This window comes from Amblyraja radiata, chromosome 11, assembly GCF_010909765.2.
Source record: "Amblyraja radiata isolate CabotCenter1 chromosome 11, sAmbRad1.1.pri, whole genome shotgun sequence".
Lineage (NCBI taxonomy): Eukaryota > Metazoa > Chordata > Chondrichthyes > Rajiformes > Rajidae > Amblyraja > Amblyraja radiata.
Genome location: NC_045966.1, coordinates 18,898,671 through 18,970,759, shown reverse-complemented (window position 1 = coordinate 18,970,759; position 72,089 = coordinate 18,898,671). Strand labels below are relative to the sequence as shown.

At 42.1% G+C, this 72,089-nt stretch overlaps 1 protein-coding gene across 1 annotated transcript; it reads left to right on the top strand.

Moving 5' to 3' along the window:
- The first annotated feature begins 22,718 nt into the window (after positions 1 to 22,718).
- Positions 22,719 to 58,146, top strand: LOC116978784 (nuclear factor NF-kappa-B p105 subunit-like). The gene is made up of 12 exons (XM_033030080.1): positions 22,719 to 22,725; positions 23,010 to 23,050; positions 24,430 to 24,528; positions 30,007 to 30,155; positions 33,975 to 34,129; positions 37,100 to 37,258; positions 38,835 to 38,939; positions 39,451 to 39,542; positions 43,280 to 43,418; positions 44,841 to 44,948; positions 52,399 to 52,470; positions 57,995 to 58,146. Exons 1-12 carry the CDS (start codon positions 22,719 to 22,721, stop codon positions 58,129 to 58,131), a joined length of 1,263 nt encoding a protein of 420 aa, XP_032885971.1. The 3' UTR covers positions 58,132 to 58,146.
- Positions 58,147 to 72,089: the final 13,943 nt, after the last annotated feature.

Genomic DNA, 72,089 nt, shown 5'->3' with positions numbered 1-72,089 from the left:
TCATCCTGCATGTTGGCGTCCACTTTTCAATTGGGCGCGTCGGGGGTCACCAATTTGGCGGGTTGAGACGAGGGTTGGTTTCAAAACGAGCTTTATTAATGATGCGGTGAAAACAACGGTACTTTAATAACAGCCAACAAAACGATCTAACTACAATGGTGGTCAAAGACGAATGAAAGGGTGTCGCCCAGAAAGCGCGCAAACACAAAACCCCTCCCCACAGTCACATAACCGAAGTCGCCAACATGACCAGGGTTTGACTACCCACGGGCACCAGCAGGTGCCGCTACACCTCATACAATTACTCCTGTTAAAAAAATGTGGCAGATAACACAATAACAAGGCCATTTATTTTCCTACCTTTGTAGATATTTGTAGTTTTTTTTTAATTGGTCTTTCTAGTTCTTTACGGTTGAATTCCTATGTGACAACTATTGCCCGGTCAGAGTGCTGCTTTACATTTCTGACGAGAATTTACCAGTGGCCGTTGTTAGCAGAATTTCAGGACAAGGCAGGACCAGGCTGAGAAGAGAAATGAATTGACAGCTTAGAGTCAACAGTCAGAACAATGCGAGCATAACCGATGCCCCAGATCTACCAATGAATAATGGTTTACTCAACAAACCTCTTTCTTCACACTCATTTCACTGTACCTTAATTGGTACATGTGATAATAAACTGACCTTGAAACCTTGAACAAAACAACAGAAGTAGGACATTTCGCCTGTACTCCATTTTCCTGCCTTTGTTTTATGTCTCCTGGTGCTCCTGCACAATGCAAACCCATTGACCTCTCTCTCAAAACTTAACTTGACCAAACACCAACAATTGTTTTGACAGGACGAATTCCTAATTTCCGTGACTCTTTTCCTGAAAACGTACATCCTGATTTCACTGCTGATTTCACTGCTAAATGATTTGTTTTAAGATTGTCCTCTGATGTTTCATATTCCCTGGAACAATTGGCCAATAAATTCATGTCGGTTCCAGGTGGAACATTCCTGTGATTCCCATTCCCAATATATAACCATATAACCATATAACCATATAACAATTAAAGCACGGAAACAGGCCATCTCGACCCTTCTAGTCCGTGCTGAACACATAATCTCCCCTAGTCCCATATACCTGCGCTCAGACCATAACCCTCCATTCCTTTCCCATCCATATAACTATCCAATTTATTTTTAAATGATATAAACGAACCTGCCTCCACCACCTTCACTGGAAGCTCATTCCACACAGCTACCACTCTCTGAGTAAAGAAGTTCCCCCTCATGTTACCCCTAAACTTCAGTCCCTTAATTCTCAAGTCATGTCCCCTTGTTTGAATCTTCCCTACTCTCAGTGGGAAAAGCTTTTCCACGTCAACTCTGTCTATCCCTCTCATCATTTAAAAAACCTCTATCAAGTCCCCCCTTAACCTTCTGCGCTCCAAAGAATAAAGCCCTAACTTGTTCAAACTAAATAGCCATATATATTAATGATTTGGACGAGGGAATTGAATGCAACATCTCCAAGTTTGCGGGGGGGGGGGGGGTGGGGGGGGGGGGGGGGGTGGCAGTGTTCACTGTGAGGAGGATGCTAGGAGGCTGCAAGGTGACTTGGATATGCTGGATGAGTGGGGAAAATGCATGGCAGATGCAGTATAATGTGGATAAATGTGAGGTTATCCACTTTGGTGGCAAAAACAGGAAAGTAGACTATTATCTAAATGGTGGCCGATTAGGAAAAGGGGAGATGCAACGAGACCTGGGTGTCATGGTACACCAGTCATTGAAAGTAGGCATGCAGATGCAGTTGGCAGTGAAGAAAGCGAATGGTATGTTAGCATTCATAGCAAAAGGATTTGAGTATAAGAGCAGGGAGGTTCTACTGCAGTTGTACAGGGTATTGGTGAGACCACACCTGGAGTATTGCGTACAGTTTTGGTCTCCAAATCTGAGGATAGACATTCTTGCCATAGAGTGTGTACAGAGAAGGTTCACCAGACTGATTCCTGGGATGTCAGGACTTTCATATGAAGAAAGCCTGGATAGACTCGGCTTGTACTCACTAGAATTTAGAAGATTGAGGGGGGATCTTATAGAAACTTACAAAATTCTTAAGGGGTTGGACAGGCTAGATGCAGGAAGATTGTTCCCGATGTTGGGGAAGTCCAGGACAAGGGGTCACAGTTTAAGGATAAAGGGGAAATCCTTTAGGACTGAGATGAGAAAAACATTTTTCACACAGAGAGTGGTGAATCTCTGGAACTCTCTGCCACAGAAGGTAGTTGAGACCAGTTCATTGGCTATATTTAAGAGGGAGTTAGATGTGGCCCTTGTGGCTAACGGGATCAGGGGGTATGGAGAGAAGGCAGGTACAGGATACTGAGTTGGATGATTAGCCATGATTAGCCATGATCATATTGAATGGCGGTGCAGGCTCGAAGGGCCGAATGGCCTACTCCTGCACCTATTTTCTATGTTTCTATGTTTCTATGTTTCTATTCCCCACTCTTTTCCAAAAACCTTCCAAATAATCTTCCCTGAAGTGCCTTGCCTATTTTTGCTTGAAAACTCTAATTGATTCTGTTTTCACTGCTCTTTCAGGCAGTGAATTCCAGATCATTTACTTGTCATATAGGGAGTGCAGTGAAGGCACCATATTGATTACTGAGATGGCAGGACTGCCATATAAAGAGAGGTTACATAGAGTCATAGAGTCATACAGTGTGGAAACAGGCCCTTCGGCCCAACCTGCCCACGCCGACCAACATGTCCTAGCTACATGTCCTAGTGAGTTCAGAAGAATAATATGGTATCTAAATGAAAATCCACACAAGACTTGGCCCACTGACTGTGGGGAGGACATTCCTCATGCTGACGCATGCATTCCCCATGAAAGTTAGTTTCACAGTTGTCCTGCTGAGTTTCACTGTTTGTATTACTCGTTATTACCTTTCCCGCAGCCAACAATGGATCACCTTTTCTTGATCATTGTTACTGGCTTTGATCTGTCTTTTTGCATATATTTCATTAATTTGGTCTATGTACTTTTTCATATCTCTTGGATCCCTCTCCCCTGACTCTCAATCTGAAGAAGGGTCTCGACCCAAAACGTCACCTATTCCTTCCATCGGGAGATGCTGCCTGACCTATTGAGTTACTCCAGCTTTTTGTGTCTATCCCATTGCTGACATGTCTGGTACGAAGAATCTCAATCTCAGGTTACAGGTCAACAAAGTTAGGTCTGGGTTAGGAGAATGTCTTCACTCAGACAGTGGTGAACTCATTGAACTTACTACCACAGATGGTTGTAGAGGTCAAGAGACTAAATATTTTTAAGGGGCAGATACATTTGCAGGTCCAAAAGACATAGAGAGATAAGTCTGCATGTGAGCGAGGTATGGAAGTATGGTATGAACATGGAGAAACAGCTGTGATCATATTGAAAGGTGGGGCAGGCTTAATGTACTATTTTCTATGTTTCTATGATTATACTGATTGCACTGACAACTGGGAAGCGGCTGCTGCGGAGAAAGGAGAACGGTGGCGAAAGGCTGCTGCATAGATGGACCTCCAGGTGGGTATGAAGCACCACAACACCATATGGTTCAAGACCCTGGAGGTCAGGCATAAATGCCATGAAATGATCCATGTTAACAGTAACACACTCCCCAATCCAACGGCCAGAGACAACTTCATCTGTGGAATCTGTGGGAGGGTCTGCCTGTCATGGATAGGCCTAGTCAGCAGAGCAGGAAATGCAACTACAGATGAAACATTCCCCTCTCTAAACAGGATGACATTAGTTAATAGATAGACTCAAATTGCTGGAGGAACTCAACAAGACAGGCAGCATCTCTAGAGAGAAGGAATGGGTGATGTTTCAGTCTGAAGAAGGGTATCGACCCAAAACATCACCCATTGCCGACATCAGAAGATCCTTCAGAGGGGTGAACCCTCAGAAAGCGCCTGGACCTGATGGTATACCCAGTCATGTTCTCAAAACCTGTGCAGACCAACTGGCAGGAGTTTTTACAGACATTTTCAACTTCTCACTTCTGAGGTCTGAGGTTCCCACCTGCTTTAAAAGGGCATCACTAATACCGGTGTCCAAGAAGAGCAAGGTGACATACCTCAATGTCTATTGATTAGTGGCACTAATGTCTGTGGTGATGAAATGCTTTGATATGTTGATTATGGTGCATATCAACTCCTACCTTGACAAGAACCTCGACCGTCTACAGTTCGCTTACCGCCACAACAGATGGATGCGGTGGATGCGATCTCACAGGCTTTCCACTCTGCTCTGGACCACTTGGACAACAAAAACTTGTACGTCAGGCTGTTGTTCATAGACTACAGCTCGGCGTTTAATACCATCATCTCCTCCAAGCTGGTTACCAAGCTCACGGATCTGGGTCTCTGCGCATCCCTCTGCAATTGGATCCTCGACTTCCTCATCCACAGACCACAGTCTGACCGTATTGGTGGAAACATGTCATCCTCAATAACAATCAGCATGGGAGCACCTCAAGACTGCGTGCTCAGCTTCCTGCTGTACTCACTCTATACTCGTGACTGTGTAGCCGGATATAGTGCGAACTCCATCATCAAGTTCGCCGATGACACCGCTATTGTGGGACGAATCACTGATGGTGATGAGTCAGAGTATAGAAGTGAGATTGACGATTGACTAAATGGTGCCAGCACAACAACCTGGCTCTCAAAACCAAGGAACTGATTGTGGACTTTGGAAGGGGTAGGATAGGGACCCACAATCTTGTTTATATCAATGGAACGATGGTGGAAAGGGTCAAAAACTTCAAATTCCTGGGCTTGCATATTTCCGAAGACCTTTCCTGGTCCCAGCACACTGATGCAATTATAAAGAAGGCACATCAGTGCCTCTATTTCCTGAGAAGATTACGGAGAGTCGTTATGTCAAGGAGGACTCTCTCAAACTTCTACAGGTGCACAGTAGAGAGCATGCTGACTGGTTGCATCGTGCCTTGGTTTGGCAAAGTTGTGACCACTGCCCAGTCCATCATCGGCTCTGACCTCCCCACCATCGAAGGGATCTATCGCAGTCACTGCCTCAAAAAGCTGCCAACGTCATCAAAGACCCACACCATCCTGGTCACACATTCATCTCTCCATTTCCATCAGGAAGAAGGTACAGAAGCTTGAAATCAGAATCATCCAGGTTCAGGAACAGATTCTTCCCCACAGTCATCAGGCTATTAAATACAACATCAAACAAGTTCTGAACAATAACAGTCTATTATTACTATTGTACTTTATCTGTTTATTTACTGTGTATATATATATGGTCTCTGGTATATTGACACACTGAACTTTTATCTCCTGTTCTGTATTATGTTTACATATTCTGTTGTGCTGCAGCAAGCAAGAATTTCCTTGACTCTTGATTCCTTCTCTCCAGAAATCTTGCCTGTCCCGCTGAGTTACTCCAGCATTTTGTGTCTATCTTCGGTTTAAACCAGCATCTGCAGTTCCTTCCTACACATGACATTAGGTTAGTTTAATTTATTATCACGTGTCCAGTGAAATGGTTTTGTTGCATGATAATCAATCAGTGGACAGACAATACATCAAGACATCCACAGTGAACAGATATATGATAAAGGGAATAACATGAATAATGTTTAGTGCTAGAGTGTCGCTAAGACTGCACCTGTAAGCCGCACCTGTAACCTGAGACTATTCTTCATACTAGGCAAGTCAAAGGCGCACCATTATCTGTCACAGATGGACAAATGCTAAATACACTTATACTTTATGATAGAATTATTTTTCTGCATCTCTCTCTTGCATCTTCTACTCAAAATTGTATTATCTGTGCCACCGTGTACTTAAAAAATTTGCTAATGAGAAAACCTTCATTTCACCTTAACTAAAGCAATCGTGATCTTCCGAACCTCTATCAAATCACCTTCTGAATCGTCCTTGCCTCAAAGACAATCCCTGCATCCCCAGTGTAACCAGGAGTACTGATTCTCCCTGTCATGTTGAGGCACTTTAACTAGCGGCTGTGCAGGAAGAAGGATCATGTAAGTTATGTGCAATCAGAATTTAAATAGAAAAAGTAAACAAACTTAACAAAGTTAACTGTAACGTTGCCATTAATAGTAAGAGCAGCAGCTCAGGAAGAGGTAATGATGTGCAATTGCTGCAGGATGTGGGAGCGCAGGCAGCAGATGTTTCTTCTCCAACTGAATCTATTTGAAGTCATGATCTCAGAAACTGAGATGGAGTTGATGATGTTGAGGCTCCATGCAATGGAATAAGATGTTGGACTAAGGGGCTGAGATGGCCTTGGCAGTGCTGTGATAGTGGTAGTTTAGGAGGAAGGCCTGCCTGCAACTGGAATATATACGGCATCCTGCTCAAGTCTTATGAAACAGTTTTCTGTTGGGAGTATGAGGATTATGCAGGGTGACCAAAATGAAAATAGTTACAATAAAAGGAAATGCCGCAGTTTAGGATGGACCTAAAATAAGCAGAGCAGATATTATATTCAGCAGTTATCTTTTGCAGTCCATTCTAAGAATAATTGATTCTGCTTGCATTCACAAGTGTAAGGTGGTAGATGCTACAAGTTTGAATAGAACATTTCAGAAAGATTGGAAGAGATTCTTGAAAAGGCTGAGAACTGCACTTGCAGTATTACATCCTAGTTGGGAGGAAATATTGTAAGGAAGTCCAAAATATAGGAAAGGGTTAGGAGGACTTCCCTTGGTCAAAGTAAGAAATTACAGCAAAACTTGGTAACTTAAAAGTTGGATAAAAGGCTGTTGCATGAGAAGGGATTCCATTTTATAGGCTTTCATATTGTTGAATTTGTCCACATGTGTAGGCTATTTATTACCAAGGTCGTTGGAACAAAGAGGATGATAAGCACAGATGTTGCTGGTATTGCAATATACAAATACAAAAAAAACTTGAAAAGCAGGGGCTATTTCTCCTAAAACATGGAAGATTTTGATTTGATAAAACTTAAAAAATGAAGTTAAAATATATAGTGTTTATGTCTGTTTATGTGTAGCAGTCTCCTGGTTGATGCATTAATCCCACAGGAAAGACATCAATGAGTCATGAGAATCTCAATCTCCACCCAGCTGAAACATTCAACTTTACCCAAAGCATCTGGCATTTAACACAAATCTATATGGCCTGGGCCTACTTTAACCAATGTACTGATTTAAAACTCTTTAGTGTCAATTATGCAGCATGGTGGCGCAGCGGGTAGAGTGTTGCCTTACAGTGCCAGAGACCCAGGTTTGATCCTGACTACAGGTGCTATCAGTACTGAGTCCGCACGTTCTCCCTGTGACCGCGTGGGTTTTCTCCAGGTGCTCCAGTTTCCTCCCACATTCCAAAGACGTGCAGGTTTGTAGGTTAATTGGCTCTGGTAAAAATTGTAAATTGTCCCTAGTGTGTAGGATAGCGTTAATGTTCGGGGATCGCTGGTCGGTGCGGCCTCAGTGGGCTGAATGGCCTATTTTCGTGCTGTATCTCTAAACTAAAATAAACTAAAATAAGAAAAATAAATAAAAAATTAAAGATGTAAATGAATAAAACCAGAGATACAGTAAACTCTTGTAGTAATGAACCTCTATTTAGAGGAATTCGGGTATTGATTTAGGATGATCAGCCACGATCATTTTGAATGGCCTACTCCTGCACCTATTTTCTATGTTTCTATGCCCCCCCCCCCCCCCCAATGCCCCGTTTCTTTCCTCCCGGCCATGAGTTAAACTTTACCCCCGCTCACCCGGTTTTAGCGAACAATCGGCATTAACAGACACCATTCTGTCTGGATTAAAGGAGGTGCCGGATCATCAGATGGCAGAAAATTAATGGTCGGCCTGTAATATGTTGTATGTAGTGGTGATAAAAATGTTGTTTAAAAATGTTATAACTATTTCATTGTCCTTTCCTATGAGATTGAATTTATTCTCTGCTCATGTTTGTTTCACTGCTCTCATCCTTCTTTATAATGAACACAATGCTGCTTTTATTCTCTATTCATTGTTGGTGTGTATGCAGGAGTAGTTATACAGTAGTGGGCTCCAATTAAGCAGACCATGCGAGTTCAAATTCAAACATTCAAATCAATAAACAATCTAGATTTATTTGATAATCTCCCGTTAGCTGTTAATTGCTTTGGGATATCCTGAAAAGTAGCTTATAGCTGCAAGGTTTTCATTTCTCTATTATTTTTAAATTCTTGTCTGTTACATATTATTTAACACCTACCAGCATTATCAACTTGATTGTGTTTAATGATGTGATGTATGCAGTGTGACATACAACCCTTGCTTTCCATTGCATTTTCCTCAGGGAAAGGCGAGCACTTAGTCCAAAGAAGGGACCCGACCCGAAAAGTAACCCATCCTTTTTCTCCAGAGATGCTGCCTGACGCGCTCCAGCTCTTTGTGTCTATCTTTGGCATAAGCCAGCATCTGCAGTTCTTTGTTTCTACACTTAAGAAATTGTCCACAGTAATATCTCATCTTCGATCTGGTGCTAATAAAACATTTCAGTATATAATCTTCAATCTAGTTTCATGTTACAGGACATATTTTTCATTATCACTAGATGGCAATATCACAAATGCATTAAGGTATTCCTATATAAACAGAGATGCCCATGGGTAATCAAACTGGAGCATGGAGAAAAAGCCTTAATTTAAAAAATGTCAGCATAGGAATAGGACATTTAAATTAACAATGACACTATAAATGCAGCTTTGCACTGTTTACCTAGATTACCTTGCACATAGTTCTCCTAAGTCATAACAGCATTTGTGCAAGTCTATTTCCACTTGTGTGGCTGAGACTGCTAATGCAATGTAAGATATATTTCTTATAGTTTCTGTTCTGTTCACATTCACTTGAAGACTGTTTGTGGGGTTGACGCGTGGAAAATATTGCATTGAAAAAATGATCAGAGTACTTGTTTAAAAATCATGAGATGATTATGATAAACGGGTGCACTTGAAACTTGTCCGCTCAAAAGTTAATGCAACCATCAGGCTTTTGAGAAACATGGGCATTCAATGACTACGCAGACATGATTATAGACATAAGCACGCACTTTGAAACAAAGAGCATAGAAACATAGAAAAATAGGTGCAGGAGTAGACCATTCGGCCCTTCTAGCCAGCACCGCCATTCAATATGATCATGGCTGATCATCTAAAATCAGTGCACCGTTCCTGTTTTTGCCCCATATCCCTTGATTCCTTTAGCCCTAAGAGCTAAATCTAACTCTAGAAAGCATCCAGTGAATTGGCCTCCACTGCCTTCTGTGGCAGAAAATTCCATAGATTTTTCCTCATCCCAGTCCTAAATGACCTACCCGTTATACCCAATTAACCCCTTATACTTAAACTGTGATCCCTGGTTCTGGACTCCCCCAACATCGGGAACATTTTTCTTACTCCTCTTATCCTTCTAAATTCCAGTGAATACAACCCCAGTCGACCCATTCTTTCAGCATATGTCAGTCCCGCCATCCCGGGAATTAACCTGTTGAGCCTACGCTGCACTCCCTCAATAGCAATAATGTCCTTCCTCAAATTAGGAGACTAAAATTGCACACAATACTCCAGGTGTGGTCTCTCCTGGGCCCTGTACAACTGCAGTAGGACCCCCTTGCTCCTAAACTCAAATTCTCTCGCAATGAAGGCCAACATGCCATTAGCTTTCTTCACTGCCTGCTGTACCTGCATGCTTACTTTCAGTAACTGATGCACAAGCACACCCATGTCTCGTTGCACCTCCCATTTTCCTAATTTGACAACATTCACTTCATAATCTGCCTTCCTGTTCTTGCCACCAAAGTGGATAACCTCATATTTATCCACATTATACTGCATCTGCCATGCATCTGCCCACTCACCCAACCTCATAGCATCCGCATCGCAGCTCAAATTGCCATCCGGGTTAGTGTCATCCGCAAACTTGGAGATGTCACATTTAATTCGCTCGTCTAAATCGTTAATATAAATTGCAAATAACTGTGGTCCCAGCACTGAGCCTTGCGGCACCCCATTAGTCACTGCTTGTGATTCTGTAAAGGACCCGTTAATTCCTCCTCTTTGCTTCCTGTCTGCCAACCAGTTCTCTATCCATGTCAATACCTTACCCCCAATGCCATGAGCTCTAATTTTGAAGGTCATCGGCCATAGATCATTTGATTCAATTCAATGATTTAATGAGTCATGGATACTTTATTGTCACATGTACCTAGGTACAGTGAAATGCTTTGTTTTGCATACAACCCAGTAAAATCATGTGGCAGACCTCACCTTGGCAGTATAAAAGATATAAATTTCACCAAACAGTCCTATCTACTACCTGCTGCCGCACATGGCAGCAACCCCGCCCCTCTTCTGGAGTCTCCCTTCGTTCTCCACGCCCAACCCCCCCCCCCTGCCAGCTTCCCCCTTCATTCTAGATGCCCCACCCACTGTATCCCCCTTTGTTCTTGGTGCCCCTCCTCACTCCCCGATGGCCTTCCTCATTCTCAACTATCCCCTCGCTCACCGATGGCCCTCCTCAATCTCCGAGGGGATATCACAGCATTTCTAGGAGGACTTGAAAGCGTCCTTGAATCTTTTCTCTCCAGCCCACCCTATAATCGGTTGCCATGGCGGAGCTCAGATTGGAGTGTTTTGGAAATCTAGTGTCAGGATATGAAGTGGCCTACTGTCATCAACACATTTACACCAAACTTTGAAAAAACTCTGTCCCACTTCACAAACGGAGGGGAAACTGATCCTTCTGGGAAACTTCAATGCCAAGAGAAACAATCCATTGAAATGTTGAGATTAGCAAGTAGGAGAAATGGAAAGATAACGCTTTCCTAAATCGCCTTAACCATATAACCATATAACAATTACAGCACGGAAACAGGACAACTCGACCCTTCTAGTCCGTGCCGAACACGTATTCTCCCCTAGTCCCATATACCTGCGCTCAGACCATAACCCTCCATTCCTTTCCCGTCCATATAACTATCCAATTCATTTTTAAATGATAAAAACGAACCTGCCTGCACCACCTTCACTGGAAGCTCATTCCACACAGCCACCACTCTCTGAGTAAAGAAGTTCCCCCTCATGTTACCCCTAAACTTCAGTCCCTTAATTCTCAAGTCATGTCCCCTTGTTTGAATCTTCCCTACTCTCAGTGGGAAAAGCTTATCCACATCAACTCTGTCTATCCCTCTCATCATTTTAAAGACCTCTATCAAGTCCCCCCTTAACCTTCTGCGCTCCAAAGAATAAAGCCCTAACTTGTTCAACCTTTCTCTGTAACTTAGTTGCTGAAACCCAGGCAACATTCTAGTAAATCTCCTCTGTACTCTCTCTATTTTGTTGACATCCTTCCTATAATTAGGCGACCAAAATTGTACACCATACTCCAGAATTGGCCTCACCAATGCCTTGTACAATTTTAACATTACATCCCAACTTCTATACTCAATGCTCTGATTTATAAAGGCCAGCACACCAAAAGCTTTATTTACCACCCTATCTACATGAGATTCCACTTTCAAGGAACTGTGCACAGTTATTCCCAGATCTCTCTGTTCACCTGCATTCTTCAATTCCCTACCATTTACCATGTACGTCCTATTTTGATTTGTCCTGCCAAGATGTAGCACCTCACACTTATCAGCATTAAACTCCATCTGCCATCTTTCAGCCCACTCTTCCAACTGGCATAAATCTCTCTGTAGACTTTGAAAATCTACTTCATTATCCACAACCCCACCTATCTTAGTATCATCTGCATACTTACTAATCCAATTTACCACACCATCATCCAGATCATTGATGTACATGACAAACAACAGTGGACCCAACACAGATCCCTGTGGCACCCCACTAGTCACTGGCCTCCAACCTGCCAAAAAAACATCCACCATTACTCTCTGGCATCTCCCATTCAGCCACTGTTGAATCCATCTTGCTACTCCACCATTAATACCCAACCATTGAACCTTCTTAACCAACCTTCCATGAGGAACCTTGTCAAAGGCCTTACTGAAGTCCATATATACAACATCCACTGCTTTACCCTCATCAATTTCCCGAGTAACCTCTTCAAAAAATTCAAGAAGATTAGTTAAACATGACTTCTCAGAACTAACAATCTATTCTGGCAAATTGGCAGATTATATCATTGTTGTGAGGAGCTGACTAAGTTACAATGTTTCTCAGTTGGAGTTAAAAGTTCCAGCAAATGCCTTCTCTTAATCTCGTACAGCTGAGTGTTTATCCAGCAGCAGAAAAGCTGCCTTCACCATTGCTATTCCATTCATGATTTGTACTTCAGTTGACGATAGATTTTTATGAACATAATTGAGTGATCTTCAGCACACTAGATGGCACCATTCCAAATATAATAGCTTATGACGTGCCTGTATTCACTAAGCCAAGTGCTGTGGAATTATAACTGAGGAAAAGTGGGATGGAGACGGGGAAGAGGCAGGAAGAGGAGAAGAATGGATCGCCGCTCCTGACCAATTTCACCAGCAAAACACTGAAAACAGTTGGGCTCCTAATTCACCAACAGTAACTTCCCTCAGTTGCAAAGCAAAACAAATCCAAGATGTTAAGCATCTACTCATATGTATCTCTTAGTGTCTATCTTCTGCACCCCTTTGACTATCCCCTTTGCCTATCTACACGGCTGGTAACTGTCAATGAAGGAGACTGCTGATGACCTCAAATAGCTGTAGACAGATAATGAGGGGCAGTGGATAGAGCAGAATGCAAGAATGCTGATGCATTTGCTGTGTTACCAAATTAATTGGCTGCAACCACTCAATGTCATTGAAATTCAGTACCAGCGATCCCTGCACATGAGCACAAACACCAGGGACAATTTACAATCTTTACCAAAGCCAATTAACCTCAAATTTAGAGTCATTAGAGTGTGGGAGTAAACCGGAGCACCCGGGAAAAAGCAACCATGGGAAGAGCGTACAAACGCTGTACAGATGGCACCCGTAGTCAGGATCGAACCTGGGTCTCTCGAGCTGTAAGGCAGAGACTCTACCGCTGTGCCACCGTGCCACCCATACGCCATCATGCCACTTTGTCTGGAGGGCATTGTGACTGGTGCCGGAACAAAACTCCTCTCCCCTCCATTCCCTGTACCAATGCCTCAAAAATCACGCTTTCTCCTGTTGGTATCTGTTGAATTTCTCCCTGATTAATGCCCATTGCTGGACCCCTTCCAGAATCTGCTGCAGCTACAGCATGATTCCTGAATAAGAGTGCAGGCTGATTTAGGCAGCATAAGTGAGCTTCTACTCATAACATGACGCATGCGCCGAACTGAGAGACAGCAAGTCCTTGTAGCTCCGAGTTTTGTTTTAGTGTTTTAGCGTTTTTTGTTTAGTGTTTTATTTAGTTTTGTTTAGTTTTTGTGAAGGACAAGGACAAGGACTTGGATACAAGTCCTTGTAGCTCAGAGTTTTGTTTAGTGCTTTAGTGCTTTAGTGTGTTTTGTGCGTTGGCTGCTGCCGCTGCTGCTGTGCAGTAATTTTTACACAGCATGTGTAGAGTCGCGTATAGGAGGGATGAACTCCTTATGTGGCGACGGACAGCTTACGGAATAAAACACCATATTCCGTCTGAGCTGAAGAAGCCGTTCCGTGGTTGCCGTGCAGGTGCCAGGCTAAGGGCCAGGCTAAGGGCCTGGAGGTGGAGATACAAGCCGTTTCTGCCATCGATCCTTATGGGGAACGTCAACTCATTCCCTAACAAGTGTGAGGAGTTGAAGGCCCTTATGAAGAACCAACGGGTCTACCATGAGTGCAGTCTCATGTGTTTTACCAAGACGTGGCTGATGGACATCATCCCGGATTCCTGTGTGGATCTCCCCGGCTTCACTACGGTACGAGCAGATAGAGACCCGGGCGAGTGGGAAGATCAAAGGTGGGGGACTTGCTCTGCTTGTGAACAATAGATGGTGTAATCCAGGTCACATAACTGTGAAAGATAAGATCTGTTGTCGGGATATTGAGCTCCTGGCGGTTGGACTGAGACCTTATTATGTACCGAGGGAGTTCTCCCACATCGTCGCCATTATTGTTTACATGCCTCCTAGAGCGGAGCCTGTAGTCGCATGTGACGTCATCCAAGAGACTGTCGCGAGATTACAGACCCGACACCCTGACGTACTCATTGCCTTATCAGGGGACTTCAATCATGTGAACATCAGCCCCCACTTGTCAGGCTTCTCACAGTATGTTGACTGTCCCACAAGGCACAATAAGACACTGGACTTGTGCTATGTCAATGTCAAGGAGGCATATAGTGTCTTAGTCTTTCCACCGCTTGGCAAATCAGATCACAACCTGGTTTATCTAAGGCCTTCTTACAAATCCTGTGTACTGAGACAGCCTACAACCACCCGGTCTTCAGAAAGTGGACACCAGAGGCCAGTGAATCACTGAGGGACTGCTTTCAATGCACAGACTGGGACATACTGATGGAGCCACAGGAATTAAACAGCTGTATGGACATCGACAGGATGGCTGGATGCATAACGGACTACATCAACTTCTGTAGGGATGTTGTTGTGCCAGTAAGAACTGTTTGTTGCTTTCCCAATAACAAACCTTGGATTACAAGCAACATCAAGAGCCTCCTAAACGAGAAAAAGGAGGCTTTCAAGGTTGGTGATCGGGAAAAAATCAAGAGGGTACAGCACCACTTGAAAAGGAGTATGAAGCAGGCAAAAGGGGACTATAAAAGGAAGCTGGAGAAGAAACTGCAGTACAACAACATCAAAGAGGTGTGGAGAGGAATGAAGACCATCACTGGCTTCAAGGAGAAGAGAAGCCAGCCGTCAGGAGACGTGGACAAGGCCAATGAGTTTAACCTGTTCTATAACAGGTTTGATCTGGTATCCCCTCCCACCTCTACAGGTGCAGCCTCTCCCCCACCATCACCTCCACGAGGCAGCCCCCCCAACACCACAGCTGCAGCACCTCCTATGCCGGCATCTCCTCAACTGTTCTTCACGGCGGACGAGGTGAGAGCTGAGCTGAGGAGGTTGCGTGTGCCCTGGTAAAGCAGCTGGCCCTGATGGTGTATGTCCCAGGCTACTAAAAGACTGCGCGGCTCAGCTGGCGGAGCCGCTCCAGACCATTTTCAACCTGAGCCTCCAGTCAGGGAGGGTACCAGGTCTGTGGAAAACATCATGTCTCGTGCCGGTTCCCAAAGCAGGGCGGCCGACCGAGATCAACGACTACAGACCGGTGGCCCTTACATCCCATATCATGAAAACAATGGAGCGGCTACTCATTCGTCTCCTGAGACCACAAGTCCAGCACGCACTCGACCCACTACAGTTTGCATACCAGGAGAACATTGGGGTGGATGACGCAGTCCTCTACATGCTGCACCGGATCTACTCCTTTTTGGACAAACCCGGTGGCTATGTGAGGATTATGTTCTTCGACTTCTCAAGTGCGTTCAACACCATCCAACCCCTGATTCTGAATGACAAGCTTAAAAGATGGGGGTGGATTCCACATTTATCTCCTGGATATACGACTACCTGACGGGTCGACCACAGTTTGTCAAGCTGGGGGACAGTGTCTCTGGCACAGTGGTGTGCAATGTTGGAGCCCCACAGGGAACGGTTCTGGCCCCGTTCCTCTTCACCCTGTATACAGCAGACTTTAACTATAAGTCTGACACATGCCACATACAGAAATATTCAGATGATACAGCGAGGAGGAGGAATACAGGAACTTGACCAGTTCCTTTTGTGCCTGGAGTGAAGAGAACTGTCTCATCCTGAACACATCTAAGACTAAAGAGATGGTGGTTAACTTTGGCAGGTCCAAGCTCCCCCTTCAGCCGGTCAACGCTGCAGGGGCTGACATTGAGGTGGTGCAGACATATAAATACCTTGGAGTGCACCTTGATAACAAACTGGACTGGTCTGTCAACTCTGACTCCCTCTACAAAAAAGGCCAGAGCAGACTCTTTTTCCTCAGAAGGCTCAAATCCTTCAATGTGTGTAATGATATGCTGCACATGTTTTACAACACTGTGGTTGCAAGTGTTATTTTCTACGCTGTTGTCTGCTGGGGCAAGAGCATTAGTGCAAAAAACAACAAGAAGCTGGTCAAACTGGTTAAACGAGCTAGCTCAGTGCTGGAGGGGAGAGTAGACTCTGGGATGGATGTGCTTGAGAGGCGTATGAGGCACAAGGTGCAGGTCATCCTGAAAAACCCCGGGCATCCCCTCCATGTAATTCTGGAGAGTCAAAAGAGCACTCGGAACAACAACCGGCTCCTCTCCCTGCCCTGTAGAACGGAGCGGTTCAGGAGATCCTTCACCCCTGCAGCCATTAGATTTTATAATTCGGCTGTAGGGGGATGCATTTTGCAATTTTTAATTGTTAATTATTGGTCTTTTTAAGTATTTATTGCTCTCAGGTAGTGTCCACATTGTATTCTATGTATTTTCTGTCTGCGTTCGTTTTGAATCTGTGGGTTTGTTGGTTGGGGGCTTCTGGACATTTGAATTTCCCTGAGGGGATCAATAAAGTATTTATTATTATTATTATTATTAACATGGAGCTGCTTGTGGAGCTGACAAGCTCAGGGGGAGAAGAAGAATAAGCCAACTAAAAGGACAGTAAATTTTGAACACCGACTCATTACAAGGAAGATGACAGCATGAGTGTTGGTATGCTGTTTGCATGGGGTCAAAAGGGCACAGACTAATCATGTACTGAAATCCCCACGCTAGTTTTCTGATGCTCATTAGTGTATATGTGAAACTTGTACAGTTTATGAACTTGATTTAAAGGCCTGCATATCCCTGCCCTATCTCGTAATTGCTGGACTTACTGCTTTGAATCCTAGCTGCAAAATGTAGGGGCAAACAATCCCACAGAGCTTAGGTCATGCACAGTATTTGTTTGTTCACATGGTTCCTAATGTTGACAACTAATCAGCATTCTTTTTTTATGTTCATTACCAGGGTGCCCCTTTGGTGACAGGAATCTCAGAGCTCACACTAAAATCATGAGGGAATAGATAGAGTCTTTTACCCTGTGCAAGGCAACAACGCTGCTTGAGGAAGATCCTGAAGACTAAAAGGTTCAAAGGTTATTTTATTGGAGAGAGAGAGAGAGAGAGAGAGAGAGAGAGAGAGAGAGAGAGAGAGAGAGAGAGAGAGAGAGAGAGAGAGAGAGAGAGAGAGGGAGAGAGAGAGAGAGGGAGGGAGAGTGGGTGAGAGAGAGGGAGAGAGATAGGGAGAGAGGGAGAGAGAGAGGGAGAGAGGGAGAGAGAGAGGGAGAGAGATAGGGAGAGAGGGAGAGGGAGAGGGAGAGGGAGAGAGAGAGGGAGAGAGAGGGAGAGGGAGAGGGAGAGGGAGAGGGAGAGGGAGAGGGAGAGGGAGGGGGAGAGGGAGAGGGAGAGGAGAGAGAGGAGAAAAAAAAAAAAAAAAAAACCCTCTGGGGTTATGATGAGCAGATGTGACTACTTAACACTACCTTTGTAAAGTATTGCTTCTTTGGCTGCAGCTTTCTTACTCAAAACAAACCTGAATGTGAAACTGGAATTTTAATGGAAGTAGGAAGGCAGTAAAGAGCGTGTCCCACTAACGCGACTTTTCAGCGACTGTCTACGACCTTCAAGCTCAAGAGCACTCGCCTGAAAAACCTCGAGCTGGATCGACCGTCAGCGATGAAACCGCGAGCCGGATCGACCGACCGCACACAGACACACACACATCGCAAAGGCGGGGGCCACAGAAAGCGGGGGAGCGCTGTCTGAAATTCACACCCGCGATGAACAGGAGAGGGGGGGGTGGGGGAAGAAGGGGAGAGAGGGGGAGAGAAATGGAGAGAAGGGGAGAGAAGGGGAGAGAAGAGGAGAGAAGGGCGGAGAAGGGGGGGGGGGGGAAAGAAGGGGTGGAGACATTTTTAAGACACCAGACAACTTTTAATAACGTTTAGCGGGCATTTAACATTACCGGTTGGTTTACTTACCTTTTTTTTCTCAACGAGCTTTACCTTCGACTACCCTCGATTACCTTTAATTGCCTTCGATTACCTACAAATAGCATTACGACCTACTAGGACCTACCTCGACTAAACCTACGAGTAAAAAAAATATATAGATTTTTTCCATGGCGCCCTTTCTTTACTCGCGGGCATTTTTCAGCATGTTGAAAAAAACGCCGCGACCTAGCTGAGGTCTCGAGTACGCGGTAACTACTCTCGAGCATGAAGGAGAGTTATAAAGACCTCCTAGGACCTCGTGTCGAACATGCTGCGAGTATGAGTCGAGGGCAAATTCTTCTAAATTCGCCAATTAGGTCGCCGCAGTGGGACAGGCCCTTTAATGATTAAAAACCAAAGCCTGTCACAAGGAACAAATTATAGACGTGGCAAAAATATATACAAAAGGACACAAAGTGCTGGAGTAACTCAAGCAGCATCTCCGGAGAACATGGATAGGCGATGTTTCGGTTCCAGACCCTTCTTCATCTTGTGCTTGGGAGTTCATAAGATTTATTACAGAGACATGAGAAAGAAGTGGAACGAGGATTGGACAAACGTGGGAATTAGTGTTTTAGCTAAACAGTGAGTGTTGCTGGGAGGGCAGTATGTTATAGGTAAATGAAGAGAGTCAGAACCCCCTGTGGAAATTCAAGGGAAAGTTGCAATATACTGGAAAGGCCTGAATGACGGCAGCAAAGTAATATCATCACATTCTCTTGTGGACAATAATTTGCCAGGAATCGAGCTGTCATGATAGAAAAAAAATCCATCAACAAATAACCACATTATTTTAACAAGGCTGCACAGAGACAAATCAATAAGCATTGTAAATGACATTTGGATATTATTTCTGTTCTTAATTAAGATATGCTAAAGTTTCAAACATGTTTTCTTATTTTCGTTCTCACAACATCCTGCAATAGACTATATTTATATATAGATACATTTCTATCTGAACCTGAAAGCCATTGCAGTTTGGAAGAGAACATCTGCAGAAATATCCTTGATGCTTATTGAAGCATATCAGCCCATGCACTATGCAACCAATCGTTTGGCCAAATAGCTAAATCATTTGCTTAACAGAAAACAAATCAGCTATGTGACCCAAGTGACGAGAATGGATAGTGCTCAAAGCTTTGCTCAACTGATGAATTCTTCAGCCCAAAGAAGTCGAAGTATTCCTATAGATTACGAATGACTACTTAAAGGTATTGTCTAATATTTTAATGTTAAGTTTATGGACATAAAGAGATGATATTTTATTAAACTAGCGGGATGATAACTACTTTAATTCATCAATATTTGTGTGTTCTAGAAAAATATTATGCATGCAAAGGATAGATTTTGGAATTAAATGTATTTTCTAGGTAACCAGGCTTTATCTTGTACTAAACATTATTCTCCTTATCCCGTATCTGTGCCCTGTGGACAGCTTGATTGTAATCACGTAGTCTTTTCACTGACGGGATAGCACGTAATAAAAATGCTTTTCACTGCACCTCGTATGGATGATTATATTCATAAATTAAACTAAGATATGGATATTGGTATTGGTTTTCACGTGGGAAATTTGGCATTAGTGACGAAGGTAGCAAAGTGAGGGCAATGAAACAATGCCAGAGGATTATTTAAAGCTACAAATTCCAAGACTGCTCAGCCATTTTAAAGTGTGGGAAGGAACTGCAGATGCTGATCAAAACCGAAGATAGACACAAAAAGCTGGAATAAGTCAGCGGGACAGGCAGCATCTCTGGAGAGAAGGAATGGGTAACGTTTCGGTTCAAGGCCCTTCTTCAGTCTGAAGAAGAGTTTCGACCCGAAACGTCACCCGTTCCTTCTCTCCAGAGATGCTGCCTGAGTTACTCCAACTTTTTCTGTCCATCTTCACCCATTTTAAAGGCTAGTCAGCCAAAGCAGCTGCCTCATTTAATGAATGAAACAAAATAAGGAGATCCACATCGGAGCCTGTTAGATTTTTCAGTGAAAGAACTGATAATAACTTGTATTGTGATGATCTAGGTACGGAGGCTCAGCAAAAGTAAGTTTGAATTGTTTCTGGAGATGCTACGAGGAATGGATCTGCTCCTCCTCGCTGAGTGTATGATCAATAACAGCACTGTCACAGAACTGCTTCCTCCATGTTGCTAAGTATCCCCGGCACTTGTTACTGACCAGTGAAGTCCCGTTAACCAACCTCAAACTGATGAGTTGTATTCGGCTGTCCATTTGTCTTTCCACGGCTGATGTAAAAGGGACCAGGGTGTCAAAATTAAGGATAGCCCTTTTGCCATCTAATATCCATTCCTCTAGGCAACTGGCCAAGACTCGGAATTGATTGGTTGAGCATTTGATTAAAATTGAACAGCATTAATGTCTCCCATGTCCTTTATTCATAAAAATCAATTATCTGTAAATTGCAAAAGATCCTAGATGCCAGGTGGCATTTTTTATTTTGCTACTCAAGTTGTGAGTCAAGGTTTCACTTCTGCTTTATAACTGCCTTTCAAATGGTAAACAATACTTAAGGATGTAACTGAATTAGTGATCAGAAACAGGCAGCGTTGTAATAAACAGTTTTTTTATTTTATTTTAGATTATATTGTCCATGTGCTGCCTTTTTAAGTATTTATTTGCTCTTTTAAATCAAAATAGTAATTTGTCGGCTCTTTTAAATCAAATCAGTAATTTGTTGTGATATTAATTTCTCATCATATTTTAAAGTTATAAATACTTTAAATAATGCAACGTTGAGAAGAATTAACATGCTGGGATGGGTAGTGGGTTAGTAGATTGGATACAATATAATAAATAATAAGGAAAGAAAAATTAGAGTATATGATAAAAATTAGTAAGAAATATAAAAATAGGTATAAGGTGTGGTTTTTAGATAATTAATAAAGTGAAAAGTTCACAAGGTAATGCTCTGGAGCATAGCGAGTGAGCCTGCAGAATTAATAATTAAAAACAAAGCGATGACAAATGAATGAAATAGGTGCAGTCTTCACTGTAGAGAACACAATGAACATTTCAAGGATATCTGTACTTAGAGAGTTGCGAGGAAGAAAGTAAAGAAGGAAAATTACAATCAGCAGGGAAATGGTGCTGTCAACATTGTTGGCGATGCAGGGTGGCAGATCTCTAGGTCCTGAAGGTTGTTATCCTTCCTTCTTAGTTAATGTGGCTAGTTGAGTTAGTTAATGCGAGTTAGTTGATGCATTGGCTATAATTTTCCAAAGCTCTCTGGAATTAGATAAGTTCCATTAAATTGGAAAACAGTAAATGCCACTCTTGTATTCACATATGAAGGGTGATAGAAAGCAGGAAACTAGAGGCAGTCAGCTCAACATCTGCCAATGGGGAAAAGGTTAGAAATGAATGTCAGAGACCTTATTGCAGGGTAATCAGGCAGAGTCAATGGTGTTTTGATGGAAGGAAAGTCAGATTTGAAGATGACATACAGAGGCTGTGAAGAGAAATAGATGGGTTAAGTGATTGGTCAAAGATCTGAATAATGCCATGTAGGTAAATGTGAAATTGGCACTGATTAAAAAAGTGATAAATAGTAACATATTCTTTAAATGCTAAGAGCTTGCAGAGTCCTGAGATGCAAACATATCTGGGTGTTCTAGTGCTTGATTCACAGAGGGTTGGTGTACATGTACAGGAAGTAATTATGTATTACAGACTTACTTACACAGAAGTAACAGACAGTTGTTCACTGTCAGGGGAACTAAATGTCAAAAATACATCACCGTTTCCTTTTCTCCAGAGATGCTGCCTGTCCCGCTCCGTTACTCCAGCATTTTGTGTCTCTTCGGTTTAAACCAGTTCCTTCCTACATGTAAAAATGTCGGGGTTATGTTTCAGTTATATTAGGTAATAGTGAGGCCAAATCTGGAATTATGTACACAGTATTCATCTCACTATTCAAGAAAAGTTCTTAACATGTTAGAAGAAGTTCAGAAGTTTACGAGACAGATATCTGGAATGGGCTAGTTGTCTTGTGGTAACAAAATTGGAATGGCTAGATCACTTACCACTGCAATTTAGAACAGTATGAAGAGCCTTGTTTGAAACATATTAAATCCTGAAGTGTATATTGGCTAGCATTTTTACATTGATACTAATGAAAATTGATAGAGGAATATTACTTGATGAATGCAAAAGGAATTCACAAATGAGTATAGAACATTCTAAAACCTGTTCCTTAGCATAAGATATCTTCAAAACCATTTCCTTGGAAGAACAGTGAGAATACATTTTATGGTTATCTTTTGTCTAGATGGAGAACATTGATCACTACAATAACATTGACATCAACTACGTTCTCAGCTATCAAGATTTAAACCCTTCAGCTGCTGCTTCACACTTCAGTAAGTGGCTGCAATAATTGTTACTCTCTGACAGGAGATGTTTCCTTTGTGCTGTACATAGCAAAAATAAAATTACATCTTTGGAGATGGGTTTCCCCTCCTATCTAGGTTTAGGATTTCTTGCCAAGCTGTGGGCAGAGATCATTCGAGTGTAGACAGCTGATACTTAACAACTTTCCACGGGAAGCTAGTTGAATAATTATTCATACCCTCCTCTGCAGCTTTGGAGTTGTGGGATCATACCTTCTATAATGCTTTCGGCTGATGTCGATCCGATAATGGCAAGTAAAAGATGTGTTTGTGTGTTCTAACTGCTGGAACAAGAAAAATGAACCCAGAATGCAAAAATAAATATTTTCATCAAGGTTGTCACTTGCTATGGTGATTTTAATCAATTTTCCACTTTGAGGCTGATTCAAAGCGTGAACAGCCACTTGATTCTTGTCAATCACTCCACTTCTCAGTATAAATGGAGTAGTGGGAAGACAAATATCAATGCTTTCTGATAAATATCCAATCCAAATGGTCTCTAAAATGATAACTAAAGTTGGTATTTTTTTCATATTTAGCATGTGATCCTTACATTGAAATCATTGAAGAACCTAAGCAGGTAAGCGAAAACAAATCATCCAATAATCTTTTTCATTTTACTGGTAACAGTAAGGTTCATGCCTCTAGTGTAGGCGCATATTAATCTTGTGGATTGCACAGGTGGTTTTTCATATTATGTTTGGCTCTGATACATTGCAGGAAAATTATGAATCTCTGGAAATAACTAGACAGCTATTCAAATTAAATAAGATGTTTATCTTATTGCTTAATAACGGGCAGTACATCGGCGTAGCGGTAGAGCTACTGGAAGAGCATTGTAAGAAGCAATATTTCAAACAAACCATTGTGAAAATGGCAGGACTCCCAAATGAAACAATTCAACAGAGATTAAGAGATATTTGTTCATAAAAATAGTAATAGGATACAAAAACAAGGTGATTAACATGCGGCTCATTTACAATCCAACTGAATTCCAAAACTTCCTTGGGGAACTGAAAGGCTCATGTCTGAACCTAAACAGGGTTGACACAGTGGCTCAGCTGGTAGTGCTGCTGACCGCAGGTGTTGTCGGTGTGGATTTTACATGTTCTCCCTGTGACCACGTGGGTTTCCTCCAGGTGCTCCGGTTTCCTCCCACATCCCAAATATGTGCTGGTTTGTAGGTTAATAGGCGATTCTGAATTACCTCTAATGTGTCGGGAGTGGATATGAAAGTGTGAGTGAGTGATCGATGGCCAGCGTGGATTCAGTGGGCTGAAGGGTCTGTTTCTATCCTGTATCTCAATTCAATTAAGCTCAATGAAAAAAACAGCATTAGCAAACCCGAGTTTAATATTTGTTTAGTTTAGTTTAGTTTAGTTTAGAGATACAGCATGGAAACAGGCCATTTGATCCACTGAGTCCACGCCGACCAGCGGTCCCCATACACTAACACTATCCTACTACACACTAAATGATCATGACAGAAGCCTCCTCGCGGCGATCCCTGGAAACGACGACACGATGCACTTTGTGACGCATCGGGCGACCAATTCTATCAACATGTGGGACAATGACAGAAGCCAACAGCGAGCTATACGTTCTCTGACACACGAGCGAACGAACTACACACTAGGGACAATTTCCCATTTTACCAAAACCAATTAGCCTACAAACCTGTATGTCTTTGGAATGTGGGAGGAAACCGGAGCACCCAGAAAAAAATCCACACAGGTCATAGAGAGAACGTACAAACCATACAGACAGCACCCATAGCCAGGATCAACCCAGGTCTCTGGCGTTGTAAGGCAGCAACTCTACCCCCACGTCACTGTGCCGCTGTGATGGTGCCACCCAATGGCCACTGTAACATTTCACTGTCATTTCACTGTAACTGTTAAACATTTTACAATCACCTGAGAAACACTGTAGTTAGTTCATTGCATTTCTATTTTGAAGCGTGGCTTTCGGTTTCGTTATGGATGTGAAGGACCATCTCATGGAGGTTTACCTGGGGTTTCAAGTGAAAAGAACAATAAAACATATCCAGCCGTGAAGGTAGGTAATGTAACCAAATCTATGAACTAACTGCGTGATTAAAACTTCTCTTTAAACATTTGGTGTCACAAGATAACTTATAAATATGTATTGTTAATTAAAACCAAGTAGAAATAATACAATGTATGGGAATTTGGGTTTAATTGTAAACCTTAATTGTGAGATGGGAAGCATAATTAAACTTCCACACAAGATGGATATTCATGTCGCTTCAACACCCACAGAAATTCCACACATTGTACTTTGGAGGAAGAAAAGGTGATCTTATTGAAACAGATTCTGCAAATCATGTTCTGGGGTACGTTTCCCTCTGTGGGAATATAAAACCAGGGATAGTTTCAGAATAAGAGGTTGCTGATTTAACACAAAATCAAGGAGGCATTTCATAAGTTCATGTTCATAAACGATAGGAGCAGAATTGGACATTTTCATCCCATCAAGTCTACTCCACTGTTCAATTATGGCTGATCTATCTCTCCCTCATAACCCCATTCTCCTGCCTTCTCCCCATAACCCATAACACTTGTACTAATCAGGAATCTATCAATCTCTGCCTTAAAAATGGCCTCCACAGCCTTCTGTGGCAATGAATTCCAGTTTCACCACCCTTTGACTAAATAAATTCCTCCTCATCTCCTTCCTGAAAGTACATTTCTTTCTTCTCTCTGTGGACTGCGAACCTTTGGAAATTCCTACCACAGAGTTGTGGAGGCTGAATACTCCTTCTGTACTAATCCCATTGCCCAGCACCTGATCCACAGTTACGTAAAAAATCACAACTATTAATTGAAAATCTCCTCTTACTCTGCAGATCAAGTGTTCATCTAAACACTTCTTAAATGCCATCAGCAATCCAGGTTCAACCATTTCTCAGGCAATGCATTCCAAGTACCTACCACTCTCTGTGAGGAAGGATTCCTCATATCGCCTCTCAATCCCTGCTTCCTTTCCCAAACCTGTGAGAACTAATTTTATCTGTCACTGATATGAGGATGCAGTCTAGCCTATATACTGTATACCCCTCATAATTTAATATGCCTCAAACATCTTCACTGATAACCCCCTCCTCATCTGGAGTGGAGAATGTTAACAGATCTAAATTATCCAGTGTCGGCTCATAATTGAACTACTCCATCCCAGGGAACATCCTGATGAATCTGTTGCAAACCATCCCGAGCACAATCGTATGCTTCCTGTATATTGGTGACGAGCAAACAATGCTCCAGCAAAGGTCTGACTAAAATTTATAAAAATAGAGCACAACCTCCCTACTACTGTAAATGTCCTAACTTATGAAGTTCAGTATCTCATATGCCTTCCTAACTAAATTAACTATTTGCATTGCCACCTTTAAGCCATAGTCTTATTCAACAACAGAGCAGGTTTCAGTAGCAACATGGTCTATACTTGCTCTTAATTCTAATGTTCTTATATCTCCAAAAACATTCCAGGCTATTTCAAACCAACCTACAGTACTCTCTTTAAAGACTTTTTGGGTGCTCACCATATGATGAAAATGTTTGTTTCGTTCACACCCAGTCTGTGTCCACTTTAAAAATACATTGGCCTATATGGCGTACCTGTAGTGAATGTTAAAGATAGGGTGCAAAATTGGTCCCACTGACTTCCAGCAAACTTGCACCTTGCACAAGACTGTTATACAAACACTAAAGGAAAGTCTGAGGTAGACACAAAATACTGACGTAACTCAGCAGGTCAGGCAGCATCTCTGGAGAGAAGGAATGGGTGATGTTTCGGGTCGAGACCCTTCTTCAGACTGATGACAGAACAAAAATCTGCCTTGATATAGTCCACATGAAACCGCTACAAAGTCAATTAATAAATGAAAATCTATCAAATTCAAAGGGACGTTAGCTTTACAAACTTCTACAGAAGGAGCTTCTACAACCTACAACAATATAAATGCATTTCAAAATTGACCTTAAGCATTTCCTGAACAAGCTTCTTAAATGAAATCAAACCTTAAATTTCATGAGTACTAAATTGACTAAAGAGGAACTTTGTTTGCCAAGCAAACTATGACTAATACTCACATCTAGATCCAGCTCCTAATTTCAACATGTTTTAATAGTAATTACACTAGTGCATTTGAGAAACAGCGGAGGTTTCAACTATGAAGTTGTCATAATTATTTATTTTAAATTGTGTAATCTTACGACTTTTTGTTGTGGGTTATTTTAATTTCCTAGTTTCCAAGAGAAATATCAGCAGTTTGTTAGGTACACCCTGGAAAAATTGCATGAGTTTAATGTAGAAACAAGGAACTGCAGAAAAGGAACAAAGGACACAAAGTGCTGGAGTAACTCAGCAGGTCAAGCAGCATAGCTGGAGAACATGGAGAATACAAATCCTACAAGTGCTTCCTCTGACTTCACAATTTACAACTCTTCAATCTGTTTGTTTCGCACCCTCTGCTTTAATCCCTGGCCTTTGTTCCAACCGCCAATAAACTACCCCCTTCGCCTGTGTCCACCTATTACCCTGCCACGCTTTGTCCTGCCTCTCCTCACTTCCAACTTTCTCCACCACCCCCCTCCCCACAATCATTCTGAAGAAGGGTCCTGATGCAAAAAGTCACCTATCCATGTTCTCCAGAGATGCTGCTTGACCCACTGAGTCAGTCCAACACATTGGGTCCTTTTGCATGAATTCAATCTTTAGTTATTCAACGCAAACTGGACTATCACTTTGAAGAGAGCAAATTCTAGTGCAGTAGGGGGGATGGAACTAAACAGAAAGATAATTGCAGATAGAAAGATTTTATAATACTGTTGCTCCTCAGAAAGTGACCAATGTTTAAAAAATATATATGATCAGTTTACACACTTGAATCTACAACTTAAGAATTGTGCAAATCTAGACTGGAACTATTCAAATTGTTACTGCCATAATTTAAACTGAAATGGACACTATTTTAGGACATGGGTGTCTTAATATTGAGGATATCCTGTAGGAAATATTAATGGACATTATTGTTGAGCAATGCTGACAAGTGCAAGTGGCCGTGTGGACACAGGAAATCAAGAGGAGCACTCCTACTTTTCAACACAAGCAGAGCTGAATAAAACACTTACACACTGAAGCCAAAAGTTCCGACCTTAAACTATTGTTGAGTTTCCTGCCACTTGATAATTCTCCACACAGTACATTACATTTACAATAGCACGTTGGAAGATGAAGGCCAATATTCCAAAAGCCTTTTTTCCCACCCTAACTACCAACGATACCACTGTCAGGGATCTATTTACTTATACTCCGAGATCCCTCTGCTTAAATTTGCATGTGTGTAATATGTTTTAATTAATTCTCACAAGTTTAATGCATTTATCACAACATTTACATTTTATTATTAATAATTTTTGAAATGCTATTTAAGTTTTAAGATGAAACGTATTTCAACTATTTTGAAATGTCTGAACGTCAGTTAGCTGAATGGGTCTTTCACCGCATGCGCTGCCATCAGAACAGTCCAATGACTGAGGCTCAGCTTCCACCATCTGTGGCCCAGTCATCATACGGGCATTAGACACAAAATTGCTGGAGTAACTCAGTGGGATAGGCAACATCTTGGAGAGAAGGAATGGGTGACGTTTCGGGAATGTCAGCAGAGATATTCTCCAGAGATGCTACCTGTCCCGCTGAGTTACTCCAGCATTTTGTGTCTATCTTCGGTGAAAAGCAGCATCTGCAGTTCCTTACTATACATCATATGGGGACTGTTCCACTTCATTCGATATGCGTGGCGGAAAAATCTCAAGTAGACTACGCCACAAAGTCATAAGGTCATAAGGGATAGGAGTAGAATTACAGAATTGCAGATGACACAAAGCTGGGTGGCAGTGTGTACTATGAAGAGGATGCCATAAGAATGCAGGGTGACTTGGACAGGTTGGGGGAGTGGGCAGATGCATGGCAGATGAAGTTTAATGTGGATAAATGTGAGGTTAACCACTTTGGTAGCAAAAACAGGAAGGCAGATTACTATCTAAATGGTGTCAAGTTGGGAAAAGGGGAAGTACAACGGGATCTGGGGGTCCCTTTCATCAATCTATGAAAGTAAGCATGCAGGTACAGCAGGCAGTGAAAAATGCGAATGGCATGTTGGCCTTTATAACAAGAGGAATCGAATATAGGAGCAAAGAGGTCCTTCTGCAGTTGTACAGGGCCTTAGTGAGACCACACCTGGAGTATTGTGTGTAGTTTTGGCCCCTAATTTGAGGAAGCTCATTCTTGCTATTGAGGGAGTGCAGTGTAGGTTTACAAGGTTAATTCCCAGGATGGCGGGACTGTCATATGCTGAGAGAATGGAGCAGCTGGCCTTGTACATTCTGGAGTTTAGAAGGATGAGAGAGGATCTCATTGAAACATGTAAGATTGTTAAGGGTTTGGACACGCTAGAGGCAGGAAACATATTCCCGATGTTGGGGGAGTCCAGAACCAGGGACCACAGTTTAAGAATAAGGAGTAAGCCATTTTGAATGGAGACGAGGAAACACTTTTTCTCACAGAGAGTGGTGAGTCTGTGGAATTCTCTGCCTCAAAGGGCGGTGGAGGCAGGTTCTCTGGATGCTTTCAAGAGAGAGCTAGATAGGGCTCTTAAAAATAGCGGAGTCAGGGGATATGGGGAGAAGGCAAGAACGGGGTACTGATTGGGGATGATCAGCCATGATCATATTGAATGGCTCGAAGGGCCGAATGGCCTACTCCTGCACCTATTGTCTATTGTCTATTGTCTATTGTCTATAGGCCACTCGGCCCATCAAGTCTACTCTGCCATTCAATCATGGCAGATCTATCTCTCCTAACCCAGCTCTCCTGCCTTATCCCCATAACCTCTGACACCTGTACTAATCAAATATCTATCTCTGCCTTAAAAATATCCACTGACTTGGTCTCTACAGCCTTCTGTGGCAAATAATTCCACAGATTCACCACCCTCTGACAAAACAAATTACTCCTCATCTTACTAAAAGAACATCCTTTAATTCTAAGGCTATGACCTCTAGTCCTAGACTCTCCCATCAGTGGAAACATCCTCTCCACATCCAGTCAATCCAAGCCTTTCACTATTCTGCATGTTTCAATGAGGTCCCCCCTCATTCTTCTAAACTCCAGCGAGTAGAGGCCCAGTGCCGACAAACACTCATCATAGGTTCACCTACTCATTCCTGGGATCATTTATGTAAACCTCCTCTGGACCCTCTCCAGAGCCAGCTCATCCTTCCTCAGTTTTGGTGCCCATATTTTGTTCAGCTGTGGAATTGCAGCAGGGGGCATACTTGCGTTACAGCTATTTCATGTATAATCCAGGCTAACATATCTCTGCTGACAGGCAGATAAATTCATTTTACATTTCTTTACATTAAAAAAAATCTAATTCCTTCCTCTTTGTTTTGATCTCACCTTGTACCATACCACAAAATGACGACAAATCCCAACCTTTCATTTGATTTATAGATCCACAACTACACAGGGCCTGCCAGGGTTATTGTACAGTTGGTTACCAGTGATGAGCCGCCACTTCTGCACGTTCACAGCCTGGTAGGAAGACAATGTAAAAATGGGATCTGTTTTGCTGAGATAGATTCCGAGGACATGACCGCAAGGTAGGAAAAAAGGTTCAAAGCAATGCAGGAATTCAGAAGTTTATTTCAGATCCAGCTTATTTAAGCTTAGAATCTGAACTGTAGGTTAGATAAATATAGCAAATCAGAAATAACAACTGCAAAATGTTTTTGGAAATAAGTTACGTTCAAGCTACAATTTTGGCATATGGCTATAATATTGACATAAAACCAAAAAATGGTACAGGTATTTTGCATGTCAAAGTAGTAAAATGAGGTGAATAATCAAGGAAGTAACTTTAATCTAACCCTTCCCTGGAAAACCAAAAGGTTTTGCCTGGTCCCTTGGTTAAGGACATATTATAGTTGGATTGGAATTAACAATATTTAATAGGTAATGATACAGATACAGACACAGCATGGAAACAGACCCTTCAGCCCACTGGGTCTGCACCGAACAGTGATTACCCCATACAATAACACTATCCTACATACTAGGGGCAATTTACAATTTTTACCAATACTAATTAACCTACAAACCTGAATGTCTTTTGGACTGTGGGAGCAAACCGGAGCACCCGGAGAAACCCCACATGTTCACGGGAAGAAAGTACAAACTCCGTACAGGCAGCGTCCACAGTCAGGATTGAACCCGGATCTCTGGCGCTGTGAGGCAGCAACTCTACCGCTACGCCACCATACCCTAGCCTGTCCCACCAAATTGCCACCTTACAGGTTAGTCAAACATGGGTCTCTTATTCAATTCTGCTAGAGTCAGACAATGTTCTTTATTCCTTTGAATAAAGTTGATGGAAAGGGTTTTGGGGAGGAAATGGGGTGAGAATGATGGTGATTAATAGATTACTGGTCTACTACTGTCCCATTGTGTTTCTCCCCAATCTGAGGTCACTTGCATAATATTACAGATCCACCAATGATTTTCCGGCACACTTGGTTCTAGAGCCTTGCTATATTATCCGTTTTGCCCGGACCAATAGAGGTCATCAGGGGGCCAAGATACAGGCCCGCAAATTTGGCCCTCGGAAGTCGGCTATGGGAACGGATCTGCCGGCTCTGGGCGGGGTAGAGTTCCAGAGCCCCGGCTGAAGGGGGCAAATTTGAGCCAACACTTGGTGAGGAAGTCCTGATGAGGTTGAGATCGGCCGCCTTACCCAGCCTAGGTACCACATTTTCGGGGGGGGGGCTTTCGGGGAGTGAGGAGTTGGGGGGATTTCAAGCGCACTCTCATAATTTTGTCCAGATTAGGGGAGGTGCCAGACCACCAGTTGCTGGAAAATCGGTGGTGGACCTGTACCAACTGTTATGGTGTTGGTCTCAATTTGAACTGAACTCGCAATTTTTATTGATGTACTGTCTTCAGAAAATGTCACAGCTCTGCTCCCAAGAATTAGCTCTTTATGCTTTGTATAAAGCAGTAGAGATCAGACTGAAAGTTTTGAGATGAGAAAATAAAACAATTCCGTGCTGTTGAAAATTGGGTTAAACAAGAATAGATTAATTTTGTATACATTTCTGGGTTTCCAAGCACCTGTTGGGAAATCCATCTTCATTTTTGGCAGTATTTTAATTCTCCCTTGGGCATTTTGTCAAACACAAAGATTCCCCAATGACGTTAACAGAACTGCGAAATGCAAAATTCATCCGCAGTGAGATGTTCCACCTCACTGGTCTGAAAGATAACGGTTGCAACAACCAGCTTTCCAAACCCTGCCTCTTCTGAAACCAAGTTATTTTTAGGGCCAGCAGTTGAACAGCAGTCTTTGTCCACAATGAGATGCCTGACCTTCTATGACCTGAAATACAACCTCATGTGTGCCTTGGACTCTGCCCGTGGAGATCAGGGTCACAGTCATTCTCAGTTTACTAGTTTAGTTTAGTTTGGTTTAGTTTAGAGATACAGCACGGAAACAAGCCCTTCATCCCACCGAGTCCACACCGACCAGCGATCCCTGCACATTAAGACTACCCTGCACTAGGGACAATTTTTACATTTATACCAAGCCAATTAACTTACAAACCTGCACATCTTTGGAGTGTGGGAGGAAACCGAAGTTCTTGGAGGAAACTCATGCAAGTCATGGGGGGAACGTGCAAACTCCATACAGTCAGCACCCGCAGTCAGGATCGAACCCCGGCAGCAACTCTACCGCTGTGCCACTGTGCCGCACTAGATATATCATCATTCCAGGCTGTTGATTCTGAGCTCTGCCACATCTCAATGTTTGCTACTCACTGTTTCATTGGGAGGTCACCTAAGTTCTATACTCAAGGAAAGGTGACTTCACACAGCATCAAGCAGCATAGGAGCAACTGTAAAGGGCATTTGCCCAAATTGTAAATTTCACCAAGGTAACAGGCATTCAGCAACTGTACTCTGTTGTCAACACCCTGTCAAGTTCCTGCCAAGCACTCCTAACTGCAGCCATGGAGGGTCTCTGCAGCCCCCAATGCATGAAGTACATGCCAACTGAGGGCACTGTTCTCCACCACTCTGTCCAAATGGCACTGTGGCGCAGTGGTAGAGTTGCTGCCTTACAGCGCCAGAGATCCGGGTTTGATTCTGACTATGGGTGCTGTCTGCGCGGAGTTTGCATGTTCTCCCTGTGACTGCACGGGTTTTCCCGGGGAGCTCCAGTTTCCTCCCACACACCAAAGAAGTAATTGTTTTGTAAATTGCAGTATGTTCCGTAAAAGCAGCTGCAGAGTTTGACCTGCTGGCAGACATGCTGAGAGCTGTGTGGTCTTGCAGTACATCAACAGGGAACATTGCGCTGAAACCAGCGACGTCAGTTTCATCTTGGCATTATACGGGAACACCTGACACTGAAGCTCTGTGAGACTGGCAAGATGAGGTCCTCTCTCTTCATGTGACTTTCATGATCACCATTAGGATGACCCATAAGTTGTTTCAATGTCAAATAAATGGCATCGGGCAATTTATTAGCCAGGAACTAGTAATTTGGTATAAATGCAAACTTCTCTGAAGCACCAGCATGGGCGCGGCATAGTGGCGCAGCCACTGTTCCCACTTAGGAAACCTGAACGGAAACCTCTGGAGACTTTGCGCCCCACCCAAGGTTTCCGTGCGGTTCCCGGAGATTGCAGGTGGTTGCCGGAGGTTGCAGGTAGTGGAAGCAGGTAGGGAGACTGACAAAAACCTCCGGGAACCTCCGGGAACCTTGGGTGGGGCACAAAGTCTCCAGAGATTTCCGTTCAGGTTTCCTAAGTGGGACAGGAGCATTATAGCGCCAGAGACCCGGGATCGATCCTGACCATGGGTGCTGTCTGTACAGAGTTTGTACGTTCCCTTTGTGACTGCGTGGGTTTTCTCCGGTTTGCTCCGGTTTCCTCCAAATGCGTACAGGTTTGTAGGTTAATTGGCTTCTGTAAACTGTAAATTGTCCCTGGTGTGTAGGATAGTGCTAGTGTGTGGGGTAATTGCTGGTGTGTGGACTCAGTGGGCTGGAGGGCCTATTTCCATGCCGTATCTTAAAAGTCTAAAGCCTAAAGTCATTGTTCCAGTTCATATCCGATGTACATGCAAAATAATCACTCATGATGTTCTTAAATTGGGTTAAGACTACTTGAATTCTTTAAATAGATTTTGCACTGGGTAAGAAAGTTTCAATCCAAACATTCTGAGCATAACTGGAATAATGTCAGATGGAAGTCTTTGTTTGCTGTAATCTGTAACTGGTTGCACATCACCACACCTAAAGTTATAAAAGTTATATTGTTGACTATAAGTAAGATATATTTTATAGCTATATAGTAAAATATTCTGTATTGCTATTTTAAATGCATCTGTGAAGATAGCTGATAAATGTATTATCTGATTAGCTTTCCCAACCTTGGAATCCTTCATGTTCCAAAGAAAGATGTAGCAGCAATTATAGAAGAACAGCTGGTTAAGTCCTGGATGTCAGATCTCAATGATGAAAATCCTTCACTTTCTGATGAAGATGGAGTGGAATTGCAACAGAATCAGTTGCAAAGTGAGTTAACATTATTAGTTTACTTTCTTCATCCAATATTCAAATGCAAAACCAAATCTGCTTTCTTTCTAAAGTCTAATAATTTCCCGGACTATGGATCTTACTGTCAAGACACCATTATTGGACGCTCCTAATTGTTCTTCTGAAGGTATTGCGAAGCCACCTTCATTAACCGTATATATGGCAAAAGTATTCCAACAGATCTATCGGTCAGGGAGTTCCAGAGCTCACACCTGTTATTTGATAGTATCTGATTTTAACAGCAGTGGTGAAGTTTGAGCTTTCAGGGTCATAGAGTCAAAATTCATAGTGTGGAAACAGGCCCTTTGGTCCAACTTGCCCACACTGGCCAACATATCCCAGTCACACTAGTCCCACCTACCCATGTTTGACCCATATCGCTCCAAACCTGCCCGATCCATGTACCTGTCTAACTGTTTCTTAAACGTTGGGATAGTCCCTGCCTCAACTACTTCCTTTGCCAGCTTGTTCCATACACACACCACAATTTGTGTGAAAAAGTTACCCCTCATATTCCAATTAAATCATTTCCCCTTCATTTTCATTGCAGGATCTCAGTTCAGTCCAAGTAAAATTTGAATTTTACAAAGTTTTATTACATCAGCTATAGACCACTAGGGGCGCCGGGGAGATGGCAGCCCTGCCGGCAGTCTGTTTTCAAGTTCCTACCTTGCCGGAGATGTGATTATCTTTCGGATCACAATCTCCGGGCTCTGCGGCCTACCATCGATGGAGCTGGAAGCCTCCTTGGACTGTCGTGAGCCCCACCGTGGGGCGTGGACTTAACATCGGAGCTGATCCCTTGCCTGGGATTGCTCCCACCGCGGAACCAACACCAAGGACTCGCAGTCTTCGGATGAGGCCGAGTCGGGAGCTCCAACGTCGAGGAAGGTTCGCCCAGCCCCGACGCGAGGTTCAATCGCCCCGCGCGGGGGAGCTGACATCCCCCCCCGATGTGGGAGCTTGATCGCCTCGACGTGGAGGGCCCGTACGCCACCGGCTATGGGAGTCAAGATCATCCTGTCAACAGGGGCTCGAGGCCCACGACCGAGGAAGAACTAAGGGAAGGACTTGAACTATATTTCGCCTTCCATCACAGTGAGGAATGTGTAGGGGTCACTGTGGTGGATGTTCATGTTAAAATGTGTTTTTGAGTGTTCTGTTACTTTTAATTGTATGACTGACCTGGCCAATGAAATTCCTCGTATGTTGCAAAACATACTTGGCGAATAAAGTGTGATTCTGATTCTGATTCTGGCATTCAATTTTATTCTTCTTTTTCTTCGGCAGTGCCTCAGGATTGATAATGATTTGCGTGCATAGAAGTTCCGAAGGTTTTGTGATGATTGATGATGCTAAATAGGAAGGAGTTTGTTGATAGGGTGGGTGTGCGCACCGTTTTGGAGAAGGTGTGTTCCTTCCACACTTTATCCTGACCTTTGAGTACTCCCTGCACACAGATTTGAGGTTCACATCGTCATCTAAAATGCTCCTTCCACATTTTAAGTTAGCATGGGTCGGAGATTCCCAGGAGCTGGTGTGCATACTGCATTTCCAAATTCATGAAGGTTTTGTGCACATCCTCAAATCATTTATTTTGTTCATCTGATAATCTGTTCCTATGACAGCGTTCACAATGGAGAGTCCATATCAGGAGTCTGGTACTGGGCATGTGAATGTCCGACCTGCCTAAAGGAGCTGACTGGGAGTTAGTAGGGCCTCAATGCTGAGGTTGCTGGCCTGGGAGAAGATAGTGACATTGATTCGAATTTCACTTAATCGGTACATGTGACAAAAAACTGACCTTGAAACCTTGAATGTGAGTTTTTACTGACTGGCTGGAATTCCCATTCTCTAACTTCAGTTTGGATGGGCTGAACCAGATTTATTTACTGTGAGTAACCACAATTTTCGCTACATTAATTAATTGCCTGACATGGAAAATGCATACAAATCTTTCACACTTAGACATCAGGTTTGGAGTTTCTTATCTGTAACAAAAGCATTTCACTGCCAACTAACAGTCAGAGGAATTGACGGCAGGGATTTGCTATAAATGGTATTGCCACTAGAAAAAATTGCCTCGTATTGCCACCTTTCAAATTAGTTTGCTTCCTGTCACCATTGTAAAAATCAGTGAGCGGACCAGAATCGAAACATTCCCAATGTCATGCAAGCATAAGTAACATGTTAGCATCTGGCCCATAATTTGATGTAATATTCACATTGAATAATTCATAATTTATGTGCAAAAGTTTCAGCATTTTCAGGCAAGGGTAGATGTGAAAACCCTAAGCTTGATATGCCACATTAACATTGCCCCTTCATGAAAGTGGGATTTAGCTGTGTATTTCACCAATTAAAATGCTTGGATTGGCAGGATATTGCCATATAATGAATACAAACAAAGCGACCAGATAAAACCATCTTGCTTATTTCAGCCTAATTACATTTTTAGCAGTATGATACTGTCGGTTGATTACTGACCGACAACTAAAATGACCAAGTGTTGGATCTGGCTCCTTTAAGAGTTCATTAATTACTGGAGAGATTTTGCAATTATTTTTAAAATCTCTTCCAATATGTTTTTTTTCCTCTCTCAATCTTCTCATATTTTTGTACTTCTCTTTTTGATTTGGTATTGAACTCATTCAATTCAACCTAATTTACACCACTTTTTCAGCCCTTGAGCTGTTAATTTCACAATGTTTCAGTTGGATTTGATGAGAAGATAAATTGTAGCTTTCTTTCTGATTGTATTAACAGCAGCTCGTACTTGCAGAAACTAAAGCACAATTTGAAGATAGGTCGATAGGACACCTGAAGCAGATGTGACCCACAAACAGCAAATGATGGTCCCATGTAGAATAGTAACAACATGCGATGTAATGGAACAAGTAATGCAATTAGTGCAATGTTAATGCAATACTGATTTTTTTCCAATGTTAGAAGAAGACAGAGAGAGAATTCATCACGAAGCCCAGAAGCAAACCAAATACATGGATCTCAGTGTTGTTCGCCTGATGTTTACTCCATACCTTCCTGGAAGTGATGGCAAGTTCACTCATAGACTTAGCTCAGTCATATCGGGACCCATTTATGACAGCAGTGAGTATATTTTCCATGGATTATATTATTGCCAGAATGAAGTTATGCTTTTGTGTCTTAAATGATTGCTCATGAATAATTCTGTTTGATAATAAGTCAAGATTCTCTTATGGAGTCAAGACCCCATAAATTGGAGTAGTTAATCCAAATCATAATATATAATCATTTGGCCTGCAAGGAATGTTTGGTTGTGGGCAGCTGTGGAATTTAAATATCAATATTGAATAGATTTTTTTCTCAATCAGTTTGTTGTAATCTTAAGCAATGAAAGATATTATTTTTCTGAATGTGTGGGTATTCATATAAAACAGAAACAACAGACTCTTGTTTTCATTCTGTTTGCCAGCTACAATAATGCCATTCCAATTCATGAAGAATGATCTAAATAACTAATATGGGTATTTTGCACCTGAAGGAGAATAATCGGGGCACCTTGTTCAACTGCCATTGGTACAACTAGACTAGCACCATGGTGCTTTGTCACAGTGACCAAAACTAAGAAATAGCCAAACAGTTTGGGGGATTTTCTTTTTTAGCTTTTAACTCAGATATGCCAGTGCCTTTCTTCAAAGCATATTTAACTATTTTGGATTAGACTCAAGATTTTAGAGATACAGCGTGGAAACAGGCACTTTGGCCCAATGAGGCCATGCCGACCAGCGATCCCTGTACACTAGCACTATCCTACAAATTAGTTTTAGTTATTTATAATTGTTTTTTACCAAAGCCAATTAATCTATAAACCTGTATGTCTTTGGACTGTGAGGAAACCGGAGCACCCAGAGAAAACCCACAGGGTCACAGGGAGAACGTAAAAAGTCTGTATGGACAACACCCGTAGTCAGGATCAAACCCGGGTCTCTGGCACTGTAAGGCAGCAACTCTACCACTGTGCCACTATGCAGCCCCATTGCTTTCCTTTGATAAGAGGCTTTTCGGAATTTAAGTAGGCTCACAGTGAAACTTGCCCCTAACCTCATCAAGCCATACCGTGGCCTGGCAAGAGAACAGTGGATAAAACTCCCAAAGTCTCATCCATCCATTAAGCTTCCTGTTACTGCTTATCCCATGTGAAACCAGGCTAGTCTTAACACAGAACTGAAACATGGCAGGCTCTGGTCCCGCAATTGATTCGTCCTTCCTCCAAACTACTGAAACTAAATGTTGAAGGTAATTTAAACATTATGGGTTTTTTTGTTTGCATTAATTTCTTATAGAGACAGAGTGAGAGTCATACAATTGAAAGCAGGCCCTTCAGCCCAACTTGCCCATGCCAACCAACATGCCATGTACACTATTCCCACTTGCCTGCAATTGGCCCATATCCTTCTAAACCTATCTTATCCATGTACTTGTCCAAATGTATTTTTAAGATTGTGATAGTACCTTCCTCAACTACTTCCTATGGCAGCTCGATACATATAACTACCAGCCTTGGTGTAAAAAATGTTACCCCTCAGGTTCCTATTAAATCTTTCCCCCTCACCTTAAACCTATAATTGAATTTATAATTTAAAAGGATTTAGAGGAAGTGTTTACACCAAATAAGTGTTGAATGTTCTGTTTCCTTTTGTAGAAGCACCCAATGCATCAAGTTTGAGAATAGTACGAATGGCCAAAACTGCCGGCAGTGTGGTGGGAGGGGAAGAAGTCTTTCTGCTGTGTGACAAAGTACAAAAAGGTAAACAATAACCGGGTGTTTATTGACCACACTGTGTCAGTTGTTATGGTAGAATAAAGTGGCCATATGTCGACCATACAGCAAATATATCAATTTATAATGAGTGAAAACAATCTACTTAAAGAGAATTAAAGTTATGAGAAACCACAGCAACTGCTTCCAATAAAAGGAGGCTCTGGAAAAAAATGTAATGTGGTGGATCATGGCATATAAATTATGTGCATGAAATCAACCCCAGTCACTTACACTAGTGTTATCACCAAGCTTGGTTGATGCAGGTCCAGTCATCTCCTTTCTGACATTCTATGTCGCCTTTGATTGAACACATGATATATTTTCTGTTATCCATCTTCTAGTATGATTTATAGATTAGTGGTTCTAATGCTGTATAGATTTGTGAAATACTAAAGTGCGAAGGCTATTTCTTGGCATTTACATTTAAACTGAAATTAATTCCGAGGAGGAAACCTTTGTTTAATCTAATTCTGATTTATTGTTTTCTCCTTCTCAGATGACATTCAGGTCCGATTCTTCCAGGAAGATGAAAGTGGACACATTTGGGATGCATTTGGAAAATTTAGTGCTGCTGATGTTCATCGACAGGTAGAGGCTCCAATAGATTTTACAACACGTATGATGCTGATAACCTTACACTGAAAAAAAGAAAGGGTGGCATGGTGGCGTAGTGGTAGAGTTGCTGCCAGTTTTGATCCTGACTACGGGTGCTGTCATTACGGAGTCCATACGTTTTCTCCATAAGCTCTCCATGGGTTTTCCCCAAGATCTTCTGTTTCCTCCCACACTCTAAAGACAAACAAGGTTTGTAGATTAATTGGCTTGGTAGTACGTGGGGATTGCTGGTCGGTGCGGACTCGGTGGGCCGAATCTCTAAACGAAACTACACTAATCGAAAAACATAATTTATTTTCAGTCCTCGATAAAGATGCAACTAAACAGTTTCAACTTTATAGGATGATCAAGTGGATTTTAATTTGTTTTGCCTAATTGTTATTCAATTTATTCACATTCAATACAAAGAATCACTACCAGAGACAAGCCCAAATTGCCACGGAGCAAAAGTGTGCACTTATATGTGAAGTAGTCTCTGGAGAACATGGCTAGGAAACTGATTGTGCAGTAAATGATTTGACTAGAATTTAGTTCAAGATTATGAAACAATGCCTTATGGAAATCTATAGACAATGTTGAGATGAGAAAAAACATTTTCACCCAGAGAGTTGTGAATTTATGGAATTCCCTGCCACAGAGGACAGTGGAGGCCAAGTCGCTGGATCGATTTAAGAGAGAGTTAGATAGAGCTCCAGGGGCTAGTGAAGTCAAGGGATATGGGGAGAAGGCAGGCACGGGTTATTGATAGGGGACGATCAGCCATGATCACAATGAATGGCGGTGCTGGCTCGAAGGGCCGAATGGCCTCCTCCTGCAACTATTTTCTATGTTTCTATGTTTGTATGTTTGTACCATTACTCAGCTTTTGCTAGTTGAGAATCATCCTTCATAATCAATGTGACACCTTGAAGATCCTTAATTTATGCTTTTCCAGCAATTCACTGTGCATCTAAGTTAGAGCATAATATATTACATTGGCAATGAGGATGTTAGGATTAATGTGGGAATTCGTATTATTAAAATATGTATCTGGATAGATCTGCACCAATATTTAGGGATGCCTTCAGGATGTGGGAGGAAACCAGAGTAAACCCACGCAGTCACAGGGAGGACATGTAAACAGGCAGCACTCGAGGTCAGGATCAAACCTTGATCTCTGGCACTGTGGGACAATAGCATTACCAGCTGTGTCATTGTGCCATCATTTAGATGATGAAAATGGATGTCTCTAGAGTAAGTCAGTTGTAATTGAGAAGAAACTAAAATTGAAAATCAAAATTCAAAAAACTAAAGCAAAGGACTCAGAAAATAAGTGGTTGGCAGAATGAGAAGGAAAAACTGATCAAACTGATCTGATTGAAAAATTAAGTTCCCTAGAGAATCAAATGAAATTGAAAGACGCAAGTGCAGAAGGCATTAGATGATTCACAACGGTTGTTTTCTGAATTATCATCTCAGTTACAAACCAATGTGAACCTAAAGGACAAGAAGTTCTTGTGTTAAACGAAGCAGTGAGTACATTTTTGAAAGATAGCCTGACTTGTCAGTGTTGGCATTAAGCAGTAAATCTGCCGCGGTGAACTTAAATTATGCCTGAGCGGAGAAAGAAAACTAATAAGAATTTGCAGAACAGCATGCAGCGAGTGAAAGGTATGGCTCAAATTAGGCAACGGCCCCGGCGGAAAAAATACGCGGCCAGAGCGTGCCATCTGGGGGGAGGGTGCTCCACATACATGTACCTCCGCAGAGTCCTGAGACGGAGAACATTGTTATATTGCCAAAGTATAAAACATGTCATACATATTTTAGGTGCATAAGTACAAATACAAGTCTACAGTGCATGGATAGATATGTCCCTGTACATAAACTCGCAATAGGCCTATAGCCCTTTATTGATGGCTACACGTTCTTGCAGCTGTAAGCAGTACAACACAATAGCAAGTTTAGCAATTCAATATTAATTGATGAGTGGGAAGGGTAAGATGATGAGAGAGATGAGAGAAGAGAGAGAGAGAGAGAGAGAGGAGAGAGAGAGAGAGAGAGAGAGAGAGAGAGAGAAGCAGAGAGGGAGAGAGAGAGAGAGAGAGAGAGAGAGAGAGAGAGATGAGGAGAGAGAGAGAGAGAGAGAGAGCGAGAGCGAGAGAGAGCTGCGATGCGAGCGCAGCGAGATCGAGCGAAGCGAGTGCGCGCGCAGACTCGCGCTCTCTTTGGCGTCTATCTTCTCTCTCTCTCTTTTTCTCTCTATTTCTCTCTCTTTCTCTCTCTCTCTCTCTCTCTCTCTCTCTCCCCATCTCTTTATCTCTTTCTCTATTTCTCTCTTTCTCCCTCTCTTACCCACAAATTCTCACCCTTTCTCTCCATCACCATAGGTATCCATAAACATATGAGTAACCATGTCTGTCAGTGAGTGTGAAATTGATGTGGATCACCCAGTGGTCAAAGTCACTGGAAAATCCAGAGTGAAGTTGAGACACATGGAAAGGTCTTCGAGAATTATAAACCTGCAATGTGATTTCCAGTTATTGTTGTTTATATGTGTGAACATCACTTCTTGTATTTAACTAGACTTGAAAGTTTATGAATGACATCTGGTAACGAACCAGCATTTCTGTTGCCTGTTTGGATGAGCCCGATTTGTTTATTTATTTTAAAGTGGCAGGTGGTGTGCGGTGAACATCTACCAGGTGTAAAGGAAATTGCTACCTGGTGGCTTCCTACTTCCTCAAAATAGGTCATGTGGTTATTTGTTGTACATTGCTTGCCTTTCAGTTGAAAACTAGCACAATCAACAGACATATTTAAGTAAAAATGCACGGTTTACTCAGCTTTGTTCAGCACCCCATTGTTCAGGCCAGCATGAAGTCAATGCTCTGAACAGCCAAATTATGGACAGTGCCATAGGTGACCATGAAGTGGAAGACACACTCTGGATTTAATTTTACTGTGACTTATATAGGCAGTAAAACAGCAGATAAAGAACCTAATATTTGCCTCCATGATGTTCCTGGGTATCTGGTTGGAGTTCAGTCTTCAGCAAGTGGAAGATCTCAACCACTTATTTGGAAAGCTTAATCTCCAAATAAATTGTTCTACTACCATGTGGCCAGGGGAGCATTGCTCCAAGAAGGTTCTTGGGTGAAAGGCACTCCCTACCAGAGTCATCCACACTTCACTCCTTCAGCCTCAGTTTACCTTGGTCTACTTCTCCAGCTCATAGAGAAGAACAAGCAGGACAACAGCAAAAACTCACTTGTCTCAGCCTTCACAGAAATTCCCAGTTCCCAGCGAATGTGTAAAGTAATAATGATTATTTTTAAATGGTCTGGTGTCCTTCCTGCTGCTCAAGTCTGAATTCTTGACCCTTGCCCATTAGGTGCATGAGCACAGCTTGCTTTGTCAGGCCAGCCATCACATGAGCATGACACAAAAGCAATGTTCTTGCTGCATACTTGATAGTCTTTGAGAAAGCGGGGATTACGTGATTCAATATTAATACCAGTGCAAAGCACATTATATTATTGCAATCTCTAATTCTAATTGTGTACAAAAGGGGGACAAGAGTCCTTTGTTACTCATTTAACTTTCTACCACAGAGACACTTTAGAATTTAATATGCTTCACTTGATAGAAAATCATTTCACAGACAAATATGTGCTCCCTTACATAGTTATAGGGACAGTATAATAACATAAAATTCTGTCTGTTTTCAGTTTGCTATAGTTTTCAAGACACCAAAATATTTTGACATGCACATCACCAAACCCATCTCAGTGTTTGTTCAATTACGAAGACGATCAGATGGTGAAACCAGTGAACCCAAGCCATTTATATATTACCCACACAAACAGGGTAAGTGTTTTGGGGCTATAATTAGGATCATTCCATTGTTTAGATCTGAAGTTTGGTCCTAGAATAACTGAAAGGATTGTTTATGTTAAAGTGACATTTATGTAAGTCTAAGATAGACACAAAAACCTGGAGTAACTCAATAGGTCAGGCAGCATATCTGCAGATCCTTTTCTCTAGAGTTCCTGGAGACCCGCTGAGTTACTCCAGCTTTTTTGTCTATCTTCGGTGTAAACCAGCATCTGCAGTTCCTTCCTACACACTTTATGTAAACCTATTTACTTCTAGATAGTCTCTTATAGACAATTAATAAAATAGATAAGGTTTGAAATGTCTGCAGTTTTTCTTTAAGAATTTTACTAACTGATTTGATAATTCTGCTATGGTTATTTTAAATAATGGATTTCTCTGTGCCTTTCATGGACGTCTCATATCAGTTATCAGAAGCTTCATGCAGTCTCAACATATTTCCCTCTGCTTGATAGAGCATCTCACCACTGTGAGCTGCTGTAACGAATGGTTTAGTTCTGAAATGACAAAGCTGGTTTGAAGCAGTGAAATGGATTTAAGTAATGGACCAAGGATCTTCCCATCTGCCTTCCCCAGGCAAACATTTATATAACCATCAAGGGCAGATAAGCAACTTTGCTTGAAAACAAAGATATGATGTTTCTGTTGGAGCATCAGGCAGCAGTCTCAATAAGCAACATAATATTTGTACCTTTAAAATGATTATTGATGTTTAGTTTAGAGATACAGCACGGACACAGGTCCTTCGGCTCACCGACCAGCGATCCCCGCATATTAACACTATCCAACACACACCTGGGACAATACCTACAATCCTATAGGTCTTTGGGGTGTGGGAGGAAACCAAAAATCTCGGAGAAAACCCACGCGGACATGGGGAGAACTTAAAACTCCGTACAGACAGCACCCGTAGTCAGGATCAAACCCGTATCTCTGGCACTGAAAGCGCTGTAAGGCAGAAACTCCACCGCTATGCCATCGTGGCAATGTAACGAGACTGGAATTAAAAGGTGGAAAAGGACTGAAAGACGGATAATAATAATCATAAATGCAGTTATGAAAAGGTGGATTAATTGATTAAATTGTTTAAACTACATTACATACAGTACAGTTTTATTTATTGTTACATTTTAGCGTTGGCAATGCAACAACATTGCATTTTGTTATCAACCATCCAAAGAATATTTTTCACTTTTCTTACTGAACAATAAAAAGGAAAATAATGAATTGGTCCCTTAATTATGTTCTTCATTTGAAAAAGCAGTCAGGGTGTGTAAGGAATAGCAGATTCACTAATTTAGAATTTTTGCCTAACAATATGAGTGAAAATTTGCATTCGTAATAAGATGGTGATAAATTTGAATTATTCTTCATTTTATTGCTTTATTGAAACAGCAAAGAAAAAGATTGAGAAGAAATGGCAAAAGGTTTTGCCCAATAGTCCAGATCATTATGAGGATACAGCAGGACATGGGGTAATCTATCGTACTGGTCCTGGAGAAGGTGAGTAAATAAACTACAGCAATGAGGAATCAAGTCTGCAACCACCATTGTATTTTGGGACCATAATTGCTGAATGTATAATTTATAACAAAATATGCTTGCAGCAAAATTAGAAATTTTGTTGAGCCCTCGCAAAGTAATCCAAAATTCCTTTCACTGAATTAAAGAATTATACTTTATTGTCACATGTACCCAGGTACAGTGAAATGCTTTGTTTTGCATACAACCAGGGCAGTACACGAGTGTACACAAATGTCACCACATTAGACAGCAGCAATGTTACAAAAAAGTACTGAACAGTCCCATCTACTGCCTACTGACCAGCCATCCCCTTAAGGGCCTGTCCCACTATGGCGACCATATTTGCGCGTTTAGGAGAGCGTCATAGTCCTGTTGCATCACCAAAAATTTGTCATCCTTCGACTAAGTAGAACACCTCCTACGACCCCCTTCGACTATGTAGAGAACCTCCTACGAATATGTAGGTCAAAGGTCAAAAACTTTATTTGCCATTTGTGCTTACACACATAGGAACTCTTGTGCGGTTGTTCAGAGAGTCAAGTCAAGTCAAATTAAAAAGACACACAGAAAGACACATAATCTATAAAAACATATACTTCTCTAGAAATAAAAAAAGAGAAAGTGCCTAAAACCCTATATAAAGGGGAAAGTGAGAGCATTGTAACTTGCACAAACCCTATATAAAAGTGTCGATTGCATTGTAAATTGCACAGGCCCAGGAGACAATATAATATGATATAATATGATATACTATGAGGTAGTTCAGGACATCAGTTCATTTTGTTTTGGCCAAGAGTCTCACTGTGGCAGGGAAGAAGCTCTTAAAAAAGCGTGTTCTGTTTGTGGCGATGCTGTCCGCTCGTCTGTGCCTGAGGTTGTATGTGCAGTTTTTGTGTTTGAGCAGGGAGTGAGCTGGATGTAGTGTGTCTCTGATGATTCTCTCTGCTCTTTTTTGACAGCGCTGTGTGTAGATTGTGTCCATGGAGGGGAGTTCCGTTCTGATAATCCTCTCTGCAGTCTTTATGACTCTTTGCAGAGCCTTCCTCTCTGTCTGTGTGGTGTTTCCATACCACACCGTGATGCCTGTGGTGAGGATGCTCTCTATCAGTCCTTTGTAGAACTGGGTGAGAGGGCGACAGTGCAGACCAGCTTTTCTGAGCAGCCTGATGAAGTGCAGTCTCTGCTGGGCTTTTTTCACTGTGGCTGCAGTATTCAAAGTCCAGTTCAGATCTGATGTTACTTGTAATCCCAGGTATCTGTAACTGTCAGCCCTCTCCACCACAGTCCCCTTGATGATGAGGGGCTGCAGGGGGGGTGGATTTTTTCTGAAGTCCATTATTAGTTCTCTTGTCTTGTCTGTGTTGAGGCTTAGGTCGTTCACCTCACCATAGGCAAGAATGTCGTTCTACATTCACCATGAATGTAGAAGACCTCCTTCGACTGTGTAGAAGACCTCCTTCGATCTCCTTCGACCTCCTTCGACTATGTTGAAGACTAGCTTCAACCAGCTTATCTAACACTATCTACAACTATCTAACACTATCTACGACTACCCTCGATTACCTTTGATTACCTTCGATTACCTTGGATCTACTAAACCTACGAGTAAAAAAGTATTGATTTTCACCATGCCGACCAATATTTACTCGCAGAAAATTTTTCAGCTTATTGAAAATTTATCCTCTACCAGACTGAGGCCGCAAGTAGTAACCACTATGCGGGAACTCCTCTCGACCATGAAGGAGACTCACCAGTGACCACCTACGACCACGTGTCAACCATACTGCGAGCTTGTGGTGAGCACAAACTCTCCTAAACTCGCAAATAAGGTTGCCATAGTGGGACAGGCCCTTTACACTAGCACTATGCTACATGCTAGGGACAATGTACAATTCTTAGTGAAGCCAATTAACCTACAAACCTGTACATCTTTGAAATGTGGGTGGAAACTGGAGCTCTAAGAGAAATCCCACGCGGTCATGGGGAGAACGTACAAACTCCGTACAGACGACGGATATGCAATGGAAGGCATTTAAAAACTGCATGGATGAACTACAACAAGTGTTCATCCCAGTTTGGCAAAAGAATAAATCAGGGAAGGTAGTGCATCCGTGGATAACAAGGGAAATCAGGGATAGTATCAAAACAAAAGATAAAGCGTACAAATTAGACAGAACAAGCAGCCTACCAGAGGACTGGGAGAAATTCAGAGTCCAACAGAGGAGGACAAAAGGCTTAATTAGGAAAGGGAAAATAGATTATGAAAGAAAACTGTCAGGGAACATAAAAACTGACTGCAAAAGTTTTTATAGATATGTGAAGAGGAAAAGATTAGTTAAAACAAATGTAGGTCCCTTGCAGTCAGAAACAGGCGAATTGATCATGGGGAACAAAGACATGGCAGACCAATTGAATAACTAGTCGGTACATTGCTGGGACTGCTTTGGGGCCACCTCCTGCACCTACACACAACTGACTGACTTCATCCACTTCACCACCAACTTCCATCCGGCACTCCAATACACCTGGACGATATACCGACACTTCCCTACCATTCCTTGACCTCACCATCTCCATCGCAGGGGACAGACTCCTGACCGACATACATTACAAACCCACTGACTCACATGGCTATCTGGACTACACGTCTTCCCACCCTGCCCCCTGTAAAGACTCCATCCCCTACTCCCAATTCCTCCGCCTACGCCGCATCTGTTCCCAGGATGAGACATTCCATACCAGGGCATCGGAAATGTCCTCGTTCTTCAGGGAACGGGGATTCCCCTCCGCCACCATAGATGAGGCTCACACCAGGGTCTCATCCATACCCCGTAACACTGCTCTCTCTCCCCATCCCCGCACTCGCAACAAGGGCAGAGTCCCTCTGGTCCTCACCTTTCACCCCACCAGCCGGCAAATACAACACATAATCCTCCGCCATTTCCGCCACCTCCAACGTGACCCCACCACTCGCCACATCTTCCCATCTCCCCCCATGTCTGCCTTCCGCAAAGACCGCTCCCTCCGCAACTCCCTCGTCAATTCTTCCCTTCCCTCCCGCACCACCCCCTCCCCGGGCACTTTCCGTTGCAACCGCAAGAAATGCAACACCTGTCTCTTCACCTCCCCCCTCGACTCCATTCAAGGACCCAAGCAGTCGTTCCAGGTGCGACAAAGGTTCACCTGTATCTCCTCCAACCTCATCTACTGCATCCGCTGCTCTAGATGTCAGCTGATTTACATCGGGGAGACTAAGCGTAGGTTGGGCGATCGTTTCGCCGAACACCTCCGCTCAGTCCGCAATAACCTACCTGAACTCCCGGTGGCTCAGCACTTCAACTCCCCCTCCCATTCCCAATTTGGTGGCAAAAACAGGAAAGTAGACTATTATCTGAATGGTGGCCGATTAGGAAAAGGGGAGATTCAACGAGATCTGGGTGTCATGGTATACCAGTCATTGAAAGTAGGAATGCAGGTGCAGCAGGCAGTGAAGAAAGCAAATGGTATGTTAGCATTCATAGCAAAAGGATTTGAGTATAAGAGCAGGGAGGTTCTACTGCAGTTGTACAGTGTCTTGGTGAGACCACACCAGGAGTATTGCGTACAGTTTTGGTCTCCTAATCTGAGGAAAGACATTCTTGCCATAGAGGGAGTACAGAGAAGGTTCACCAGACTGATTCCTGGGATGGCAGGACTTTCATATCAAGAAAGACTGGATAGACTCGGCTTGTACACGCTAGAATTTAGAAGATTGAGGGGGGATCTTATAGAAACTTACAAAATTCTTAAGGGGTTGGACAGGCTAGATGCAGGAAGATTATTCCCGATGTTGGGGAAGTCCAGAACTAGGGGTCACAGTTTAAAGATAAGAGGGAAGTCTTTTAGGACCGAGATGAGAAAATCATATTTTACACAGAGAGTGGTGAATCTGTGGAATTCTCTGCCACAGAAGGTAGTTGAGGCCAGTTCATTGGCTATATTTAAGAGAGAGTTAGATGTGGCCCTTGTGGCTAAAGGGATCAGGGGGTATGGAGAGAAGGCAGGGATGGGATACTGAGTTGGATGATCGGCCATGATCATATCGAATGGCGGTGCAGGCTCGAAGGGCCGAATGGCCTACTCCTGCACCTATTTTCTATGTTTCTATGTTTCTATGACAGTACCCGTAGTCAGGACCAAACCTGGGTCTCTGGCACTGCAAGGCAGCAACTACCGTTGCGCCACTGTGCCATCTGTCATTGTCAGAACCAATAATTCAATGTAATAAATGATTCTGGGAATTTCTCATCTATCCTTTAAGAAGTTGAATCTTAAAAGTGTTATTCATTGCTTGTACCACTGAAGTTCTCTGCATTATTTTAGAAAATAATTCTACCATTTGGTGCGCCCTGCTAGGGACAGTGCTGAAATAGATTGCAGTTTCAAAATTGCACATAGAGCTAATTGTTTCCCCTCCATTAAACTTAATGAATGGAAATATTATATTATTAGCACCCTCAATTTCTCCAGATGCACTTCCTGAGAGTGCCACTCCTCGCTGTGAATTCTCAATCATGGGATTAACACTTCATTGCCTTTAGTATGGCATGATATGGTGCTTTATTTGTCATATGTACCGAAGTACGATGAAATTCATTTTTGAATACAGTTCAGTACATATCAATATACATAAGCACTTTTCCTCTTGTGTATTTGATGCTTGTTGGTATGGTTCTACGTTCAAATAAATGATTTGCTCTAACTTTATTTCACAGCATTGTTAAAGAAAGATGTAGCTTCAGAATAGGTCTTCTGTTATCACTAGAACACTGAAGACAGGGCAGAAGAAGGGTCCCGACTTGAAATGTCACCTATCCGTGTTCTCCAGAGATGGTACCTGACCTAAAGAGTAACACTTTGGTGTAAACCAACATCTGCACTTCCTTGTTTCTACGTGCCTATTTGAGTCACTGATGGTGAAAATCAAGGGATAATTTTTATTCATTTATGGTATCTGGCAGCCCCTGGCATGGCTTGTGCTTATTGACAATCCCTAAATGGCCCTGGGACTATTGCTGTCCTTCTGTGAAATTGATTCCAACAACATTGGATTCCAGGATCTTATAGTACAGTATAGTATAGTATAGTATATCTTTATTGTCATTTTCCTGAGTACTCACATACCCAGAGGAAACAGAAAAACGTTGCTCAACCAGTGTCCATTCAGTGTGCAGTAAAAAATAAATAGAAATAAAAATACATATATCATGAACAAATTAAACACTCTACTCTCTACTAAACATCAACAGGCGTTCCGATCGGCAGCGGCACGACAGTGGCTCTGCTGCAGTGTGTCCAGGTTGGTGGTTGGTGCGCGATACTTTGGCAGGGGGCAAAGTCCATTTATCAGTCTTATAGCCTGCGGGAAGAAGCTGAGGAGCATCCTGCTGGTTTTGCAGCTAATGCTCCTGTACCTCTTCCCAGATGGCAGGATGGAGAATATGTGATGCGATGGGTGGTAGTGGTCTTTGATGATGGAGATGGATCTGCTGATACATCTCTTCCTGTATATGTCCAGCAGGAAAGGGAGTGGAGCACCAATAATCCTGCTGGCGGTCTTCACAATCCTGTCTAGTTGGTGCCGTTCGTACGCCTTGCAGCTCCCGAACCAGGAAGTAATGCCGTAGGTTAATGTGCTCTCGATTGTCCCCCTATAAAAAGTTCATAGGTGTGTAGTGGGGAGACCTGCTTTCCGTAGTCTTCGGAGAGGATGTAGTCGCTGCTGGGCTCTTTTGACCAGTGCTGTGGTGTTGGTCGTGTAAGTTAGGTCATCTGACAGGTGGAGTCCTAGGAACTTCACGCTGCTGACCCTTTCCACATCGGCTCCATCGATGTACAGAGGTGTATGGTGTTGTTTACCCGCCCTCCTGAAGTCAACCACCATCTCCTTAGTTTTTCCCATGTTGAGAATGAGGTTGTGGGATTTGCACCATCCTGTGAGCAGCTCCACCTCCATCCTGTACGCCGACTCATCATTGTCACTGATGAGACCCACCACTGTTGTGTCATCAGCGAACTTGTTGATGAAGTTGTTGTTGAGTCTAGCAGTACAGTCGTGTGTAAGCAGACTAAACAGCAGGGGGCTTAGGACACAGCCTTGGGGCGAGCCAGTGCTCACGGCTATGGTTTTTGATGTCCTACTGCCCACCCTGACTGTCTGCTGCCATTGCGATAGAAAGTTCAGGACCCAGTTACATGTGCCAGCATCAACCCCCAATAGCTCCAACTTCTCCACCAGCTGCTGTGGAATGATTGTGTTAAATGATGATGGAAGAACAATGATGATGGAAGAACAAGATGGTGTGTGACCTGGAGGGGATTCTGCTGATGGTGGTAGTTACAGTACCCACTGCACTAGTTTCCTAACTGGTCAAACTCACAGGTTTGGGAGGTTGCTATCAGAGTAGCTTTGTTGAGTGGTGGGTGTATTTAGTAGATTATATACATACGGCCAAGTTGAACCAGAATGTTTAGAATGGCAGAGAGGGAATTAAATGTCGACTACTCTGCCCTGGATGATAGATTGAGTGTTGCTGGAGCTGCATTCATTCAGGAACGTGGAGAGTATGCCAACATCCACCCAACTTATGCATTATACACATTAAACACGATGGATCCAAAATTTCCAGGACTAATTTGTTAATTTAACCCATTTCTGTGTCTGAAGGTAGGTACAAAGTGCTGGGGTAACTCAGCAGGTCAAGTAGCATCTCTGGAAGAAAAAGGATAGGCGGCGTTTCGGGTCAGGACCTTTCTTCAGACTGAAAGTGGGTGGGGGGTGGGGGGGGAGGGGGGAGGGAGGGGAGGGGGGAGAATTGCAGGTGAGAAAAGTCTATCAATTTGTTTCTATCTTTGACATAACAGCTTCTGCAGTTGTTCCCTGTGACATATTGATGAGTCTGTCCCAGTTCAGTTTATAATCAGTGGTGACCCCTCAGGTTGATGATGAGGGTTGGGCGGAGATTCAGTGATGACTAACGATTGAACCATAAGGTGTATTATAATGTAGGAAATATTACACTCAGTTTACACACACACAGCAAGCTCTTCTAAACAGCAAGGTGATAATTTCCAGCAGTGATGTTGAATGAGGTATTAATATTGATTATGACACCAGCAATAACACCTTTTCTTCCAAGTTGCCCATTGGATCTTTTAAATTCGTCTGAGGGAGAATTAATCTGAATGATGGCATCTCAGACAATGTAGCGCTTCCTCCAAACTTTCAGCAAGGAGGCAAATGTGCCTTCAACCAAGCCACACCTGGGACATTTTACTAAAAATATTAAACAACAAAAATAAATGGAAAAGGTTATGCAGCAAAATTCAGGAAATAATGTATATACTGTATGAGCATATCATTAACATCAGTGATTTCAACCTGTTTCAGAAATGACAATTTTAAAAAGACCTGAATTCTTCATATCACCTTCCTACACATACAGAGATGACAGTAGAACAGGTGAGGCTAATAGGTCTAATTGTTGGATGACAGGAATTAAAATACTATCCACCTTCCATTAATATAAATGATTATTATTCCTGAACTAAATTGTACCCTTTTATAGATATCGATATAAACTATGACAATGCAACTTTCCTTTAGAAATAACAGATATATGGGACAACAAATACCAGAAGACCTCAGGTAAATTCCGAGGCCTGCTCTGCATTAGCTGATCACAGTTTGAATACTATTGTGCAAAAGCATGAACTCTAATATTACATAATTATGGAAGAGCAAATAAGCCAAATACGGGAATTCTTTGAACACCATTGGAAGTTGTGAGCTGTTGTTCCTCACTCAATCTCATGTAAGACCATGACATTTATAGTTTTGTGATGTGTACATGGATGGCTGGTGACACCTATCTAAGCTCGAAGGTTCTTTTCACACAGATGACAGAGGTGTAGGAATGCTGCAGTACCAGTTCTGCTTGATTTTTGAGATTCTCTTTTCCTATTTCCTTGATTCTTGCTTCCTCATAACATAGAAACATAGAAAATAGGTGCAGGAGTAGGCCATTCGGCCCTTCGAGCCTGCACCGCCATTCAATATGATCATGGCTGATCATCCAACTCAGTATCCTGTACCTGCCTTCTCTCCATACCCCCTGATCCCTTTAGCCACAAGGGCCACATCTAACTCCCTCTTAAATATAGCCAATGAACTGGCCTCAACTACCTTCTGTGGCAGAGAATTCCACAGATTCACCACTCTCTGTGTAAAAACTTGTAATGTCTCTGTGTAATGTGTAAACGTGTAATGTGTAAGAAGAAACACTACATTTTCTTTGGATATGCCAAACAGTATTATGCAATGCTCATTGTTCCCAGTTGGAACTCTTCAGGAATGTTGTAAGAGTCTTTGAGTTGTTTGCCCTCAGTCAGAAGATTGAGGAGATTCGGTATGTCACCGAATACTCTCTTGAACTTCTACAGGTGTACAGTAGAGAGCAAATTGACTGGCCGCATCACAACTTTTTTCAGCAACTCAAATGCCCAGGAACAAAGAAGACTGTAAAACGTGGTAAACACTTCCCATTTCATCATGCATACCATCGAAGGGATCTACAAGAATCGTTGCCCCAAAAAGGCAGCCAGCATCGTCAGAGACCCACACCACCCTGGCCACACTCTCATTTCACTCCTGCCATCGGGAAGAAGGCATAGTTGAAACTGTAACATCTAAGTTCAGGAGCAGCTTCTTCCCCACAGCCATCAGGCTATTAAACACTACAACCTCCAAATAAGCTCCGAACTACATAGACTTGGTAGCAGTCTCTTTGACTTTACACTATTGTTGGGGGTTTTTCTATATGTTCTGAACTTTTCTGTGTTTATTATGGTGTTTACAATTTTTACAAGTCTGTTGTGCTGCTGCAAGTAAGAATTTCATTGTTCCCTTTATGACGATAAAACACTTTTGATTCCTCCATAAAGTAGCTGCTTTGGCATTTTGTCATACAATATGCTTTTGCACAGTAGCTGCACTATGATCAGCTAATACAGAGTAAGTCCTGGACCTAATTTTCTTTTGACATGTCCTGCCCTTCTGATCTTTCGGCAATGTGTGGAGGTAAGTCTGGGAGAGGATATGTGAGTCTGGCCACTTGATGTGAAGTATTCTCCACAGATGGGTCTTGTGGAAGTGGCCTGGTATTTTTGTTGTGTGCTGTCCATGTCTTGCGAGCATAAAGTGGGTGTGACAACAGCACAAAACAACTTCAACTTGGTCTTCATTTCCATTTGTCACATTTCCACTTTACTTCTCTATCTTCCTAAAGCAGAGCTGGGTTTGACTATCCTGTTGTTGACTGATCTCGAGAGAGAGATCGCTGCCAAGGTTTGTTAACTTGTTCACAATCGATAGCCTCTGACCCTGCACAAGGATGTTTAGCTCTGTGTTTGGGGCGGCACAATGGTGCAGTCATAGAGTTGCTGTCTTATTGTGGCAGAGACCGGACTTCGATCGTGACTACGGGCGCTGTCTGTATGGAGTTTGTACATTCTCCCTGTGGCCGCATGGGTTTCCCCTGGGTGCTCCAGTTTCCTCCAACAATGCAAAGACGTACAGGTTTGTAACTTGTAGGTTTGTAGTTGCTGGAGTTTCTCCAGCATTTTTGTGTACCTTCGATCTTCCAGCATCTGCAGTTCCTTCTGGAACAGGTTTGTAGATTAATTGGCTTTGGTACAAAATTGTGAATTGTCTCTAGTGTGTAGGAAAGTGCTAGTGTACTGGGTGATCACTGGTTGGCATGAACTCGGTGGGTCGGAAGGCCTGTTTCTATGCCATATCTCTAAAGTCCAAAGTCATGGGGTGTTTGAGTGCAGGTTGGAGCATCATTTATGTTTCTTTGGTGCTAATTGTGAGGCCAAAGTTGCTTCAGGCACTGGCAACCTTGTCCAAGCTCTATTACATGAAAAATTCCACGCTGCTCTAAAATCTGTACATGGTTTTCAACCATCTGTTTGTTCATCTCTACAAATTGCAGATAAACCAATTTCTTCACGGAAAGAAACAGATTTTAAAGACATGGCCTGAGCATCTCCAGCCTGTCCCAAATAGACCACCAACAATTTGTGATGAAGCAATAGGTCGCATGTCACAACTTCCAACAAACCTCGCTCTTGCTGAACCTGCAGACCTGGCTGAAGTTCAAAAGCCAGTGTCACAATTATCATGTGGAAAAGCTCCAGGAGCAGTTGCTATAGCACCAGAGGTCTTCAAAGAATGGGGCCCACTGTTGATTGAGAAACTGACAGACACTATGGAACAATTGTTGGATGACAGGAATTAAAATACTATCCAGAAATAATGCCTGACCCGCTGAGTTACTCCAGTGGAAGTGGAATTTATTCCATTTATTCATGTGGAATTTATTCCATTTATTCTGCATTACAGAAATAAATTTCAACGCAAAAATTTCTCAATGCAGAAATAAGTTTCAAGTCCTCGCAAGATATGCAAGATAGAGCAGTTACTACTAATAGGATTTTGAGGGAGTAGTAAGCCTAACAAAAAGTCCTGGAGGAACTCAATGAGGCAGCATCTGTGGAGAGAATGGATAAGTGACGTTACGGTTGAGGCCTCTTCGTCAGACTGAAGAAAGGTCCCGACCCAAAACATTGCCTGACCATTTCCTCCATGAAGTAGCCAATGCCGCCGAATGGAGCAGTCACTGGCTGTGGCTGAAGAGGAAAGATGCTGTCTGGGCTGCCATGTGACCATCTAGAGGCTAACAGTAAGACACACATCCAGGTCTGATCAACCTGCGGTAGGCCTGCCTCGACTGAGGGTGTCTTGTGAAAAAAGGCCGAAACACCCAGTGATGTTGAGGTACACAACTGAAGATGTGTCTGATTGTTAGCAAATTCACCTAGTGGTCATACCCAAGAATGTCAATTGTAGTGAAAACTTAGGGATTGTAACACCCAGTCCTACTAATCAATCATGGATGCTGCCTGACCCGCTGATCCAGAAAGCCCATTTCTGTGATTATTTCTGTGAATGGCATGGAACAGGAAACATGATATTTGTGGTAATTCAACTCCAAGAGAAGTGCCAAGAACAAAACTGCAGCTTGTTCGCCATCTTTGTTGATCTCACTAAATCTTTTGACTCTATTTGTCATGGAAGATCATGGCAAGATTTGATTGCCCTGGAGAGTTCATCACGATTATCTGACAACTTCACAGCAATATGATGGCCAGAGCAATCTTCAGAACCATTCATGATAACCACTGGTGTATAACAAGTCTGTGTGTTTGCCCTCACATTGCTTAATCTGATGTTCTCTGCATTTATCTCCAATTCCTACCCTGAATAAGAAGATGGAATCAAACATAAATGCTGGACTGGTGGTGCTCAAGTCTGAAGAAGAGTCCCAACCTGAAACGTCACCAATCGTTTTTCTCCAGAAATAATGCCTGACCCGCTGAGTTACTCCAGTGGAAGTGGAATTTATTCCATTTATTCATGTGGAATTTATTCCATTTATTCTGCATTACAGAAATAAATTTCAACGCAAACATTTCTCAATGCAGAAATAAGTTTCAAGTCCTCGCAAGATATGCAAGATAGAGCAGTTCACGGTGAAATCAGATGTAACAACCCAATTTCAACAATTGGGTCAGGAATTCAATCATTGATGAATTATGGTCAGTACACATAGTAGTTTTGCAAGGAAATATACGTGAAGAATATTTCCATGATCGGGGCTGATCTCTGATTAATTACATTAACGTTGTCAGTTAGCGGGCAGGGTCCATCTTGTGCACCCCCAGCTTTCTTCCCCCCCCACCTCACGCTCCGTCCTCCCATCTTATCCCGATATTCCTCCCTGCTCTGGAAATGACTGGAATAATAACCAGAGATTGAACAAAGGTACAATAGGTAGTGCCACTCTCTCTCTCTCGAAGATAAGTAGGGATGGGCAATGTGCCAGCAGTACTCAGATACTGAAACAAGAAATACAAAGAAAACCTCAAAGTAGCTCAATGTACTTAGTTGTAATTAGACTTTTCAGCAAAAGTTGTAGGTGCATCCTATCACACTTATTTCTAACTTATCACATTTATTTCTATTATGCCAATGGGGATAGAACTGGATGTTGCCTAAATGCCTATGTTTCTAAATAGCAAAATCATTAGATGTAGGTCGGACGGCTGAAACTGATCAGTCTGGCTAATGTGAATAGGGCATGAATGTAGCTGAAATAATTTCCTTATGCGTGGTGTTTAACCTGAAAATGATCACTGAATCTGTCTTAAGCAGGTTCAATGTGCACCCGAAAGAATAGGTGACAAATCACCTAATTTCTAGGCTTTTGTTTTCAGTTCTGATCACCTTCACCAACAATTTCTCTATGGTATTTCTAATGCCTTGTCTAAATGCAGCCATCTCATGATGCTGCTGGTAGCCTCCCCCACCCTAGTCATCCTACTAATTTCACTGTCGTCTTGCTTAGTTTCACTGTTTGTATCCACTTGTTACCACCTTCCCAACGGCCAACAATGGACCATTGTGGGCTCCACCTTTCCTTGATCATCTGGCTGGCTTCGATTTGTTCTTTTCATACCTTTCATTTATTTAATCTTTGTACCTTTTTCATATCTCTAGTTTCCCTCTCCCCTGACACTTTGTCTGAGGATGCGTCTCGACCCGAAATGTCACCTATTCCTTTTCTCCAGAGATGCTGCCTAACCCACTGAGTTACTCCAGCATTTTGTATCTATCATAATACTATTCATGTGTAGAACTCACTAAACATTTTAGATCAATCAATAATTCACATTTTCCAACAAGCACATCATCTAGGTTACTTGCAATTAACTACTAATTTATATTATTACTATTTGGTTTTAAATGTTAAATCCTTTACTATTTTTTTCAAAATACTCCTTGCAGTACTAATAGTAGTCTAGTTGTTTACTTTATCATTGCAGATACAAATTGAGCTTATTTTTTTATGTTTTTTCTGCAGGTTTACAGTTTTCTCAAGATAATGATATGCTGTCCTATTTTCATACATTTGAGCTGCCAGGTTATGGGGAAATAAAAAAGCCATTGGCTGTTTGCAATCACGTGCTAACAGCCCAGGACACCAGGAATAACATGTAAAAACTCTAACAGGCTAAAAAAAAATTGTAGTAATGACTTGTCAGAGATAAAGCTATGAAATCTCTGGGAATGTTTCCTATCAAGTTTTCTGCATTTTATAGAAATATTTATGGTTATGTAACAAGATAATATAAATTGATGTTATATGTAAAATTAATTATTGTGTAATTAAGACCAGAGACTGCCTTTACATGAGTCACCATTGTAAATTGTGATAGGTATCTTTAAAATCATGATTAATAATGTAGATCAAGCCCTTGATGTGGCTACCTCTAAAACTCCACTGGAGATTTATCACAATGGCTACTTGTGCATAAAGCTCTTGGAATATGGAAGTTAAGTGTTAGTGCTCTCCTTACTATTTGTATATTATAGTCTCTAATTTACAGTCTAGACATGATTCGAGACTCAAATGTGCATTTTAATTTCTGATGATGTAATTGCACACAACGTTAAGTTCCAGGTTGGTAGAATTTATTGCAAAATATGCAAATATTCAATTAACACCTTGATTTTGATCAGCAAATGGGTGTCATAATTTATTGTGCTTCATATAATTATAATAGTAACATGCTTAGTGGAGCTAGCTTAATACGTGTTAACTAGACTTGACTTGCAAGATAATTTATCTGAAAGCCACCACAAAAAGTGCACATTGTATCATATTATATGTCAATTACCAAAAAATAAAAGTATTAGATCCCTGAAAATGGCAATTTGCCTGATTTCTTCTTTATTCGATGTGGGTTTCTGGGCATCTAAAGCATCTCAAGCCCAGTGGGTTTCTGCTCTCAAGGAACTTCAGCAAGTAATAATTTTCACTGAACCACCAACCACCAAGGCAGAATAACAAAGGTTTTCTAAAAGCGGATATTCTGAAAGAAGGGAATGAGGTAGAGAAATGAAAGTTTAGACAAATAATTCAAATCCTTCAGAGATCAAGTCCGAATGGTTTTTTTCCCCTGATTATTTGATTCTAAATTAAAGGTAAACAACTTTGCAGAGAAAATGCTGTATTTTCACAGTAAATTTACCACAACAAATTTGGTGAATATATGTGGCTTTATTGAGGTTGTTTTAAATTTGATGAGAACATTTATTACAACCAGTTATATTTCTATCATTGAACATTCATTTTATTTCTTAGAGCATCTTATAATAGTTGAGTACAGGAACAGTCTTGAAGCAAATTAAATACTGGAAACCAGTATATCTTTCTTGTACATTTTTCTATGATATATTTGTACATAGATGTTTTATTAATAAAATTATACTTTTTCTGAAGACTTTCCTGTGCCTATTTAACTTCATCTATTTGAGCCTAGTTGTTTTTAGATATTTGTTCAATCTGTTGAACACAATGGTATAATTCATTGAATATTTTATCAGTGATGATAACATATTCAGGATATGCAGGAGGTAAGCGTTGCAAAACTGTTTTTGTTGAGCATGTTATTGAGCAGTAGTAATGCCAATTTGGTTAAGATATGGCGATGGATCTATGTGGTAATGCTCGCTGTTAAATAATGTGACATTAATGTCCACCAGAAGTTTACATGCTGGGCAGATGATACCAATCAGAGAAAAGTGCCAATGTCATGTCAGATTTACCAAGACACATGTAAATTAGGAGCAGGAGTAACTCACTCAGCACCTGAATTCTGCTCAGTCATTTAACAAGATCAAGGCTGCTCTAATTGTAACCTAAATTCTTCATTCCCATCTACACCAATAACTTCTCTCATTGTTTATCGGGAATCTACCTCTGCCTTAAAAATATTCCCAATAATTGCTCTTTGAATAAGTCTTTCAAAGACCTATGGGCAGACCCTTTGCTATGACACTCAAAATTGAGCTTTGGTGCATCCTGTTTCGATTGATTATCCTTGAGATGTTTCTACAACTTAATTGGAGTCCACCAGTGGTAAATTACATTGACTGGACATGATTTGGAAAGGCACACACCTGTCTATATAAGGTCCCACAGTTGACAGTGCATGTCAGAGCAAAAAACAATGAAGGAATCTAATGAAGATGAAGGAATTGTCCGTAGACCTCCGAGACAGGATTGTGTCGAGACACAGATCTGGGAAAGGGTATAAAACAATTTCTGCAGCATTGCAGATCCCGAAGAGCACAGTGGCCTCCGTCAATCTTAAATGGAAGAACTTTGGACCCACCAGGACTCTTCATAGAGCTGGCCGCCCTACCAAACTGAGCAATCGGGGGAGAAGGGCCTTGGTCAGGGAGGTGACCAAGAACCCAATGGTCACTCTGACAGAGCTCCAGAATTCCTCTGTGGAGATGGGAGAACCTTCCAGATGGACAACTATATCTGCGGCACTCCACCAATCAGGCCTTTATGGTAGAGTGGCCAGACTGAAACCACTTCTCAGTAAAATGCATATGACAGTCGGCTTGGAGTTTGCCAAAAGACACCTAAAGGACTTTCAGACCATGAGAAAGTCTGATGAAACCAAGATTGAACTCTTTGGCCTGAATGCCAAGCGTCACGTCTGGAGGAAACCATGCACCGCTCATCACCTGGCCAATACCATAGCTACGGTGAAGCATGGTGGTGGCAGCATCATGCTGTGGTGATGTTTTTCAGCGGCAGTAACTGGGAGACTAGTCAGGATCAAGGGAAAGATGTACGGAGCAAAGTACAAAGGGATCCTTGATGAAAACCTGCTCCAGAGCGTTCAGGACCTCAGACTGGGGCAGAGGTTCACCTTCCAACAGGACAACAACCTTAAGCACACAGCCAAGACAATGCAGAAGTGGCTTTGTGACAAGTCTGTGAATGTCCTTGTGTGCCCCAGCAGAGCCTGGACATGAAGCCGATCTCTGGAGAGACCTGAAAATAGCTGTGCATCGACGCTCCCCACCCAACCTGACAGAGCTTGAGAGGATCTGCAGAGAAGAATGGGAGAAATTACCCAAATACAGGTGTGCCAAGCTAGTAGCATCATAGAAACATGGAAAATAGGTGCAAGAGTAGGACATTCGGCCCTTCGAGCCTGCACCACCATTCAATATGATCATGGCTGATCATCCAACTCGGTATCCTGTACCTGCCTTCTATCCATACCCCCTAATACCTTTAGCCACAAGAGCCACATCTAACTCCCTCTTAAATATAGTCAATGAACTGGCCTCAACTACCTTCTGTGGCAGAGAATTCCAGAGATTCACCACTCTCTGTGTTAAAAATGTTTTTCTCATCTCGGTCCTAAAAGATTTCCCCCTTATCCTTAAACTGTGACCCCTTGTTCTGGACTTCCCCAACATCGGGAACAATCTTGCTGCATCTAGCCTGTCCAACCCCTTAAGAATTTTGTAAATTTCTATAAGATCCCCCCTCAATCTTCTAAATTCTAGCGAGTACAAGCCGAGTCTATCCAGTCTTTCGTCATATAAAAGTCCTGGCATCCCAGGAATCAGTCTGGTGAACCTTCTCTGTACTCCCTCTATGGCAAGAATGTCTTTCCTCAGATTAGGAGACCAAAACTGTACGCAATACTCCAGGTGTGGTCTCACCAAGACCCTGTACAACTGCAGTAGAACCTCCCTGCTCCTATACTCAAATCCTTTTGCTATGAATGCTAACATACCATTCGCTTTCTTCACTGCCTGCTGCACCTGCATGCCTACTTTCAATGACTGGTGTACCATGACACCCAGGTCTCGTTGCATCTCCCCTTTTCCTAATCGGCCACCATTCAGATAAAAGTCTACTTTCTTGTTTTTGCCACCAAAGTGGATAACCTCACATTTATCCACATTATACTGCATCTGCCATGCATTTGCCCACTCACCCAGCCTATCCAAGTCAACTTACAGCCTCCTTACATCCTCCTCACAGCTAACACTGCCCCCCAACTTCATGTCATCCGCAAACTTGGAGATGTTGCATTCAATTCCCTCGTCCAAATCATTAATATATATTGTAAATAACTGGGGTCCCAGCACTGAGCCTTGCGGTATCCCACTAGTCACTGCCTGCCGTTCTGAATAGGACCTGTTTACTCCTACTCTTTGCTTCCTGTCTGCCAGCCAGTTCTCTATCCACATCAATACTGAACCCCCAATACCGTGTGCTTTAAGTTTGTATACTAATCTCTTATGTGGGACCTTGTCGAAAGCCTTCTGAAAGTCCAGATATAACACATCTTATCAGGTAGGCTGCACTAAAATCCTTTGTCATTTACTTGTGAACCTGATGGCAGAAACATATGCTGCCAGAACCCCTGTATTACAACTGTGATTAGGCATGAGGCTTAAAGGTTGCACCTTTGACCACCCAGAATGGAACTTCTATCATTCTTTTGCCAGGTTATTCTATGGGTCAGCTCACAACATCAAGGAGACAGCAAAACTCATAACCAAGATCAAATAGCTGTCTGGAATGGAGAAGAATTCAATAATCTGATTGACCAGAGCAATGTGAAAACATAAATGAAAAGGAAAATGCATTTATAGACAAGAAACTGACATTCCAAATATCATTCTGAAATAAGCAATTCTGATTTCCATTGTTTGTTGGAATGCTACATCCACTGAAAGCTGTGTGACCAATTGGATTTCTGTCTCATCTTCACCATAATTTCCCAAAGGTCAACAGGTCATCCGGAATCTTAGTGAAGGATAACAGCTTAATTCCAAACCAGATATGATGGATGATTTAAAGTCAAATCAAGTAAATAATGAAAAATAAAGTCAGGGAATGTTCAAAGAGGAGAAAAGCAGAATAAATGTTTTTTTTAAGTTTCGATAGGCCTTCAAGTCAAGAGAGTCAAAAGTGTTTAATTGTCATATGTACCAACAATGGTACAATGACATTCTTACATGCTGCAGTTTCCAGGCCCATTAATGCAATAACACATAGATAATATATAATAGTGAAATATGCAATAAATTAATAACTGTAATACTCAGCAAACATACAGGTAAGAGTGAAAAAACGAAGACACAGTCTTAGAAGTCGAACAACAGCCTCTGACGTACATATTCATATCGTCCAAGTGGTTCAGTGAAGAGATTGCATTCCTCGCTGAACTATTATGGCAGCAGGTGAATTGGAGTGGATCCATTTCCTTACTAAGGCAGGAATTGATATACGGCAGAACTAACCTCTCAAATCACTTTGTAGCCATGAATATTAGTGCCAGCGGTCTGTAATCATCGAGGCATAACACCTTGCTCCTCTCAGGCACTGGTATTATTGATGTTCTTTTAAAGCAAGTAGGAACCTCAGACATTAATATGAGAAGTTGCAGATGTCCATAGAAACTCTAGCCAGTTGATCCACGGTTTTAAGAACATGGCTATCGTACTCCATGAGCCCGACACTTTCTGAGGGTTAATTTTTATGAAGGATCATCTGGCATTGGCCTTGATGACTGAGATTACAATATCGCTTGGGGCAATGGTGGCCGCAGGGTACATCAATGTTTTCCCTTTTAAGGCCAGCAAAGAAAGTACTGTGCTTGTCTGGGAGTGATGCCTCACTATCACTTGAGGTACTACTTGGTTTCGCCCTGTCGGAAATGATAGTGTGTAAGCCTTGCTACAACTGTCGAACATCCCTCTCACCCTCTAGTTTAGACTGAAAATGTCTTTCTGCTTTTCTGATTGCCTTATTGAGGTCACTTTCTGCATGACCCTGTATCGCTAGAATGCTAGAGATCTGAGTATTTTTCAGATCTCCTGTTCATCCAAGGCTTCCAGTAACAACTTATAGTAGAAATGAGACTCTACTGTTTAAATTATTCCTTTTCTGGAATGAAGCAGATGTCATGTATTAGAGGAATGTTGATCTCCTCGCTGAAAAGGGTATTTATTCCGTTTATCCCTACTCTCGGTGAAGCATATTCAACAATATTATGAGACTCACAGAGACGTTGATTCTGAACTGCCAATTTCACAAGACTGCTAGCAGAGTGGGTCATATCAACCAGAATTGTTTCTGGTGCATAGCAAATCATGGGTATTTCTGATTCATCATGTTGCTGGTGATTTTGCCACTTGATAATGACAGTAAGAATTTCTTGCCATCAGCGTTGTTACCTGATCATTTTGGTACAACGTTGCTGCATATTTCTATGAAATAGAGATGCAAGTTATAAAATCATGGTGGATCTTCTGAATTCACAAGTAAGTCCACCTTGCTAATCAAGACAAAAATTGACAATTAAGAAAATATAAAATTATTGAGTGTAAGATTCAAGCATCCAATCTGATATTATTTGTATCATGAAAGATTGGCTTGGTTAGAATTATAACTTCTTTTTTAGGACATTTTTTAAAAGTATTTATTTAATAGAAGTATTTTATTGAGAAATAATAATTGATTTTCACTCATGAGTTTATTAATACATCAATATTATATCCATTCAGAACAGCTACAAAGAAACAATTAACAAATTTGAAAATTATAAGAAGGCATCTGACTAGACAAGGACTTTGCTATTAATTTATTCCATAATATTTGTACTAAAATGAGTTTATCATTTGACTAAAGTTATAATTGAGGTCCAGATTTCTGATAGAAATAGCTCTACAAAGAAACCTTTCTTCTTTTAAGATCAATTCTTGTTGCCTTTACAGTCAAATTCTGAAGCAGTTTTAATCAGAAAATAGATGGAATGGAGCCTTTGCTGAAGACTGGAAATGATCCAGTTACACTTGATCACCATGGAAACCCCAGTTTGCATATGCAGTGAAGCAAGGTGAGGTTCAATTCCGGAAGACAGTACTAAAGCTTATAGAAGTGCAAAGATTTATTAATTTGATGTATTGTTATGACATCAAAATATTTCCGCGTTCTTCACCGTTTTGTTTACAATACTGTAACTAAAAATTTGTTTTAAAAAATGCATTCATTTTCTTGGCATATATCTCTTTACTATTTTAGCCAGAATCCAGGTTAGATTATCTATTGCGAGTTAATCTCTAGAGCACAGATTTTCCAACATGAGCAGAATGGGGGAAATAACAGGCAATGTTCACCAATGTTAGTAGCATTATCAATTCTGCAGGGAGTGGGATTACATTTCATGATCTTATCAGGCCACCAGAGTTTGTAAAAGTACATTTAGTTTTAGTTTTAGAGACACAGCGTGGAAACAGGCCCTTCGACCAACCGAGTTTGTGCCAACCAGCGATCCCCGTACCTTAACACTACCCTGCGCACACTAGGGACAATTTACATTTTATACCAAGCCAATTAACCTACAAACCTGTACGCGTGGGAGGAAACCGAAGATCTTGGAGAAAACTCACGCATTCTCGGAGATAAACCCCCTAATTTATTTCCATTAATATCACCTACTAAATACATGTGGCTCCACTCATGCATGCTATTGGATCTATTAAACTTTGACCTCCCCCATCAAAGAAGGAATTTAAACTTTGACTTTTCCCATCCCCAGAGCTCATTTGAAAGTGCTCTTGCACTCCCCTGCTTGTATGCAACCTACATCCCTACAATTCAAGGAAACTACATGTACATCCAACAGCAAACTGACTTTTAGGTCTTCATGGGATCAAGGAGCTCACCAATGTATCTTTGTTGGCTCATTCAGAGAACCATCATATCAACCCACACCTCTGGTCTTGCCCCATATCTCTGCAATTGTTTTTATTCCTTGCATTTATCTAATTTCCTCTTGATGATTACTATTGAATTTGCTTCCAGCATTCTACATTTCACTGTAAAATATTTTTTCCTCATGCCACCTTTCATCTTTTTGTCAGCCAAGGTATATCAATCAGTAAGCTATCAGCTGTTGGAAACAACCTCCCAATTGATACTTCATTTACAATTTTTACAATTTAAATGCTTCTACCAAATCTTAGATTTCTCTGCATGAGTGGAAACAATTCTAGCTTCTCTCCTTAGAATGGTAATCCCTCATCACTGGATCTATTCCCGTAAATTTATTCAGCAACCTCTAAAATGTCAACAACTTTACTAAAGTGTGGTCCCCAGAACTGGTAGTGTCTTTAACATGGCTAGTATAATTCCCTGGCCTTTATACTTTATCCATCTATACATAAAGTATTATGATTTCTTAAGCATCAAGATAAAGATTAGTTCCTGCACCCCCTTAAAAATGCTCTACCCAACAGGATGGCTCGTTTGAGGGTTCCTCTATGGGGAGTTACACATGGTTGAAATCTCAACGTACTACATTTCTGACTCCTCAAAGTTTCTTTTTTTTTTTTTTAATTATTTTTATTAGAAGTACGGTAAGTTACAATAATACACAACACATATGTCTTAATACATTTTTTTGTACCGCTTCATTTTTTGAGCTTTAAGAAAAAGATAGAAGTAAAGGAAGTAAGGAAAGTGCGCAAGAGTCGTGAAGGTGCAAGAGTGTTGAGAAAAGAAAGCCCCTTAGAAAAGAAGTTAGAGAAGGAAGTAAAGGAAGAAAGTAGACCCTAGAAAAGAAGGAAAAAGAAAGGAGAAACAATCGCTCTATTATAACATTAAACTCCGCAGAAAGGGGACTACCAACCAAGTCTGTTTTTGTTGTTTTACCCCCGCCAGATCCTGGTACCATTTATTTATTTATTTTTTAAATTACTATTGCACCTCATGCTTGTAATGGTTCCAAAAACGTAGACCACGTCTTTTGGAATTGGTCTGCTTTGCCTGCTAAGAGGAATCTCATCTCTTCCAGATGTAGTGTTTCAAACTCTTCAAAGTTTCAAACCATGTTTGGGCCTACACTGCTATTGGAATGGAAAGAGATGTGCTGCATCCTTTATGTGGAGCTGCTTGTTACAGCTTCATACAATATGGAAACAGGCCCAACTTGCCTACACCAACCAACATGTCCCATCTACACTAGTCCCACTTGCCTGAGTTTGGCCCATATCCCTCTAAACCTGTCATATCCATGTACCTGCCTAATTGCTTCATACATGTTGCAATAGTCCCCACCTCAACTACCTCCACCGGCAGCTCGTTCCATACACCCATCACCCTTTGTGGGGAAAAAAGTTATCTCTCAGATTCCTATAAAATCTTTCCCCGTTCACCTTAAACTTATGCTCTCTGGTTCTTGATTATTCCCCCACTCTGGGCACGAGACTCTGTGCGTCTACCCGATCTATTCCTCATCTACCCGATCTATTGTTTAGCTTGTGTATTTTAATTTATTTTACAAAATGCATCAAAATCATTGCAATGTTACAGTCGATAGATGCCCTCTGCTGTTGACTTTGGGTAGAATACAAAAGCAAAGCAAGCAATCAAATTGCACAGGAATGATTTTGCAGCTAAAGTTGACATATGATGTTTATTTGACAATAATATCCGACACAGAAACAAAAACTCAAAATAAAAGGAGGATTTGCATTTATTTATCCCATTTCCAACAATTTCAATATGTCGTAAACATTTCATAGGAAATAAGATAGAATCGGTGACATTGCTACTCTGACCTAGGACCATACAATTAAGAACGTTTCAGTATGTGGTTTTGCTCCAAGTTAAAAATTGTGCTTGGTAGATTGATGAGTATTGGAAGCTGATGGAACTTCCTGGCTTCCTATTATGGTCTCCCATTGTGAGCTGGACACCAGGAGCTCAAAAGGTTGAGGTTGGAACTTGCCTATCATTGACAGTTCACACTGTCTCAGAAGAGTAGTCCACATAAACAAAGACCTTTCCCACACCAAACCATTCATTCTTCTACCCACTGTCAGCAGGCAGAAAAACAGAAGCTCGAAAGCACTCACTGCCAGCTAAGGAACAGCTTCTTCCCCTGGTATGAGCTTATGTACAGCCCTTCCATAAGCTAGGGTACAAGGGAATTCTCCTTTACCACATTGCAGACATTGGACTTTGTCAGTGAAATTGTTACGCTACAATGCTGAGAGCTATATTCTGCACTCTGTATATTTCCCTTGGCTCTACCTATTGTACTTCAGTTTGGCTTTATTCTATTTATGTAAAGTATTATCTGTTTTGACCGGTTAATATGCAAGACAGAGCTTTTCACTGTACCTCAGTAAATACTAAACCTAATTCTAAATCTACAGCTAAACCTGATGCAACTGCTGCCTCTGAGGTGCCAATTAATCAGTCTCTGGGATGAATGAAAATATATCCATGGTGGGATGATTCAAATCAAGTAAAAGGAAATCAGAGTGGAAATCAGAGCAGGTTCATTTTTCAAACTCCTTTGAAAGTTGTTCTATGAGCTCCTTTCTGCTGATATTGGGTGGCGATAAAGCTTTGTAAAGGTGCCAACCCACCATCCTTTGAAAACTTCACATGTTAATGTCTTCCCGTTCATATTCCATTAATTAACATAAAATAATATTTGTTGATCAGGTCATCGTGCCCTGGAATTCTTCTCCTTTCATAAAACAAACAGTCTCAAGTCTGTCCTAACATTTTCCTTAACCATTCCATTTAATGTTTTCATCCATATCAGATTACCTATTTATCAACATCTTTATAAGGTGTTTTGGAAGACTTTCTACATTATACCACATAAATAAGGGCATTGTTTCAATATATCTATGGCACATATTTTCTTATAAACTTAGAAGGCCACTCGACTGAGTCTATGCCAAGTCTCCAGAATGTTCCCACCTGTCCCATTAACCTATAACCTATCCTGTCTTATTCTAGTGATTCTGCCATCCGACCACATTAAGATAATTACCAGAGACAAACCAACTGACCAACCGATGCACAGAACCAGGTCGCAGAACCTTCGAAGCAGAACTGACTACTGTGTCAAAGTATCATCAACTCACATACTTTGAATAGCAAAGCATATTATTTTCTCACTTCCTTCCGAGTTTGGATTAACAATGACATATTCACTTTTGCAGACATCTGTTCTTACAGTTCTGCGCAGTATCTCTCTCGTAACTTTATCTAACCTTTATCAAAAATGAAGAAACCAGAGGGAATGCAAAGATCTTGGCAGAATATTTGACATCATTGTTCTCTCACTGGCTTATGCCAATTTTGAAATTCGATGGTAGGTTTTCTCTTAAGGATAACCTTAAGGTTCTCTTAAGTCCAAGAACGTTCGCTCCAATCCCTGTGCAGCATCTACTATACACCAATGCAGTAGATTTTTTTAACTTATTAATAAACACATATTGAAGATGGCAGATCACATTTGGGTGTCAAGCTTTCTCTTTCTAAGGAGTGCTTCAAAACATAAATAGTGGCAAAATGTTTCCTTATATTGTGCAATGTAGGTCATTTGAAACAAAATAGCAACAAATGAAACATCACTGTTTCCATCAAGCCTTGCTATATTCAACAGGTGCCAGATGAAATGGTTCTCTGCTCTAACTGCAGTGGCACAACGGTAGAGTTGCTATCTTAAAGTGCCAGAGACCAAGGTTCGATCCTGACTATGGGTGCTGTCTGCAGGGGGTTTATATATTCTCCCCGTGAACTGCGTGGGTTTTCTCTGGGGAGCTCCGGTTTCCACCTACACACCAACGATGTACAGGTATGTAGGTTAATTGGCTTGGTATAATTGTAAATTGTTTTATCCCTAGTGTGTGGGATAGTGTAAGTTCGCTGGTCGGCACGGACTCGGTGGGCTGAAGGGCCTGTTTCTGTTCTGTATCTCTAATCCACTACATCCACTGGCTCTCCCTTATACATTTTACTTGTTACATCCTCAAAAAATTTCAGAAGATTAGTCAAGCAAGATTTCCTATGGGGGGCAGGGTAGAGAGAGAGAGGGGGAGGGGGGTAGAGAGGGTGGGAATGAGATTAGAGAGGGAGGAGGTAGAGTGAGGGTACCACCCCACTCCCACCCCATCTCCCTCCTCCTCCTCCCCGCCATTCCCTGACCCAGCACTACCCAGGTCATAGAGCAGCGCCACGGCCTGGAACTCGGCTTGGTTCTCATACTCGGCCCGGCCCTGGCTGTACACTCCAGCCATCAGCTCAGCTGCCACCGGGGCTCCAGTGGGCTCGTCCCTGACCCCGGACCCCTGTTTCCAGCGACGGCTTCTTTTTCGGACCCGGGCTTGGCTCTCACTCCAGCTCCAGCACCACCCTCCCCATCGACCGCCACGCGAGTGCGCTGGAGTACTCCTCCCTCCCGGAGTGTCCCATCCTGCTTGCGAGTCTATTGTGACGTAACTCGGGTGCGCTGGACTGCCCTCCCTCTTGGAGTGTCCCATCAACAGCACTGCTCCACAGGGTGAGGGTGGACGGTCCTCACACCGCCACGGTGGGTATCGAGGAGAGGCGTGTGCATGGAACGATTCTAGCCGAGCTTTCCCCCACTCCGTCAGAATTGCTCATAGGAATCACGGCCCGGGTCCCTTCCCGGGAGCTGGCCCCACGCAACATGAACCGCCTTTCCGAGATGCCCAGCGTGCCGTTCCGTGAGGCGGAGAGGCGCGTACTGTACAGGCTGCTTCTGCACACTTCCACATTTCCTCGCCCGTCTTCCGTCCGAATAAGCCATGGCGGTCCCCGTTACCACCTGATGGCGGGAGGGGTCCCCAGTGACGGTCTCTCTATAATGGAGTCCTCCCCCTTTGCATCGGGAGCCTGGGGTGGAGAGTGTTGCACATGGTTGTGGCCTGTAACAGGTACTTGAGCTGGTTCACGGACTCGCAAGCCGCCTGTCACTTCTGTGGCGAGGAAGAGACCGTGTTTCATTTGTACATGCAGTGTGAGAGGTTGCAGCCTCCTGTTCAACTATCTGAAGGGGCTGCTCAAGTTTTGGCTACATTTTAGCCCCACACTCCTAGTATTTGGGCGCCCGGTACAGAGGGGGGAAGATCGGGAGGGAGGGGGGAGCTCCCTGTTCGCCTGGTCCTGGGCCTGGCCAAGATGGCCATTCGCGGGTCCAGGCACCGGATAGTCGACGGCCACACCAAGGTTGACTGCCTGCCACTTTTCCGGGCCTACGTCCATGCCCGCGTGTCCCTGTAGAACATGGGGTGTCCACGGGGACTTGAGGCCTTCCGTGAACGCTGGTCGCCACGGGAGGTTGAGTGTTTTGTTGATAAATTTGGCGTTAAATTAATTTGATGATCGCTGGTTTGTAAAACTGTCCACATAGGCACTTTGATTGTGCTAATTTGTATATATATTTTTATGTTTTTGAACACAAGTATTTGTATAATTAAACAAAGGAGTGTCCCATCCTGCCTTGCGAGTGCATTGTAACGTCATGTGAGTACGCTGGAGTGCCCATCCCTCCTGCAGTGTCCCGTCTTGCCTTGAGTTGATTGTGACTTCACTCTGGGTTTTTTTTTTAAAATGGGCGAGTTTCTGGCTTTTTAAAAAACTATATAGAAATATAGGTGGGAATGCGACGGGAAGGTGTAGAATTTGTGAAAATCGGAAGGCTGTGGCCTAGCGTTTGGAAGAAAATAGGAAAATAGAAATTGTCACACACACAAACAAGATGAAGAGTTTCTGTAATAGTATAGATGACACCTGGTATAAAGATAGGCTTAAAGATGTATAAAGATTTGTACAGCTCTTCCAAAGAACAGAAATGGGAGAATGGGTTAAATAGTCCTTCAATCAGCAAGAATAAAAGATTTTGCAATTTAGCCAAAGTAATAGTGATAATAAATACAAAATACAATAAAAAAAAAATTGTTAAGGATATGTTGTGAGGTATTTAGCATTTTGTCATGCATATATTTAGAAACCTAGCGCACCAAAATCTGTTAGCATCAGCTATGTGATACATTAATGGCATAATTAATTTTGCTTTTGCATGTGATTCCCAGGCAAAGCAGCCCAGGAAAATAAAAAGATTGGAAATTTAAAAGCGGAGTTTTGGAATGTGAAATAAAAACAGAAAATGTCATAAATACTCAGCAAGTCAGGCAGCATCTGTGGAGAAACAAATTGAACGTTTCAGATTGAGGACTTTTTAATCACGATTCATATGAAAGGTTATTGAGCCCAAAACATTCACTCTGTATCT

Coding starts and splice junctions, on each gene's coding strand:
- LOC116978784 (XM_033030080.1), top strand. Junction 24,529..30,006: donor AAACATATCCAGCCGTGAAG/GTAGGTAATGTA, acceptor TTTGATTTATAG/ATCCACAACTACACAGGGCC. Junction 39,543..43,279: donor CTGCTGATGTTCATCGACAG/GTAGAGGCTCCA, acceptor GTCTGTTTTCAG/TTTGCTATAGTTTTCAAGAC.